The sequence below is a fragment of the Phascolarctos cinereus genome, unplaced genomic scaffold (genome assembly GCF_003287225.1).
Source record: "Phascolarctos cinereus isolate Bilbo 61053 unplaced genomic scaffold, phaCin_HiC Scaffold_4;HRSCAF=312, whole genome shotgun sequence".
NCBI classification, from domain to species: Eukaryota; Metazoa; Chordata; class Mammalia; order Diprotodontia; family Phascolarctidae; genus Phascolarctos; species Phascolarctos cinereus.
In genome coordinates this window covers 284,768,577-284,840,665 of record NW_027555847.1, presented here as the reverse complement: position 1 = coordinate 284,840,665, position 72,089 = coordinate 284,768,577, and the positions used below count along the sequence as shown (strand labels likewise).

General features: G+C 36.6%; 1 protein-coding gene across 1 annotated transcript; it reads right to left on the bottom strand.

Annotated features, from left to right (window-relative positions):
- Nucleotides 1-13,076: 13,076 nt before the first annotated feature.
- On the bottom strand, nt 13,077-42,211 carry STARD4 (StAR related lipid transfer domain containing 4). Its single transcript, XM_021009422.2, has 6 exons — nt 42,032-42,211; nt 31,394-31,507; nt 25,005-25,054; nt 22,050-22,176; nt 19,839-19,953; nt 13,077-18,732 (listed from the first exon to the last, which is right to left on the bottom strand). The coding sequence occupies exons 2-6, from the start codon at nt 31,496-31,498 to the stop codon at nt 18,506-18,508; spliced, it is 624 nt and encodes a 207-aa protein (XP_020865081.1). The 5' UTR covers nt 31,499-31,507; nt 42,032-42,211; the 3' UTR covers nt 13,077-18,505.
- Between the last annotated feature and the right edge of the window lie 29,878 nt (nt 42,212-72,089).

Sequence of the window (72,089 nt, the reverse complement as noted above, 5' to 3'; positions counted from 1 at the left end):
CATAACATTGGTTATACATAACTCAGGAATAAAATAAAATACAAACTTTTCATAAAAGATAGCCATCGTTCAGTTCTTCTCCATTTCCCATCCAAAGTTATCTAGTTTGTGGGGTTTTTTTAAGAGGGGAAAGGAGGCAAAAGAACGTTTCCTTTTATTTTTATTATGAATTTGAAAATTCAAACTCATCCCCTTGATTGGTTTATAATGTTGCTATCACTGAAAAAAGTGCCCATATTAATAGGATCCATAGAAGTATAGAAGAAATTGATACATAATAAGTTATTGTGTTGTTCAGTCATTTTTCAGTCACATCCAACACTTCGTGACCCTATTGGGGGTTTTCTTGGCAGAGATACTAGAATGGTTTGTCATTTCCTTCTCCAGCTCATTTTACAGAAGAGAAACAAGCAAACAGGGTTAAGTGGCTTGTCTAGGAACATAAAATAAGCGTTTGAGGCCAGATTTGAAATCAGAAAGAAGAGTCTTCCTGACTCCAGGCCAAGTATTCTCTCCATTGTGCCACCTAGATGCCCTAAGAAATGGTTCAAAATAAGGTTTTTGTATTTGAATAGCTCTGATTTTTCGTATGTAAAAGGACTGATAATATACCAGATACCAACCTTTTTTGTATTGCATTTCCATAAAATGATAGTTCCAATGAAACTAAGACACATTTTTTTGTTGCACGTGGAAATATATGCACTGAAACACGAAACCTCACACAGATATATGACAGATAAATCTTTGTTTAACTTTTGTTACAATGTTAGGGAAAACGGAGAGAAACCAGAGGATAAAAATAATCAAAGGTGGATCTCAGTTTCATACTCCTAGTTGTTTCAGGTACAAACACGGTGCTCTATGAGAAAAAAAAAAAGATTTTCTTACATATTAGTAATGTTGTGAAAGAAAACAGACAGGGCAGGTAGGTGGCACAGTGGATAGAGCACTGGCCGCCCTGAAGTCAGAGGACCTGAGTTCAAATCTGGCTTCAAACCAAAACACTTGACACTTACTAGCTGTGTGACCCTGGGCAAGTCACTTAACCTCAATTGCCAAAAATTAAAAAAAAAAAAAAAAAAAGAAAACACAAAAAAACAACAAAAAATAACAAAAGTTGTTTTTTTTTAAGGTATGTCTCAATCTGTATTCAGACTCCATCAGTTCTTTCTTTGAAGTGAACATTTTTTCATCATAAGTCCTTTGGAATTGTCTTGGATCATTGTATTGCCGAGAACAGCTAAGTCATACACAATGCATCATTGTACAATATTGCTGTTACTATGTACACTCTTCTCCTGGTTCTTCTCACTTCACTTTGCATACGTCTTTCTAGGTTTTCTGAAAGCATCCTGCTCATCATTTCTTATAGCACAATTGTATTCCATTACATCCATATACCACAACTTGCTCAGCCATTCCCCAATTGGTGGGCATCCCCTAAATTATCAATTCTTTGCTAGCACAAAAAGAGCTACTGTAAATATTTTGTACACATAGGTCCTTTTCCTTTTTTTTTTTAACCTCTTGGGGATATGGACATAGTAGTGGTATTATTGGGTCAAAGGGTGTGTGCATGGTTTTAAGGCTCTTTGGGCATAATTCCAAATTGCTCTCCAGAATGCTTGAATGAGTTCACAACTCCACCAACAATGCTCTAGTGTCCCAGTTTTCTTAAATTCCCTCCAGCATTTATCATTTTCTTTTTCTGTCATGTTAGCAATCTGATAGGCCTGAGGTAGTACCCCAAAGTTGTTTTAATTTTAATTTATCTGATTAATACTGTTTTAGAACATTTTTATTTGACTATAGATAGCCTTGGTTTCTTTATCTGAAAACTGCCTGTTCATATCATTTGACCATTTATCATCTGGGCAATGACTCGCATTCTTATAAATTTGACTCAATTATCTATAAATTTGAGAAATATAGCCTGCATCAGAGAAACTTGCTATAAAAATTTTTTACAGGTATGATTGCTGTTTATTTCCCTCCATCCTATTTTTCTTTGATTTATCCTTTCCTCTCTCTCTCCTTTCACTCTGTCCTTCCCCAAAAATGTTTTGCTTTTGACCACTGACTTCTCCAATCAGCCCTCCTATCAGCACCCTGCTTTCTCTTGTTCCCTTCTTCTCCTACTTTCCTGTAGGATAGGATAGATTTCTATATCCAGATGAATGGATATGTTATTCCCTCTTTAAGTCAATTCTGATCAGAGTAAGGTTCAAGCATTGTCTTGCCACATCACCTCCCAACTTCCCCTCCACTGGAAAAGCTATTTTTGTATCTATTTTATTTGAGATAATTTATCCAATTCTACCTCTACCATTCCTCTTCTCACAGTACATCTTTATTTCGCATTCCTCCCCTTAATTTTTTTATATCATCCCATTGAAGTGAATTCACACACATGCCCTCTGTCTGTGTATACTCTTTCTAACTGCCCTAACAATCATACAATTCTTAGGAGTTATAGGTATCATTTGCCCATATAGGAATGAAAACCGTTTAACCATGTTGAATCCATCATCATTTCTCTTTCGTGTTTACCTTTTTATGCTTCTCTTCAGTCTTGTATTTGAAAATCTAAATTTCTATTCAGCTTGGGTCTTTTCACCAGAAATGCCTGAAATTCCTGTATTTCATTAAATATCCAATTTTCCCCCTGCAGGATTATAGTCAGTTTTGCTGGGTAGATGATTCTTAGTTGTAACCCTAGCTCTTTTGCCTTCCGAAACTCATATTCCAAGCCCTCTGATTCTTAAATGTTGAAGTTGCTAAATCTTGTGTGATCCTGACTGTGGTTGCATGCTATTTTAAATGTGTCTTTCTGGCTGCTTGTAATATTTTCTCCTTAACCTGGGAGTTCTGGAATTTGCCTATAATATTCCTGTGAGTTTTCATTTTGGGAATCTCTTTGAGGAGGTCATTGGAGGATTCTATTAATTTCTGTTTTACCCTCTGCTTCTAGAATGTCAAGGAAGTTTTCCTTGATAATGTCTTGAAATGTGATCTAGGCTCTTTTTTTATTGTAGCTTTCAGGTGGTACAATAATTCTTAAATGATCTCTCCTCAGTCTATTTTCCAGATCAGTTACTTTTCCACTGACATAGTTCATATTTTCTTCTGGGTTTTTTTTCACTTTCGATTTTGTTTTATGAATTCTTTATGACTTATGGAGTAATTTACCTTCCACTTACCAACTTCTAATTTTTAAGGAATGATTTTTTCTTCAGTGAGCATTTTTACCTCCTTTTCCATTTGGCCAATTATACTTTTTAAGAAATTATTTTCTTTAGTGAATTTTTGTACATTTTTTTCCATTTGACTTACTCATCACTCAGCAGGTTATAGACATACCAACACATTAGAGGCATTTTTTTATTTGATTCTTGACAATTACCAAACAAAACCTATAGTCACATAATGGAAGAACTGCATAACTTTATGTCCTCCTTCCCCCAATTAACCTAGAAAGTGAAGGATGGAAGTAACTCTAAGTCACTCTTTGTATTACCTAGGTCAGAGTGGACATTTAGGCCTGAGAAATGCTGCTTATTGCCTCAATATTTTTATTCCCTTCATAAATATGTTCCCATATGTGTCATTCATTCTCAGGTAAGATATTTTCTCCATGAAATTTAGTAGCCTTTTAAATGTCATATATCCAAGACACACACACATTCATACACATATGCTTACACGTATATGTGTATATATGGCACACATACATGTTGTTCATTGAGTGAAATAAAATAATTTTTTAAAAATTTTAATTAAAAAAAAGATTATGCTGCTTATTTACATGGGATGGGGTGAACAGATGAGGCTCCTGTTCTCTACTATCATGGTCTTCAATCTCAGCTCAAAAATTACTTTATCACCATCTCCTCCTTTAAATAGGGTTTTCTGGCATAGAGGACAAAAGGAAGAACTTGGGGGGGGGTGAACACAGAGGTAAGAAAGTCACAGGCTAAAAATGCAGAGGCTGAGGGTCCCTATCTCTTTTTATATCCTATGATCTCAAAGCACTTATCAGTTGGTGCGATTATGTACATGTGTGTATGTGGGAGGTGATAGATATCCCTATTTGGCATGAAGACTTCTGTATACCAGCTATTTTCATCCCACCCCCAGAATGGCAAACCCCCATTTCTCTTTGGAGGAGATGGTTCTGAAACTAGACCATAGGAACTTACCCCTGCAACATCCCTCAAGGGTAGGGAAGAAATCCCAGCCCTTTCTGGGACAAACCCTATTTCCCAGGAGAGAACCAAAGGCACTGGTCACTTAAGACCTGGTCAAGCCCTTGGTGGTCTTGAGTACATGTAGAACATGTTTGTGTTGGGGAGGGGATGAACAGGTGGGGGGAGAGAGACGAAGGGGAAGGCTATTAAAATTCTGTGCTTGGTGGTTATGTAGTCAACAGAGACCATTATAGGTATTGAGAATTCCCCTTTCTCTCTTCTAATTCCAATCCCTAATTAGGATTTGTAAATCACTCCCCATCCTTGTCTATCAAACCACAATTTTCCTTATGGTTTTTCTAGCTTCTGACTCTTTATCCATTCTGACCTGCCCCAATAAGTGGGACCTCTACTCTCTCCTCCAGGAAGCTTCCCTGCCCCCCACACCAGACTCCACTCCATGTCTACATTCCTGTCTGCCAGTATCATCCTTCCTTGTCTCTGTGTCCTGAAAGGGTGATCCATCTTCCTCCCCAAATGAGGAGACATTTTCTCCTTTTCTGTCTCACAGCACAGCCCACAAAAGAGCTGTTCACATAAAAGGCTGTTCAAAATAGGACTATATGCTGGGGAAACAGTAAGGAAGGTGTCTTAAACTAACTACCTGCCTTCTCCACCTGCCCTCTTCTGTCTGGAAGCATAGAAACTCACAACCCTTCATTAGGGAGGGGAGAATAAGGTTGGAGGTAGAGCTGGTGGGGAATATTGTGAGAGGGCCCTGATAAGGGAGCTGGGGTATGGCCACAATTACACACAAAAAGATTCCATAAGCAACTAGGGGGACAGACCAATGTTCCCTGATAAATTAAGTGAATCAATCAGGTAATCCCATGATTCAGCTCCATTAATGATAAATTATGGAGAATATGGGGGAACAGTCAGGGATGGAGTTGTGAAACCCAAATAAAAGTTAAAATTGATTAAATGTCTTTGCCAAAGGTCAGGCGGGGCAGAATGGAAGAGAGACGTACATGTAGAATCAAGAGACTCAAGGCAGAGCTATGGGACTAGGTTGCCACCCCAAATGCCCCCCTCCCCCTGCTGTTTGGACAGACTTGAAGACCAGAGAGACAGGAGGTGAAGAGTCATAGGAGATAGATTTGGAGAGGCCAAGGAGGTGTCAAAGGAACTGAATGATGTAGGGGAGGTCAGTGTATTGGTGCACACATGTGGTTAGAATTTGTAAATCTCTCTCAATGGCTGCATTAATATCACCACCCTTGGTAATCAAGGCATGCCAAGCTTCTTGATTGATGAAGCCCATGGCGTTGAGCTGCTCCAGCTGTTGCTGAAATCGAATCTCTAGTATCCTCATCTGGGAGTTTCCTCCTCTAGCCACAAGCTGAATCATCTGTTGCATTTGCTGCTGCTGAAGGCTGGTGGTGCCCCCCCACCGGAAAGGCACTAGCTGGCATGGATGGGTAAGTGATGGGGGCTGTGGGACACTGCTGCCTTCTGCAGGGGGAGGTGGAATCCAAGATATCCCAAAGTTGCCCAGGCTGGGCACCAGCCCTAGGGCCTTCATTTGGAGGGTCTGTAGCCAGTTAGATCTGTAATTGTTAGGTCTTTATTGTATATAGCTCATTTTTCTTTTCCATTTTATACTAAGTATAACCTGTAGCTTTCCAAAGCTGTCCTGTTCATTTTGTTCTTCTTTCTGCCTTTCTTTCTATTCTGTTATCTGCATTTTTAAAAAAAGATTTTTTTTGGTTTGTTTTTGAGTTGTTGTTATGGTTTGGGGTTGTTTTTTGTTTGTTTGTTTTTGCTACACTAGCCTTCTAATTAGACTTCCTATATGATGAGTCATGAGATAGGATTCTAAGGAGACACATGTCATCTCCTCCATATGAGAGTGTAGTTTATCCCTCTTTTTTTTAGTTCTTTGTGAGTTGTTCGTGCATGTTTACCTTTTTTATTTTTCTTAACTCTTGTATTTGTGCTCAAAATTTCTATGCAGCTCTGGTCTTTTCATCAAGAATGCTTAGAAGTCCTCCATTTCACTAAAATTCCATTTTCCCTGCTATAGGATAGTACTCAGTTTTGCTTTGTAAGTTATTCCTGGTTGTCTCTACCCTTAGCTTTCTGAAATATTATACTGTATTCCAAATTTTGGGTTCCTTTGGAGTGGGGGCTGCTAATTAGTACATGATCCTGATTCGTGTGGTATTTGAAATTTTGTTCTCTTTCTAGCTGCTTGCAATATTTTTTCTTTGACTTGTAAGCTCTGGCTTATTATGTTCCTGGCACTTTTAATTTTGTGTTTTCCTTCAGGAGATGATCAGCGGATTCTTTCTATTTCCACTTTGTCCTCTAGTTCTAAGAGATCTGGGCCATCTCCTTTTATGAATTCCTGAAATATGATGACTAAGCTCTTTATTTTGGTCAGCTAGTACAATGATTCTTACATTCTCTCCTCAGTTTGTTTTCCAGGTTATTTGCTTTTGTTATGATGCTTTGCATTATCTTCTATTTTTTCTATCTTTTGACTTTGTTGTTGACTTGTCTTAATATTTCTTGTTTCATGGAGTTATTCACTTCTATTTGATCTATTTGATTTAATTTTCAGAGCATTTGTCACATGGGTAAGTTTTTACCTTTTATGCCAAACTGTTAATTCTCTTCAGTTCTTTCATCTATATCCTTTACAACTCTCATTTCACTTATGAAAATATTTTTAAACTCTTGCTTACTTCATTTCTTCTAAGAATCCTAGTTAAAATACCCTTGATTTTCCCATCCCCATAAAGGCACCATATCTATGTTCAGTAATTCTAATGTCCCCCTTTCCAACCACAGTCTATTGGCTTTTCACCTTTCCCTCTGCGTTCCCTTGCAAAACCCTATTTTTTGTCCACGCCGTGACTTCCATTCCCTTAACCCCTCAATTCTCTCCCAGGCCACTCCCCAGCACTAACCATTCAATCCTCTTTTCCCAGTCTTGACTCCAGGGTGAACCAATTCAACTCTACAATGTATTCCTTTCTTGAATCCCCAGCCCCCTTAACATGCTGCTAATTATGTATAGCTAAACCTCAGCCTCAGATCACTCCCACAGTTTGCTGCTTAGCTCCCACACATGTGCTACTGAAGAAAGAAAGTGAAAATTATGCAATAAATTGGGTCCACAACCTCACTGGACCATCACTGCTGCTAAGCAATTGTACTATTACTTCCTTTATCAACTATTACATTGTCCACAGTAACTTCCAAACCTTTTCTTCCCCAAACCTCCCATGGCTCTCCATCCCCCACTCTTCCAGCTGAAAACCTCATTTACAGAAAAAATGGAGATTGTTCACTGACAGCACCTTCTTCATTCATTCTCACCTATCATTCAGATGCCTTCTGCCACTATCTCCCCCTTCATACTTTGTTGCACATGATGAAGTGGCCTCTTTCCTTACCAAGGCTAATCCCTCTATTTGTTCAAGTGATCCCATTCCATCCCATCTCCTCCAATATATTGCCTCCTCGGTTATTCCTCACTCTTTTACTCATTTTCAATCTCTGTCTACTGGTTCATTCCCTACTGCCAACAAACATATCCATCTCTCCCCCATCCTGAGAAAAACCTCACTTGATCCACCCATCCCTGCTAACTATCATCCTATATTTCTTGTGCTCTTTGTAGCTAAACTTGAAAAGGCCATCTACAAGTGCTTCTACTTTCTCTTGAGAGAAATGATTATTTCTTTCTTGTATGAATAACTAATTTTTGAATCATGACCAAGGTTTTTTTCTACTTCCTCATCCAGAAACCAACCAGTGTGGGAACTCTTTCTCAAAGACTTACCCAGGCTTCAGCTATGAGCTAAAATGTGGATTCTCCCTTTTGCCAGAGAAGTGGTATGGAAATTGCTAAGTCTCTTTGACCAAGATTGGGTGCTCAGTGTCATGTACCTCAAGAGAGGTCCAATATATCACTCTCTACTGGTTCTCCTACTACCTATATAAACTCTCTCTCTGTCTCTTTTGCTGGATCTTACAAATCACACTCTCTAATCACAGGTGTCCCTCCAGGTACTGTCCTGGGTCCTCTCTTCTCTTCTCCCGCTGTGCTACTTGACTTGGTGATTTCATCAGCTTCCATATGTTTAGTGATCATCTTTTTTCTGATGATTCTGAAATATACTTTTCCTGCCCCAATCTCTCAGCTGACCTCCAACCTGGCATCTCCAACTGCTTTTCAGAAATCTTAAACTGGATGTCCATTAGACATCTTAAAACTCAATGTCCCAAACAGAACTCATTATTTCCCCTCCCAAACTTCCTCTTCTCTGACAACCACCATTCACCAGCACTTCATGCTTGGATTATTGCAATAGCCTGCTGGTTGGTCTGCCTGACTCAACTCTCTCTGTACTCCAATCCATCTTCCATCCAGACACAAAGTGATTCTCCTGAAGTGCAAGTCTCATCATGTCACACACCCCCTTCCCAAATAAATTACAGTCATTCTCTATTGCCTTCAGAATCAAATAAAAAATGTTCTGTTTGGCATTCAAAACTCTTCATAACATAGCCACCCAGCTTTCTTACACCTTATTCCCCAACATGTACTCTGATGGAGTGACCCTGGCCTCCTGATTGTTCCACAAACATACTCCATCTCTCAAGCTTTGGGTATTTTCTCTGGCTGTCTCTTATACCTGGAATAGCTTTCTTTAAACCCCAACTAAAATCCCATCTTTTACTGGAAGCCTTCCCCAACATCCCTTAGTTCTAGTGCCTTCCCTATGATTTCCTATTTATTCTCTATATAGCTTGCTTTGTATTTGTTGCTGTACCTTTGTATGTTGTCTCTCCCCCATTAGACTGTAAGTTCCTTTAGGTAAAAAACCATCTTTGCTCTTTCTGTCTTATTCTCGATGCTTAGGACAGTGCCTGACACATAGTAGTTGCTTAATCAATGTTTGATTGTTTTTTCTTTGTTGGAGGCTTTGTGTGTAGATATCTTGAAGTATTTTTTTTCTTCTGGGATTGATTCTTGAGTACCCCTGTCCCCATAATTGTTCTATGATTCTATCATCTTATTACCTACCTCAAAGAGTTGTTGTGAAGCTCAGAGAAGACAGTACTTGGTAAACAGCAATGCAATAAGTAAACATGAGTTCTTATTGTCCTTGATTCCCAGCTATTATTATTATAATTATTAATCCTTTCAAAAATTTCCGGAAATTTTATTTTCTTTCCCTTCCTTCCTCATTCTTTCTTTATTTCTTTTCTTTCCAGAACTGTGATTTCATTGGTTGAAGTAGCTTTCAATGAGTAACTTTATCTACCAGTTCAAATTGGTACTTCTCTACAACTTCATAGTATCATAGATTTAGAATTGGAAGACCATAGAAAAGTTAAGTGATAGTTTTAGAGTTTCTTGGGACACTATGGTTATTTTTCTAGGACTGCATTGCCAGTATATCACAAATGGACTTAAACCTAGGTCTTTGTAACTCTGAGGCCAGCTTTCTATCCATTTTGCCATGCTGCCTCTTTCCTGAGAATAAAATGAGAAAATACAAAGGAAGAATTTTCAGGAGGGAAAAGGTGCCCTTTCCCCTGAAAACAGAGAGAGAAAATAACCTAGATTAAAAATCAGGCCTGTAAAATTTACTGTATATTATATAATATGTATCATATATAATATATAATCCACTCCATAGTATAGATATAATATATACTAGGATTATACTCCTATATCCACTACATATTATATAATATTTAGCATAATGCTATACAACATATGTATGTATATATATTACCTGTATAATCCTAGGTGTGTGCATATGATCATTTATAATCCTATATGTACACCTATTCATATAGAGTCCTAGTATATATCTACTATGTGTGTGTGTGTGTACACACACACACAAACACACACACACACACACATAATACTGGATTATACAGACTTAGTTTTTCATACATGCTACTTTCTCTTTGTAGTTACTCAGTACTCTTCTAATGGGACAGCTAGGTGGTGCAGTGGACAGAGCACTAGGTCTATAGTCAGGAACACCTGAGTTCAAATCCAGCCTCAGACACTTAATAGCTGTGTGTCCCTGGGCAAGTTATTTAACCCTGTTTTGCCTCAGTTTCCTCACCTAGAGAAGGAAATGGCAAGCCACTTGTATCTTTGCCAAGAAAAATGCCAAATGGGTTCACAAAGAGTCAGACACAACTGAAATGACTCAACAATACTTTCCTAAGCCACCTCTTCTACTTTCAACTGTTATCAGTCAATAGTAAATCAACAACTATTTATTAAGTTCCTATTACATGCCAGACACTGTGCTAAGCACCAGGGACACAAAGTAAGGCCAAAAAAAAATCTCTGCTCTCAAGGAGCTTATAGTCTAATAACATATGATAAGGAATAGGGACCCAAGCAACATCTAACAAAAATAAAGCTGCAAGGGTAAAACATCATCAAATCAATCAGAGCATCATCAGAACCAAGCAAATAACCTGATGTTCACCCGTTTTGCAATTTCCTTCCTAAAATCAAAAGCAGACAGTCACAGCTGTTAATATTAATGGCAGTAGCATTTATTCTTTGCTCAAGCAGTATCCTACCTTCCCATAGCTATAGAAATTACCTCTGTCCTCACTTGCCCCCTAAAGAAAAGGTGAAACATGGTATCTGCCAAAAGCTCTCGATCTTGCCAAATGCTTTGTGGCACCAGACCCTAACAACTGGGGCCAAAGCTGTTAATACTGAGTAGACACCCTTTATGACTTCAACCTATCTCCATTGCCAATGGTAGCACTGACTTTGTTGTACTGATTAAGGTACGTGCTTTTGTTTCCTCTGGCATAACATGCTATGCTCAGCATTTGCACCAAGGTATTCTTCCTTCCTGGTTCTTGGATGTTTTGGGTACGTGGTACCACATCTGTCACCATTAACCTCAGAACTTTAACTAAATAAAAGATATCAGATTCCTATCCATAGAAGTCAGACTGTAGGCTATTTCTCCTGGTTCTTCAGAGGGGGGAAAAGAGGACTGGAAGCCAACATATCATTACTTCTTAATATGGCAGGTTCAAGCCACACAAAAAACCTGGCTCTTGTGGTTTTAGCACCATAATTTACAACCAAACAACACTGTAATTATTTAAAGTCTAGGGATGCTAAAATATAATTTAGCATTTATTTAGCATCGCTTTAATGAAGATAGTACACATTCATCATTTCTCTGCTTATCTTTTTACCAAATGAAAATTCCTTAAGTGTCAATGCATAACAAAATTGCGGGATTCATTGTTAGGAGACAATGTTTATTTCCTGCACTTTGTTAATCTCGTTTTAGTTTCCAGGACTGTATCTTTTAATGAAGAAGTCATTGTTACACTGCGTGGACTTCTTTAAAGATAAAGTATGAGAAATTGAGGAAACCTGGGGGTTTATTCAGTGCTTGCAGTAGCTCAAAATCTGAAGTAAATTTACACCCAAACTGACTTCTAAATTTCATTACCAACTAATAGCAGTCTCTGGAAATTTTTTCATGATACATCTTATAGTGACAAAAATAAATACACTTCCCTCATTCAGCACTTAGCACAGTGTGAGACAAGTAGTAGGAGCTTAATGTTAATGAATTGATTCACATTAAGGCATAGAAGGAAATATATAAATGCAAATCCCAATTTCACATATAAATTCCTATAATAGTGTAAGAAAATGTACCTATTTTACCATTTTTCTTCAATTGTGCAGTAACTTATTTTCATTTAATCATTAAAATGACTGAAGAAATAATCACTCAAAACTCTTCTTCATTCCATTTGATTCTCCTCTTTATATTCAGGTCCCACTATATTAAGGTCTCCTATCTGGTTTCTAGTTTGCCACTGACTAGTGAGACCGTGAGTAAATCATTCTATCTCTCTAGATTTGTTTTCTCATCAGTAAAATGGGAATGCTTTCCCTTCTCATATGGTAGAGTTCTTGTGAAGATCAAATGAGGAAATGTAATGTTGTCTTATCCCCTTAAAGCAGGGCTTGCTTTTGCTATAGAGGAGAATGGCATTTCAGTTTAAACTTTGGCATGCTTTGGTGACCATAAGAAATTCAGTTTTAGCAAGAAGGGTAGGGGTAGATAGAGGGGAAAATCTTTTTAGCCAGCTCTTGCTAAGGGTAGAGAGGGAAATGTATACTATGACCATGTTTTACTGGAAATCCTATATGCTTGGTGAGTGTAAATGACATGATAGGCTACCAAATCCTTCAATTGCTTATAAACAATTATGACTTACACATTGCCTTACTACATGGTACGGCTATAATTAGTAAAGATTAGTTTGTTAAATATTTAAAAATAAGTACATCTCCACTAGTCCTAGGCAAAAAGCCCAGGTCTATAAAGATTTCCCAAAATTTGCTCTATATGACACGATTCCCTCAATTGAACACTTTTGCTTGTTTGGTAAATGTAAAAATTATTAAATGAATTGAAACAACAGAATATTCTAACACGGATACAGTAAACTTTAGTTTCTTTTTGATGGAACTATAAAGTTTCTACCTGTATTAGTGAGAACTACTATATAGAAAAGAGTGAATACATAAGTAATTACTTAATTACAATATCTTCTTCACTGAAGCCTCAATCCCTATTCTTCTCCAATGAAATCACTTCAGTTATAAATTTTGTGCCTTTTGGATGTTAATTCAACCTGTGTTGAAGGAATGTTATTCACTAAAAAGAAACATTATGTTTAACTATTAAAACTGATAGACATGGTACAAAGAAAGATATCTAGACTTTAGTTAAGGAGTTAAAAATTATTCTCATTTTACAAATGAAGACAAAACACTTTCCCAACATTTTAAAAATAATATTTAATTTTTCCCCAATTACATGTAAAAACAATTTATAACATTCATTTTAAAGTTTTGAGTTCCAAATTCTATCCCTTCCTCCCTTCCCTATCCCCCTCCCGAGATGCTAAACAATTTTCTATACGTTATACATGTGCAATCATATAAAACATTTCCATATTAGTCATTATGTAGAAGAAAACTTGAACAAAAAAAAGTGAAAAATAGTATGCTTCAGTCTGTAGTCAGATGCCATCAGTTCTTTCTCTGGAGACAGATAGCATTTTTCATCATGAGTCCTTTGGGATTGTCTTGGATCATTGTATTGCTGAGAATAGCTAAGTCATTCACAGTGTTCATCATATAATATTGCTGTTACTGTGTACAATGTTCTCCTGGTTCTGTTCACTTCAATCTGTATCAATTCATGTAAGTCTTTCCAGGTTTTTCTGAAATAATCCTGCTTGTCATTTCTTATAGCACAATAAGATTCCATTACAATCATATACCACAACTTATTAAGCCATTCCCCAATTGATGGGTATCTCCTCAATTTCCAGTTCTTAGACACTACAAAATGAGTGGCTACAAGTATTTTTTTGTAAAAATAGGCTCCCCGCCACCTTTATTTATCTCTTTGGCATACAGACCTAGTAAATGTATTGCTGGATCAAAGAGTAAGCCTAGTTTTATAGCCCTTTGGAATAGTTCCAAATTGCTCTCCAGAATGGTTGCATCAGTTTACAACTCCACCAACAGTGTATTAGTGCCTCAGTTTTCCCACATCCCTTCCAACATTTATCATTTTCCTTTTCTGTTGTATTAACAGATATGATGGGCATGAGGTGGTACCTCAGATTTGTTTTAAGAGGATTCTTTCACTTGACTATACATAGCTTTGATTTTTTTTTTGTCTGAAAACTGCTATACATACCCTTTGACTATCAATTGGGGAATGACTTGTAGTCTTATAAATTTGACTCAGTTCTCTATATTTTTGAGAAATAAGGCCTTTATTAGAGATACTTGATGTAAACATTTCCCCTCAGTTCTGTGCTTTCCTTCTAATTTTGGTTGCACTGATTTTGTGCAAAAACTTTTTTTTACATAATCAAACTTATCCATTTTATATTTCATAATGCTCTCTATATCTTGTTTGGCCCTAAATTGTTTCCTTATACATATACCTGACAGTTAAATTATTCCATGTTCTCCTAATTTGCTTATGATATCACCCATTGTCTAAATCATGTACCCATTTTGACCTTATTTTGGTATACAACAAGGATCTTGGTCTATACCTAGTTTCTGCCATATTGTTTTCCTGTTTCCCTAGCAGTTCTTGTCAAATAAATGAATTTTTGTCCCCAAAGCTTTGGTCTTTGGGTTTATCAGACACTAGATTACCATGGTCATTAATTACTGTGTATTGTGTACCTAATCTATTCCACTGATCCACCACTATTTCTTAGCCAACACCATATTGTTTTGATGATTAACACTTCATAATACAGTTTGAGATCTGATACATCTAAACCACCTTATTATTACATAATAATAATAATTATTCACATAATTTTTTGGTAGTTTCATTGGTATGGCAATGAATAAGTAGATTAATTCAGGTAGATTTATCATTTTTTATATTGGCCCAGGCTACTCATGAGCAATTAATATTTTTCCTATTGTTTAGACCTGATTTTACTTGTGTGAAAAGTGTTTTGTAATTGTGTTCATATGGTTCCTAGGTTTGTCTTGGCAGGTAGACTCTCAAGTATTTTATATTTTCTACAGCTATTTTAAATGGGATTTCTCTTTCTATATCTTGCTGCTGGACTTTGTTGGTAATATGTAGAAATGCTGATGATTTATGTGGGTTTATTTTATATCCTGCAACTTTGCTGAAGTTGCTAACTATTTCAACCAGTTTTTTTTTAGTTGATTCTCTAGATACAACATCAAATAACATCTAAGTATAACAGTATATCATCTGCAGGGATAGTTTTTGTTTCCTCATTTTCCTATTTTAATTCTTTTGATTTCTTTTTCTTCTCTTATTGCTATAGCTCACATTTCCAATACAATATTGAATAATAGTGGTGAAAATGGGCATCCTTGTTCTCACCTGAACTTACTGGGAAGGCTTCCAGCTGATTCCCATTACAGATAATGCTTGCTGATGGTTTTAGATAAATATTACTTCTCATTTAAAGGAAAGCTTCATTTATTCCTATGCTCTCTAGTTTATTTTTTAAATAGGAATGGGTGTTGTATTTTGTTAAAGGCTTTTTCTGCATCCGTTAATGTTAAATCATACGATTTTTGTTGATTTTCTTATTGATATGATAAATTATGCGGATAGTTTTCCAACATTATTAATGCTCACAATTTCTATTTTGGAAAAGTATGATACCAGCATAACACTGCATATTGAAAATGCTATTTGCCCCAGAATTGCATCAATTTTCAAGGGCTAAGCAACTAAAAAATTTCAAAATGTCACCTATATTAAATAATTGTGCCCTGTACAAAACATTTTACAAAAGTCAGTCACATGTACTATCAACAGCACTGAACCCATAATTTCCTTAAGGTAAGTTTCTAAGACATAAACTGCTTACAAATAGCAGAAAACTGCATATCTCAATAGAGGAAATGTATATATGTGTGTGAACACATATGTGTGTCACACACACATATGTGTATACTATATGCATATGTATTTATATATGTGTGTATATATGTGTGTGTGTGTGTGTGTCTGTGTATATATATTACATATATTAAAAATAAATATCTTTTATGGGTGTGTATTTTTATTTAATCACCAATATGAAAATCTAATAACTCTCCAAGGGAAGATATTTTCTCATAAAAATAATTCCCTTTTGATTGATAACAGTCAATAACCCACTTCCTAGAGATTTCCAAAGTCCCATTTAACTAACATTAGCCCGGCTAAGATTGGAATACTTCTAGAGAAAAAAAGCTAATTTCAAAATATTTGCTATTTCATTTCCTAGCACGAAGAATTATTGTACTTACTCGCTAATCAATTGATATTGTACTATATTAATCACACTCTTACATCTAAATCAATCACAATCTTACATATTTTAAATAAGCTTTTGAAAGAGTTAACTCTGTCACCAAGGTCTCACAGTTCAATACATTATCACCACAATATTCCTGTGTTTAAGTAAAGTACTCACTTTCTCTAAACAACATCTCTTTGGCTTGTTTTCTTCAGTATTACAGTCCATGGTCTACACTAGTGTTTATGCCATCTTTGGTTAATCCTGACAGACATATTTAAAGCAGGCTGCCAAGATAAACTAGCATGCAATTCTAAAGCCAAATTTAACTCTTAAATAATGCAAACACTGTTTTTCAACCCACCAATGATCCAGTATCTCCATGAAGATTTTTACATGGGGGCACAGCATTAGCCTAGGTTGAAGCAGTAATTAGATAGTTGGAGAGGTAAATCATTTATCATTCTGTTGTTGTTTTTTAAAGGCAATTGGGGTTAAGTAACTTGCCCACAGTCACACAGCTAGTAAGTGTCAAGTGTTTGGTCTGAGGCTGGATTTGAACTCAGGTCCTCTTGACTTTAGAACTGGTGCTCTATCCACTGCACCACCTAGCTGCCCCCATTTATCATTCTGGATCCCAGAAATATGAATTAATGAGAGCAGAACAGACCCTGGTATATCTGGAAATGAGATCAATCTATTCAGGCAACAGCGGACTTTTAAGTTATGCTTAATCAATGAAAATCTCATCCTTAAAAGGTTAGAAGTCATTAATTCTTGAATCATAGTATGAAGGGAAGAGAAGCATGGAGGAAAATAAGCAGAAGAATCTGACAATACAATGCTAACACATATTTTTCCTTTGCTTTTAGACTGCAATTCACCACTAACAGGTATTCTGCAGATACTCTTAATTAAATAGCAGATATAGGTTTGTTTGTTTGTTTTTTTACAAGAAGGGAGAAAATTGCATATTAGGAGTCTGGACACATTAATTACTTAATACTTCCATGGCTTGAAACACTGGGCTATGTTTGACCCAAGATGTTTTCAAAAATTAAATATCCTTTCAGTCCACCATCATAAATAGGAGTAGCTATGCTACATTTTTAAATGTCTGTTATATTTTATATATATGCAAGCATATGAGCACACATGTACATATGCATATATATAAATAAACATACATTCATGAGCATCATGTTACTGCCTTGGAACTCATCTATATTCTCTACATTTCACATTTAAACCATCATCTCCTTCTCACAGTTTCTTTTTAAGCCAAGATATAAGTACAATAGTAAATCACCTAGAATGAGCCCCTCCCTGACCCCATCTGTAGAATTGGAACACTTCCCTATCTGAGGTCATTCAAGTCATCATGACTTTTCACAGCTGTGCAGATAACCACCAGGCATGCATTTGTTTTAGCTATTGTTTAAGTTAAGCTATAATTGCATTGTTACTATTCACAATTAGAATGCTCCATAAGAAGCTGTGTGCTTTATTTCCAAAAATAAAACACAGAGTGCATGTCTTTGATTTGCTTGCTTTGTAGGCAATTCTCAAGTAAAATTTTGTCACACATTACCAATATTCTGAACTGGCATGGACTATTACTGTAAAATTTATTGCTACAGTCACACATTTAAAACAGATATTTTGTTACAGTTTTTGCCATAGCCCAAGCCCTCAAAAAACCCTCAAGTATTTCTGAGGAGGTCACAAGTCAGTGTACCTTAGGTACTTAACAGAAGAATGATGGCTGGCTATTGACATGGAACTACTTTTGAATTCTAATAAATAAAATTATTTGTATCACTGTGAGTTATGGGAAACCCTTATGCTTCCTCATTTCAATACTTAACTGGCACGTTAATTAACAGTGAAGGAGACCTTCCGAAAAACAATTTTAAAAATTATTGTTTCATCTAATTCATCTAAGTCTAAATCAATCTCAAAGCAAATGATTATAGAATTTTTAAAACATGAATTTAACAGTAAGATCAGAAAAATTATTTTGAATATACATAAGACTCTACAACAAATTATTTTGCACACAAAGTAGTACATAAAAGAAAACCAAAGTTTTTAGAAAGATCCTAACAACAATGAGGTTTGTGCTTCTAATAATTCCTAAGAAGCCAATAAGTATATATTCCCACTGAGACACTAGTCAGCTCTTAAGAAGATGAAATCAAGTCTTCTGTGTTTTTAAGCAGTACAGTAGTTCCAAGTCTGCTACAACCATATTGAAATGCCTTCTATAGGCACTAAATAAAAGAATGCATCATACTCCAGAACAACAAAGTTCTAACCTAGCCTGAGATTTTTACCACATAACAAAGGAAAGATGATGATGATGATGAGTTCATGGTATTTTGGTTCACATCCAATTAGGCCTTCAAGGCTTTTCTGAGGTCACCAAAAAAGTTTACCAGAGTGCTAGCCATGGCTGTATCTACTGCAGACTGAGGAAGCATCCCTCGAAGATCTGTCTGAATATAGCCTGTCAAAAGACTTCTATCAAGACTGTCTTTAAGTGGGACACAAAACCAACCACAAGGATGATTATATCCACGGACAAAATCTGGTCTCATTTCTTCATAGTGGACACTTACACCTACAAAACAATTTAAAATAACATTATTAAGAACAATAATTTGCCTCTATTTACCATAAAGGATATGAGGATTTCCTAAGTTTTGTTCCCATTTTTCATACTGGGAAAATTAATTGCTAATAGTTTTAGTGGTTTACATCAATCAATGAATATTTATTAAGCACCTACTATATTCCAAGCATTGTGCTAAGTACTAGGTTACGAAGAGGCAAAAGACAGTCTCTGTTCTCATTGGAGCTTACAATCTAATGGTGGAGACAGCATTAAAACAAATATATATATCTATATGTGCGTGTGTGTGTATGTATGTATGCATGTATGTATGTATGTATGTATGTATATGTGTGTGTGTGTACATACATATGTCAAGCTATGTACAAAATAAATAGGAAATAACTAACAAAGGGAAGGCACTAGAATTAAGAAGGGTTGGAGAAGGCTTTAATAAAAGATGGCATTTTAGTTGGGACTTAAAGGTCAGTAGTCAGAGCATAAGTGATAAAATGCAAAAGAAATTGCCTGTTAACTCCTGGGCAGATATGACCTTTGAGCCAATCCTTGACTGCCCATGGAAGCCAGATGCAGATCAAGTTACTTCTGGTTACTCCTAAAAGCCAAAACCTCTGTTGGCTAAGATACTTAAGATGATGCTTATCTGCAAACACCAACTTTTGTAAATATAGTAGCTATTTATCTGCAGAAGAAACTCTCTAGGGAGCAGAGAATTTCACTTGGGACGGTTTCCTAAGATTAAAAGGAAAACTAACTGCTTAGAACCACAAAAAAGAATGAGACAGCTACAGATACTATCACAAATTTTCTTATTATGACCCAAAACCCAGTAGTTTTCGAACAGTGAAGTAAAGGGAACCCTTCTTTCTTTAAGAGAGTTACATAATCCAAATCTGCCCAAAAAAGCCACCTTATGACAGTGACTGCAGTTCAACGGCCACTCACATTATCTTATTTGCTAAAGTTTAATACCAATTATGTCAGTAATTGAAACAGATAAAAATATAGAGAGCACAGAAAAGAATATTCATTTAATAAAGAACTAAATTTTAATCCAAAGCAACATAAAAGCAATATAGGTCTAAGAATTTTACCACATGACAAAAGCCCTTCTTCATACTGTGTTGTATAGGAGAAATCAACAAACTCTCTTGGTGCAATGAGGTTCCATAGCTGCCCAGCAGTCGTGTAACGCATCACACAGCAATTCTACAAGATAAAGGAAAGAGAAACTAAAATGACTGGCTGTCATAGGAAGAACATGCACAGATTAAAGTTCACAAATCAATCTTTCAGAAAAATAATACACAGGCAACATTTCCCATGCATAGCTAACAAATTTCTTCTCACTAAGATTGTTAAATTTATTGGCATACAGCTGGGCAAAATAGCTCCTAATTATTGTTTTGATTTCCTCTTCACTGGTGGTGAATTTACCCTTTTCATTTTTTGATGCTGGTAATTTGGCTCTCTCCTTTCTTTTTTTAATCAAATTAACTAAAGGTTTATCTATTTTATTGTTTTCTTCTTCATAAAGCCTGCTCTTAGTTTTATTTATTAGTCCAATAGTTTTCTTAATTTCAATTTTATTAATCTGTCCTTTGGTTTTCAAAATTTCTAATTTGGTATTTAACTGGGGACTTTAAATTTGTTCTTTTTCTAGCTTTTTTAGTTGTATGCCCAATTCACTGATCTCTTCTTTCTCTATTTTATTCATGTAAGCATTTAAAGATATAAAACTTCCCCTAAGAACTCCTTTCGCTGCATCCCATAAGTTTTGATATGTTGTCTCATTATTGTCATTCTCTTGGATGAAGTTATTGATTGTCTCTATGATTTGTTGTTGTCTGACCCACTCATTCTTTAAGATTAGATTGTTTAGTTTTCCAATTAATTTTAATCTATTTTTCTATGGTCCTTTGTTACATGTAATTTTTATTGTATCATGATATGAAAAGGATGCATTTAATGTTTCTACCTTTCTGCATTGGATTGTGAGGTTTTTATGCCCTAATATGTGGTCAATTTTTGTGTAGGTGCCATGTACTGCCATGAAAATGATATATTCCTTTCTATCCCCATTCAATTTTCTCCAGAGGTCAACCATATCTAATTGTTCTAAAATTCTATTCCTCTCCTTAACTTCTTTCTTCTTTATTTTGTGGTTAGATTTACCTAGTTCTGAGAGGGGGAGACTGAAGTCCCCCACTAATATAATGTTGTTGTCTATTTCTTCCTGTAACTCCCTTAACTTCTCCTCTAAGAATATGGATGCTATACCACTTGGTACATGTATATGAGTAATGATATTACTTCATTATCTACAGTACCTTTTAGCAGGATGTAGTTTCCTTCCTTATCCCTTTTAATTAGATCTATTTTTGCTTTTACTTTGTCTGAGATCAGAATTCCTACCCCTGCTTTTTTTACTTCAGCTGAAGCATAATATATTCTGCTCCAGCCTTTTACCTTTACTCTGTGTGTATCCCTCTGCCTCAAATACATTTCTTGTAAACAGCATATTGTAGGATTATGGTTCTTTAACAAAGTTCTTCTCAAAGTGATCCTAACTGATCTGTTCTGTGGTTCTGTTCTCATTATAGCAGCCAATTTGTCTTGTCACTAGCTACACAGTTTCCACAGAAATGAGCTAGAAGCTGATGCTGGAGGCTATTTAGGCTAAAGCCACCTGCTTAAATACTCTGCACTAAAATAGCAAGCATAATAAGGAGTTACAACCTTTGCAAAACTTGATCATCCAGTTCTCTATTGCTTGAGGTGCTTTTTGCTTTTGATTTCAAGGACTAATTGTCAATGGATCATCTACATACATGCATGGACCCTAGATGAAGGCTATATTTTTAGAATGTTCATGTTACAAATGAAGGATAATCTTAAATCTAGAGCTTAAAAGAGCCTTGAAGGCCATTCTCTTCTTCTACCGTTTTTGTTTTGTTTTGGTTTTTTTGATGAAGAAAACTTGGGCCCAGAGAAGAGAGGTAACTTTCCTAAGGTCACATAGGTAGAATTCAGGTCCTATGATTCCTAAGTTCCACTCTCTTCCCACCATAACAGTATTTACAACAAAACAGGTAATGGTGTCCTCAGTCATAAGGGTTGCTACTAGGGCAAGCAAACTCAAAATTCTGATTGGATTTATTTTATTCACAAATTCACTTCAGTGACTTTGGTTTCTTCAGGAGAATACACAGGAGTCTACCATGAGACTTTACCAATGTCACTTATGACTCTTGGAGCACCATACATGCAAACACACTCAATGCCTTCTTAGGGAAATCATTTACCTCTTCAAACTGCTCAACAATATCCATTGAAGTCATTAAGGTGTCCCAATCTAGGCGACGAGGTCCTGGACGTATGTAATCTATAACATTGTTTGTAACATCCTCCATAATACCTTGAGCTTTGTAGCTATAGAAACAGATGTTAAATGTTATTAGAGAAACATTTCTGTCATCTTTCATAAAACAGAATTGACTCTGAATGAATAAAAGGAATTTGAAGGAGAGGTATAAGAACAGGGTACAGATCATGAAAATATCACTTAATTTTATTCTACATGCATCCTTTGTTTCCTTATCTTACCAGCATACAGTTGCCTGAACTATATTACCTCAACACAAATACCATGAAATCTTTTTAAGTCACAAAGTGCATAAAAGCTTACATACTGCTACCATTCTGGGGTTATGCTACATATATGTTGTCATTACACATTCATCCAGTAATATCCTACTGGTACTAAACATACTATTTCCCTTTGTATCTCAAACAAACTCTGGGCCAAAGATATCTCTAATAGCCTCTGTTTGGCAGTCTGTATACAGTTGAAAAAGGATGTAAAACATAATCCCTACAAATTAAGTAATTTTAAATCAACAAATTATCGTTAAGACCCTACTGTGTACAAAGTGTTGTATGTTAGTGTGTGTTTATGTGTGTGTGTGTGTGTGTGTGTGTGTGTGTGTGTGTGTGTGTGTGTAGGGGGGTTCAAGGAAATATAAGACAAAATCCTTTCCCTAAGAAAATTAAATCAAGCTCGGGAAACAAGGGATGTCACAAGGGGATACCAACAAAAGTTAAGTAACAGTAAGTACAAAAACACAAGAGATACAAGGGAATACAAGATTAATCATAAAGGGAAGTAGTAGTAGCAATGAATGCTCTTAATGAGGCAGTACAGTGTAGGAATGTATACTGTATTTGGAATCAAAAGACCTGGTTTTGGGGCAGCTAGGTGGCGCAGAGGATGGAGCACCAGCCCTGGAGTCAGGAGGACCTGAGTTCAAATCTGGCCTCAGACACATAACACTTACTAGCTGTGTGACCCTGGGCAAGTCACTTAACCCCATTGCCTAGACCCCCCCCCAATTTAACTTAGTTCATCACGTGTGTGCGTGTGCATGTTTATGTATATATCTTCCTACATACATATGTATAACCATGTGTGTATATATATTTATACACATGTGTCTATATACACACGTACACATACATATCTGAGAGACACTATGCTGTGAATATGACAAAAAAAAGTTTTTGCCCTTAAGAAGCTTACATTCTACTTGGACACAGATATGTAAACATAAAATCCTTTGAGGAGAATGAAAGCATTAATGACTAAGGGGATCAGTCAAGCAAGTTTTAACAGATAAAATGACTTGAATCCTAAACTAATCCTAACTTAAATCCTGAACTAATCCTAAAAAGAAGGTAAGTATTCTTCTAAGAGGCGGGAAAAAAAAGTGTACTCCAGATAATGGGGACAGCTTGTGAAAATGCACTGAGATAGTCTGAGATAAACAATTACGTTCAGGGAAGAACTTAGTTGGGTAGAGTGAAGTGTGTGAAGAAGAAGAAGAGACAATCCTGAAAAGGCAGGCAGAAGCAAGAGTGGGGAGAACCTTGAACAGCTACCAATGAGGAGCAACAGGTTTTTAAGCAGAGGAGTGACATCCTAAGATTCTGTCACAATCTATTATAATTCTGGCTTTTTCATGAACCAGTTATGACTTTAAATAAATTACTTATTCTTTCTCGGGCTAATTATCTGTCAGATGAGGGGATTTAGCTAAATATTTCTAAGGCTGCTTCGAGTAAACTCACCAAAAGTTTAGCTGAGAACCATAAAAATTCAATGTTGAAAGAAACCTCGAGGCCACCCAGTCCACGCTGAATCTGAATCTCCTCTACAATAGATTGGACAATTTGTCATCCATCCTTTGCTTGAGGACCTCCAGTGAGGGAGAACTCATTATCTCCTCAAAGCAGTGCATTTCACTTTTAGATAACTAATCGTTGCTAAGTTTTTCCTTACAGGAACACCACATTTGGAGAGTGATTGAGGGTATGATTGAAAGAATAGAAAGAATTGCCAATGGAAAAAAATTAAAAATGGAAAAGTTTAAGATAGAACCTTGGCAGACATCTATGTTTGAGAAAAAAAAAAGATGATGAGAAGCCAGCAAAGAAGACATAAGGAAAAGTCAGTAATCAATCATCATGTAGTATTAACAAAATCTATGAATTAAAGGTATCTAAAAAAGGGCAAGTTCACCAGTGGTGTCCAATATTGCAAAGATCATGAAGTAGGCCCCTCTCCAGAGGCAATTTCACTTTCTGAAATAAATGGTCCAAATTTGATCCTTTATGGATGAGCATTAGTGAAATAAAAACTTAACGTTATTCTTCATAGGGAAAAGGAGCAGGGAAAGCAATAAGGAAGGAAGTCGAGGAGTCTTACTGCTTCTCTTTCTTCAGATATGTCATTCATTGTTACAGGAGTTTTCTCAGAGAATGAAGATTAATTTTCCCACTTTATCTCATTACAAAAGCATTTTGCTTTCAACAATTCACTCAATTCTAGCTTTCCCTGACCTTGTCATGGACACTGTCTATCTTATACATCTGGTGATTCCGGTCAATCTTGGACATTGTATTCCAGAGTGTCAGGGTGTATTCTAAGTTCTTTGGGACAGCAGGAGGGACCTTATGTGTGAAAATTCTGTGATAGCTACTTCCTTCAGTAGTGTGAACTAACTGAATTTTTAAAAATAACCTTAAACCACCCTGGGCAAGTCACTTAACCCCATTGCCTATCCTAAAAAAAAAAAAGAAAAGAAAAAGAAAAGAGATTAAAAAATAACCTTAAACCAAAAGGCTAACACTTCTTGGCAGTGACCATCTACATATGTGAAGCTTTAAATAGGATTAAGAACCAACTTTAGAAGATAACTTACAGATATCCATTGAATTCATCTGATGGCTTCCGCCAAACTGTTACATCTTTCTGAAAAAATCAAAACAGGACATTGTAATACTGTAAACATCACTTAAGCTACTGAAATCAGTCACTAAATATTTTCTATCTCCTCATAGCCCTATCTGCTTTAAAATATAAACTCCCAATGAGAAATGTAAAAAAAGTTTGCATTATGCTTTATTAAATGAGTTGAATTTGAAATTGTTCCATCCCCAATTAAAGTTCTTCAAATATTACCTAAATTATAGCATCCCAATAAATACCCTACCATTATGAGGTACCAGGAGATGTGAAGTATAATGGCACCATTATTATGCTTAATATTATGATTTATACAAGTTAATACAAAAATCACTTATTCTACACTGACATGTTCATCTGATACAATAATGTCTAAATTTCATTATACATTTTTAATTGTATTATATTTACCCATTTAAACTATATTATTCTTAAACTATATATCATTTCAAATAAGTTTCCTTTTTTAAAAAATAATTTTCTTGATATAGTCTTGTTTTTACATTGCCTTGATTTTTGCTAGTGTATTTTCCTTATCCTTCATCCCATGCTCTATAACAAAGCCTTTTTTTTCCCAAAGAGGAAGAATAAAAAAATCAGCAAAGCCAATCAATACATTTTTTAAAAAAATGGAAATACATGCAATGTTCCACACCTGTGAATCTCCTACCGACAAAGTACTGGGAAGTGTCTTTTCATATCTCTTTTTTTGGGGTCATGGTTGGTCTGTAATTTTGCAACATTTAACTTTCGGGATTTTTTTGTGGTTGTTGGTTCTTTCCATTCAAATTCTTGTAGTTTTTGTGTATATTGTTTTCTTGGCTCTACTTAGTCCACATCAGATAGTGCAAATGTTTCCATGTTTCTCTGTATTCATTAGATAGTTGTTACTATTGTGTAATGTATACACAATCTATTCCACCAATCCACCACTGTTTCTTAGCCAGTACCAAACTGTCTTGGTGATTACCACTTTGTAACATGGTTTGAAATCTGGTAATACTTGGCTACCTTCCCTTACATTTTTTAAAAATTTATTCCTCTGATATTCTTGAAGGCCTTTTGTTCTTCCAAATTAAACTTTTTTTCTAGATCTGTAAAATTATTTTTTGGTAGTTTGGTATGGCACTAAACAAGCAAATTAATTTAGGAAGAATTATCATTTTTATTATATTGGTTCAGACTACCCATGAGCAATTAATTTTTCTCTCATTGTTTAGATCTGTACTTACCTGTGTGAAAAGCGTTTTGTAATTATGTCCGTATGGATGTGTCTTGGCTAGTAGACTGCTAAGTATTTTATAATGTCAACTGTTATTTTAAATGGAATTTCTCTTTCTGTCTTTTCCTGCTGGGTCTTTTTGGTAATATCTAGAAATGCTGATAATTTATGTGGGTTTGTTTTATATCCTGCAACTTTGCTAAAGTTAATTGTTTCAGCTAGTTTTTTAGTTGATTCTCTAGGGTTTCCTAGGTACATTATCATATTATCTGAAAAGAGTGCTTGTTTTGTTTCCTTGTTGTCTATTCTTATTCTTTCAATAATTTTTTTTTGTCTTATAGCTGGCATTTTTAGTACAATATTGTTGCCATAAATATGGTGATAATGAATAGTCTTGCTTCACTCTTGATATTATTGGAAAGGTTTCTAGTTTATTTTCATTGCAGAGAAATGATTGTTCTTGGTTTTAGATAGGTACTACTCATCATTTTAAGAAAAGCAACATTTATTCCCATGTTTTCTAGTGTTTTTAATAGGAATGGGTGTTGTATTTTGCCAAAAAAGCTTTCTCCTGCCATCTATGATATAGTCACATGTTTTTTGTTGCTAATTGTTATTGATATGGTCAATTATGTTTATTTTTTTTCTAATACAGAACTAACCCTGCATTCACGGTATAAAGCAAGCTTGGTCATAGTATATGAGCTTTATGATATATCACTGTAGCCTCCTTACTACTACTTTATTTAAAATTTTTGCATCAATATCATTAAAAATATTAGTCTATGGTTCTCTTTCTCTGTTTTTGCTCTCCATTTTAGGTATCAAAACCACATTTGTGCATTAAAAGGAATTTGGTGGGACTCTTTTACCTATTTTTTCAAAGAGTTTATATAGAATTAGAATTAATTGTTCTTTAAATGTTTGGTAGAATTCATTTGTAAATCCATAAGGTCCTTACGATTTTTTCATAGGGAGCTCATTTATGGCTTGTTCAAATTATTTTTCTAAGATAGGATTATTTAAGTATCTATTTTATCTTCTGTTGATCTGGGCAACTTAGATCTTCATAAATATTCATCCATTTCTTTAGATTATCATTTTTATTGGCATATAATTGAGCAAAATAGCTCCTAATAATTGCTTTATTTTCATTGGTGATACATTCACCCTTTTATTTTTGATACTGGTAATTTGGTTTTCTTTTTTTAAACAAATTAACCAATGGTTTATTATTTACTGGCCATCCACCCCACCCCACCCCACCCCACCACACAAAACCAGCTCTAGTTTTATTTATTCTATTTAAAAAATGTTTTTCAATTTTCTTAATCTCTCTTAAATTTCAGGGTTTCTATTTTGGTGTTTAATTGAGGGTTTTTAATTTGTTCTTTTTCTAGTGTTTTTTTTTAACTGTATGTCCAATTCATTCATCTGCTTTCTCTCTTTTATTGATGTGTTTAGAGATATAAATATTTCACTAAGTATGCTTTGGCTGCATCCTATAAATTTTGGTGTATTGTCTCATTATTGTCATTCTCTTGAATGAAATTATTTATTGTTTCCATGATTTGTTCTTTGAACTACTCATTTTTCTGACTACTTCCTCCTTTAATCCACTCTCCCTCTTATCCCTTCTCCTTCTCTCTAATCCCCTTATGTTCCTCCTTCCCTGTCTTGTAAGACAGATTTCTATACCACACAGTGTATGTGTGTATATAAATGTGTATATTACAAATATTTGTGTGCACATATATATGAATATATATATATATATATATATATATATATATATATATATATCTTCCCTCTTTGAACCCATTCAGATGAGAATAAAGTTCAGTATTACCTTCCCATTTTCTTCTCCATTCTAAAAACTCTTTCTTGCATGCCTCTTTATGTGAGATAATTTTCCCCATTCTTCCTCTCTTCCCCTTCTTCAATGCATCCCTCTTTTTCACCCCTCCATTTTTTTTAGATCATCTCAACATACTCGATTCATAACCATACCCTCTTTCTATGTAGACTCCATCTAACTGCCCTAATAATGATAAAGTTTTTAGGAGCATATGTACCATCTTCATATATAGGAATGTAAACAGTTTAATCTCTGATGATGTTTTATCATATGATTTCTCTGTCAGGTTTACCTTTTAATGCTTCTCTTGAGTCTTGCATTTAAATGTCAAATTTTCTATTTATCTCTGGTTTTTTCTTGTTTTATTTTTTTTAAATGTGGCAGTGGGGTTAAGTGTCTTGCCCAGGGTCACACAACTCGTGAGTGTTATGTGTCTGAGGTCAGATTTGAACTCAGGTCCTCCTGACTCCAAGGCCGGAGCTCTATCTACTGCACCATCTAGCTGCCCCTATCTCTGCTCTTTTCATCAGGAATGCTTAAAAATCTATATCATTAAAGATTCACTTCTTCCCCTGAAGGATGAGGGTAGATTATACTTGGTTGCAATTCTAGTTCCTTTGCCTTTCAGAAAATCTTATTCCAAGCCCTCTGCTCCTTTATTACCATAGCTGCTAAATCTTTTGTGACTTGACTATGACTCTAAAGTATCTTCTATGGCTGCTTTTGATATTTTCTCCTGAGAGAAAGTATGTTGACCAGGGAGCTTGGGAATTTGACTACAATATTCCCGGAAATTTTCATTTTGGGATCCCTTTCATGAGATAACCAGTGAATTTTTTAATTTCTATCTTACCTCTGGTTCTAAGATATTAGGGCAGTTTTCCTTTATAATTTCTTGAAATATGATGTTTAGGCTCATCATATATATCATAATTTTCAGGTGCTCCAACAATTCTTAAATTATCTCTCCTTAATCTATTTTCCAGGTCAATTGTTTTTCTGATGAAGTATTTCACATTTTCTTCTGTTTTTCTTCATTCTTGTGACTTTAATTATTTCTTGATATCTAATAGGGTCATGAACTTCCACTTGCCCAATTCTAATTTTTAAGGAATTATTTTCTTCAGTGAGCTTTTGTGTTTCTTTTTCCATTTTGCTAATTCTGCTTCATAAGGAATTATTTTCATCTGTGAAGTTGGCCAGTTCTACTTTTTAAGGAGTTCTTTTCTTCAATGAGGTTCTGTATTTCTTTTACCAAACTATTAATTCTCTTTTCATAGTTTTCTTTCATTATTCTCATTTCTTTTCTTTTGCAAAATTATTTTTTGCTCTTAAAAAAAATCTTTCTTTTGCTCTTCCAGGAATTCTTGCTCAGCTTACATCAAATCTGCACTTTGCTTTGAAACTTCGCTTGTAGATGTTTTCAGATTGTTGTCTTCCAAGCTTCTGTCTTGAAATTCCTTATCACCATAATAGCTTTTTATGGTCAAGTTCTTTTTTTGTTGTTGTTTGCTCATTTTTCCAGCCTATTTTTTTGACTGTAAACTTTATGTTAGAGTTAAGCCTGGGGTTCAGGCTTTTTCACCATGCTGTTTTTGGGGGAAGAGAGGGAGTAGAAGTCTGTTAAGTTTTCAGTGTTTTCAAGGTGGTGATCTGAAGAGAGGTGTGGTCACTACTCTCCTCATCTGTGCTCCTCTTTACCCAGGTGGGGCCCTATTTCCTTGCAACTGCAAGTGCCAGTACTCCTCTCTATCCTAGAACTGCAACCAGGGCCCCTGCTCTCTCGTGACCCTCTCCACCATGGAATTATGACCCAAAATTGGATAATGGGACACGGAGCTGCCGAACAATGTACCATAGTCACTCAGTGCTAACAGAGGGTTCCCCTATAATCTCTGACCAGTTGTCCAATTCCCTTACTGTCTCTGGTGAGAGCTCTTAAAAACTGCTGCTATTGCTGTTCCTGACACTGCAGCTGTTTCCAATGCCCACCATTAGTGTTGCCAATCAGCTCCACTCTGGGCCACCCCCTACCTCAGTGTCACAGATCTTTCCCTCTGACCTCCTAAATTGTCTTGGACTGGAAAATGGTCTTATCTTGACCTTTTGTTGGCTATGTCACTCCAGAATTTGAATTTAATGCATTATTTTAAAGTTGTTTGGAGCGGAATACTGGGAGATTTGGGCTGGAATACTTCCTCTACTTCACCATCTTGTCTTCATCTCCTATATCTTCCTCAAAATTTAACTTCTTTATCTCAAGATGATAACCATTATGATACAAATATTAAGAATTCAATAAGACTATTCCTCAGTTCAACACCTAGTTAACAAATGAGAATATTAACCAATATAAGATTAATAGTTATAGCCCTCCCTCTCATACAGAAATTAAACCACCAGGAATACACTTTTCTCAGATTAGTTTTACACCCATTCATTGTCTCTGGTGCATAATTTCCACGTTGGTAATGATTCTCACAGTAAAATAAAAAGCCCAATATACAATTAGCTTCTAAGGTAGATATTATCTTTCAAAAAAAGAAAAAGAAAAAAGATTGAAGGCAGTGGCTTCAAGAGAATAACTGTTCAATTTGCATTTGCTGAATGTCAATCACAAAAGCAAAACGTACTCAAGTCTCAGTTATGGTTTATCGCTTCTTCCCTTAGACCTCATCCTACGACATACACATACACAATCTAGTGTATAAATCAAAAGCAAGAAATTAAATGAGTTTGATAGCACCTGTTGGAAAAACTGTTCATTATTATGGCTGATCTTCTGAAGTTCCCTGAAAGAGAATATTTATGGGGAAAAAGACCAAAACTTTATATCACAAATTAAATCATGAGGCAGCAATCATCCTTCAGCATAGCAAAAGAGTTCTAAAATGTTAATGCAGTGAGCATTATTTTGTGAAAAGCTGGGCCTGATGATCAATAATCTAACCTGCAAGAACCACAATATATGAATGGTCACACTTTACAATACGGTATGTACCAAAAGTCTGGGTGTAGTTTTAAACTTCAGTAGCTTAAAATTAAGCTTTTAAGGGCAGCTAGTTGGCACAGTGGATAGAGCTCTGGCCTTAGAGTCAGGACTTGATACTTACTAGCTGTGTGACCCTGGGCAAGTCACTTACCCCTGACTGCCTCAGCCAAAAGAAAATTAAGTTTTTGGACACTAAGACTTCTGGGGCACCATGAATTTCCATTGAAGAGGGAATTATAATATCATTATAGGTAGCAAATATAAAAAAATTACCGTTTTCTTAGCAACTCTCCACTTATCATCTTCAACTCTGTGGTACTGGCACAGTGTGTTTTCAATTTTACTTGCAAGGAAAGTAGCATCAGTCAAGGCTTCCATTTCTTTTTCCTGTTTTAAAAACCAAGCTTTTATTTTCAGTTATGAAATTTAGGTATTTATCAACACATCACAGTAATTACTGAAACATTTTAGCAGGGATTAAAAGTAATTACAGAAAGAAAGGTTAAATTATAATTTTGTTTTTCATGTCAAATCAGAATCTATGGAAAAGAACAAGCTGTAGAAGGTCACTTAAAGAAAATGCACCTATAGTTCCATAACTCACACCAAAAAAAAAACCCCTCTATTTACAGACTTATGCCTTGGAACACATTTTTCAAGCAAAGTTCTAGTGTCCATATGACTGAATACAGCTAGAAAGGCCACTCATATTTACAAATATCTTGGGGAGGTGACAATAGAGATGGATAATTGCTTAGCCCCTAATTGAACAGGAAAAGACTGGGCTGGATCATGTCTGGAAAAACAAACATTGTAATTTTAATGATCTAAATGCTCTTATTGTCTTAAAAATCTTTCCCTTTAATGGCAGTTTTCTCCAGGTAGTTAAGCTATAGCTGTGGAGCATGGGCATCAAGACCTCAAAAGAATTACAACTGCAGGTGACCCAGTGAATTTTTGGTTGAGATGATTATCTGAATATAGGCAGGTAGATAAGTCTTCCTCCCCTCCACCCCCACCCCCAACTCTACCAACTCCAAGAAACCAGGAAATTACATTAGGCCAAAGCCAGTAAGAAACCTTAAAAGTAAACTATTCCACTCCAAAACTACATAAGAAGTTATCCAGAAACCCACAGGAAATAGGAAAGAGAGCCACTTGCAAAGCCAGTTGCCAGCACAAGCAAATAAGCCAACAGCCTCCCGACAGGATGAGAGATGAATCAGAGGCATGCGTAGCCTCCAATTCTTTGTGTCAAAGAGACAAGAGAGACAGCAGGAGTGAAAAGTGAAAAGTTTCCTCAAAAAGCCAAAAGAAAGCTGGAAACACACAGTGTAGAACTTGGAAGCCACTAAGAAGCCACCAAGAAACCACCATCAACCAATACAGCCATGACAGCCCAAGGGTGCCAAACCCCATAGAGGGCCCTGAAGACTTAGTTCTTTGGATTTCAAAAATCCGGAGGGTTTAACCGCAAGAAACAAGGTAAACCAGGAAGCCAGGTACCATACATCATGCCAAACAATGCAAACAAGGCCAACAATTTTACCTAAAGACAGTTAATCGGAGCAAACTAAGGCAGAATCTGGTCTGGAATAAAGCCCCTATTCTGGGACTAAGGCCGGAGAGATAAGAAAACTTTAAAAAGATAATGATCAGCTTGAAAAATATTGTAGATTTAGAGACACTCCAAAGTTAAACCTGGAGGTAGACAGAAATGCCATGACAAATATAAGCAGGCTTAAAAGGGGGAAAATGTATTTTTAACACAGACTAGATGAATACATAAATGAGGCAAGAGAAAAAATAAGATAAAAACTCTAGAGGAATGAAACGAAAGGAGATTAAACAGCTTAGAACAAAAACTGATAATCATACCCAAGTAACATAATCCCTGAAAATTAGAACAAACCAAATGGAAATCACTGACTACATGAGACAGCAAAAAACACTGGAACAATATAAAAAAGATTGAACAAATAGTGGAAGATGGAATGGAAAATGTAACTTACCTGATATAAAAAACAATTCACCTGGAAAATAGGGAAAGGAGACATAATTTAAGAATCATTGGAGTCACTGGAAACCATGATTTTAAAAAAAGAAAAACTTGGACATTATATTTCAAGAAATCATAAATGAAAAATGCCTGGATCTATTAAATCAGAGAGCAAAGTGAAGATAGAAAGAATACACCAATCACCTGGAAAAGTCCCAGGAATGTCATATCCAACATCTAGAGCTTGCCTGTCAAAGAAAAAACACACCAAGCATCCTGTAAGAAATTCAAGTATCGAGGAGCTACAGTTAGGATCACACAAAACCTGAAGTACTCTTCTATAAATGAGAGATTGTGCAATGCAATATTCCAAAAGGGAAAAGAAATGGACTTACAACCAAGAACAACCTACCCTGCAAAACTGGGCAAAAAACTCCCTACAGAAGGAAAAATGGGCCTTTAATGTCAAAGAGACCAGAGAAAATCTTTAATGGAAAAGATTTTCAAGCATTCCTGATTAAAAGACTAGAATTGAGTAAGCATTTTAAAATGTAAATACAAGAGTTAGGGGGGAAAAAAACACCTAGAAAGGTAAATATATTCCAGTAATTGGAAGGGGCTATACCATGATGCAGTGCAAACATTTCTGGTTAAATTTTTTTTTTAAATTAGCTAGCATTTATTTTGTCTGTCTCCCTCCCCATGAAAATAAAAATAAAACCAAAACCATAACAAATAAGCAGTCATCAAGCAAAACAAATTCCCATATCAGCCATGCCCAGAAACCTGTCTTATTCTGCGTTAGTCCATAACCTGCCAGGAGGTGAATAGCAATTTTTCACCAGTCATCTGGAATCAATGATTGATCATTACATAGATCAGAGTTCTTAAGTCTTTCAAAACTGTTCTTTTTATACTATCACACAGGTGATGTTATATAGTATGTAGTCTTTTCCTGGTTCTATTTATTTCACTCTGCGTCAGTTCACACAAGTATTTTCATGTTTCTCTGAAATTTTCCTCATTTCTTATAGGACAATAGTATTCCATTATGTTTATATACTATAATTTGTTCAGCCATTCTGCAAATGATAGACATCGCCTTAGTCTCCAATCATCACTACTATAAAAAGAACTTTTATAAATACTTTTATACACTTGGACCTTTTCTTCTTTCTTTGAGCTATCTGGATTGTAAAGCTAGTAATGGTATTTCAGGATCAAAGAATATGTACAGCTTTGTAACATTTTGGACATAGATTCAAATTGTTTTCAAGAAGTGCTGGATCATTTCACAGCTCCACTAACAATGTGTTTCTTTTCTCTCTGCCCTTCCAATATTTGTCCATCTTCCTTTTTGTCAATTTTTCCAATATGGATGTGATATGGAACCAAAGAGTTGCTTTAATTTTCATTTCTCTCATTATTAGTGACTTGGAGCCAATTTTTAATATGGCTATTAATAGCCTGAATTTCTTCCCTTAAGAACTGCCTATTCATAACCTTTGGTCAATCAACTGGGAATTGGCTCTTACAAATTTGAATAATTTCCTTATAGGTTTTGGAAATGACCTTCACCAGAAAAATTCACTGCAAAGATTTTTTCCCAGTTAATTTTCCCTTCTAATCTTAGACTCACTTCATTTGTTTGTGCAACTTTTAAATTTTACGTAAAAAATATTGCCCATTTTATTTTCTGTGATCCTCTCTACCCCTTGTATCGTCATGAACTATTCCTTTATCTATGGATACGAGAAGTAATTTCTTCCTTGTCTGTCTAAATTGCTTATGACATGCTGTTGTATGTCTACAGCATGTATTCATTTGAAGCTTAACTTGATATGTGATGTGAGGTACTGGTCTAACTCTAATTTGTACCAAATTGCAGTCCAGTTTTCCCAGAATCTTTTGTCAAAGAGTCAGCCTTATCCCAGCATCTGGGTTTACTGAACAGTAGGCCACTAGGTTTGTTTGCTTCTTTATGTTGTATACTTAATCTGTTCCATTAATTGACTTTTTTAAAACTAGTGCTAAATTATCTTAATGATTATTGCTTTGTAAAGTTAAAATCTAATACTACTAGATCCTTTTTTTCCCACTTTCTTCATGTACATGAACCTTGAGGCTTGATTTGTTCCTACACATGAACTGTTATTTTTTTGCTAGTTCTACAAAGAATTCATTGATTGGTATGGCAGTATTATCAGTTTTATTACATTGATTTGTTCTACTCATGAAAAATTAGTATATGCCCAATTATTTAGGTTTGTCTTTATTCTAGTGTGTTTTGTAATTGTATTTAGTACAATCAGTAATTAGTATTCAGATACAAAGGAGAAGAGACAAGCGTCCCTTCAGAACCTTAATGTCTTTAAAAACTATTGAGGGAGTGAAATAAGAAAAACAGAGCAGCTGGGGTGGGGGTGGATTTGTTCTTCTCAGGGTTGTATGAGGGAAAAAAAGAGCTAAAAAAGCAATATATGTATACATATATATGTATTATATATGTATATATATATGTATAGATAGATAGATAGATAGATATAATGCTGAAAAGAGGAAGAGGTGAAATTTTCTGTTTTGCATAATCTAAGGGTATGAGATTATTCAACTATGAGGAAGAGGCAAGCATAAACTGAACCTCATTTTGTCTGACCTAAACAAAAAACACACAAACAAACACAAAGGTTTTTGGGGGTGAGGTGGGTAAGGGGAAAGCTGGCTAAAGGAGGGAATAGGGGGCAGCTAGGAGGCACAGTGGATAAAGCACCGGCCCTGAAGTCAGGAGGACCCGAGTTCAAATCCAGCCTCAGACCAAACACTTGACACTTACTAGCTGTGTGTCCCTGGGCAAGTCACTTAACCCCAGCTGCCTAAAAATAAAAAAAAAAATTAAAGGAGAGAATATAACCAGGAAGGGAAAATATTATAAGCAAAATAAACTTTCTGATCTTGAAGGTGGGAAAAGGAAAAAGAAAAAGGGAAAGAACTAGAAACAAAACTGGGTGTCTATCAATAAGAGAATAGTTGAATAAATGTGGCATACAAATGAATGCAATGGAATATCAATGTACTATTAGAAATGATGAAAAACAATTTCAGAAAATATTGGGAAGCATGAATAGATATAGAATGAAGTGAGCAGAACCAAGAGAAACACTAAATTAAACTAACTAGACAAAACACTAAAACGAAAGAAAAACAAGCAAAGTCTGATCTAGGCAATGATCTATGAGGGAAAATGTTACCAATCTCCTGGCAAGAGAAGTGATGGTCTAAAGTGCAGAGACACATTTTTTAAATGGCCACTGTGAGAGTTGTTTTGTTGGACTATGGTTATTTGTTACAAGGGTTTTTTCCTTCTCTTATTAAGTGGGAATGCGGGGAGTTTGCAGAGTAATGTCAAAAAGAGGAGGCGGGGAGATAGGTAAGGAGACAATTAAACATTTTTTAAAATGCACATTACACAACAGAAGGAAGTTCACATAGTTGAAGCTAGATACATACACTGAAGCATAATAAATAAACATATACACGTATATATGTACACATGTGCAAGACTGTACTTGAATCAACTCTTATCAGCACACAAGAGTTGATTATTAAATTTTCAGTGTGAGCATTTATACCCCAGAAACCAGCAAACACTACAAATCAGGGCTTAATTTATTGCTTTGTTGATTGTCTAGACTTAAGAAAGTGATGAAGAGAATTAATAATGCAGACTAAACTTAAAAGTCTGTTTCTCCCCGCTGGAGAAGTCAGATGTGAAATGCTAATTAGCACTTCTCTGTAATATGTATATGTCTATATTATTGACAATGCCCTGTATGAAAGTAATATCAAAGACATCATCAAAGATATATATGTATAAAAGGTAGGCTAAGAGCAAGGTATATCAAATGGATGTTGCAAATGTTACAATTTTGTCATTGTTCAGTTGCTTCAGTCATGTTGGACTCCTTGTGACCCCACTTGGGGTTTTCTTGGCAAAGTTACTGGAGTGGTTTGCCATTTCCTTTTCCAGATCATTTCACAGATGAAGAAACTGAGGGTTAAGTGACTTGTCCAAGGTCATACAGCTTGTAAGTGTCTAGAGCCACATGTGAACGCAAGTCTTCCTGACTCCAGGTATGGTGCTCTATCCACTGTACCACCCAGCTGCCCTAAATGTTACAATGGTTCCCATGACATTAAAAAGAACCAGAAGAGGCCTCTAGCTGTACATTCTTCCCAAAAGATACATGAGAAAATGTAGATAAGAAGACACTGAGGAGTTGACCATCCATCTGGTCACCCAAGTGTCGCTCATGCCATCCTTGACTGCTCATTCATAATTCATATCAGTTTCTAAATCTTGTCTTTTTTTCTCCACAATCTCTCTCAGACATATATCTTTCTCTCTACACAGCCCACCTTAGTTCAGGTCTTCACCACCTCTCCCTTGTACTATTACAACAGCCCTTCAATTCATCTTTCTTCTTCAAGACTTTCACTCCAATCCAACCTCCATGCAGCTGATCCCTTAAAGGGCTTGATCATGTCATTTCCCCTTCAAATTGCATTAGCTCCATTGTTATTTGTTCCTCATTCTTGAAGAGGACCATGACATCAGGGAGGTGATGCCATGACATGCAAGTGAATTGGACTTAAGTGAGGGAGGACTGTGCAAAGTCACCAGCCTCACTTCTCCTCCAGAGTCATCTGGGCCCAGTGGCCAAACAGAGATCAGGACAACTGGAGATGGCCCAGGATGCAGTTTTATTGCCTCTAGTAATGGGTACTAACCACTCTATCATAGAAAGCTCTTCCAATTTAGTCCCTTTCCCATCTTCTCATTCATCTTATACATTACTGCCTACCATAAACTCTACAATTAAGCTGTACTTAACTACAAAACTTTCCATACCCCGTGTACCTTGTATATGGAGTTGTCCTCCACATGCTTGCAATATTCTCTCTTCACCTCCACCTTTCAGAACCTTTGGTTTCCTCAAAAACTTATCTCAAATGTCATTTTCTACAGGAAGCCATTCTCAGTTCTTTTAGCTATGAAAGCCTTCCCCCTTCAAGTTACGTCCATGTATCTTGCATATACCTGTTTACATATATATTGTTGACCTTACTAGAATGTAAGCTTCAGGAAGACATGGTGGTTTTTGTCTTTTCTCTGTATCCCCCAGCACAGTATCTGATACACCTAAGTATTTGGTTGATTCTGCAATCCCCAAATGGAGGGAATATCTGCATAGGTGAAAGTACAGTTCCATTTGAGTACTCAAGCAGAAAAAAGTTATACTTAAGGTTATTTAAAAGTTAATTTTTGAATCAAAGCCTGAGAGCTGGAAGAGACCAGAAGGTCTTATCAGTCAATCCCATTCTTTCTAAAGTTAAGAAAAGAAAACAAGATAAATAATACATAAACACATATACAAGAATTAGATCTAGAGATGAAATGTTTCATAAAATTTGCAAATTTTTCAACATAAACTACAATTTACTGGTAATTTTAGGGCCTTCTTCCTACTTCAAAGTACTGATAAATATGAAGTTTGATCCTTACGCTTAGGAGACAATTTCTAAAATTTCTTTTTCTACAAGCCAAGCAATAAAATCAAAAGCTCAAGTGATCACAAGCAGGCAATCTTGCCCAAACCAAATAAATAATGAGTTATCTAAAAAGACAATCAGCTGGAATTTCAAGGCAAAGAAGAAACAAAATATGGTGAAAAAAAGAAATAAGGTCTCACGAATTTGATGAATTCACAATAAACACCTCTGTGAAAAGAAAAACTAAAACAAAGAATATACCTGGATCCTGAAATGCTGAAAAAAATTTTTTTTACTATAATGAAACACACCAAACACTCCCTAAAAGTAAAATGTCTTTCTTGTTGCTTATTTATTGATTCCTTTAAATAAAGCCATCTCAGGGCTGACGGACAAAAATTTTACTTGGTCTTACATGTGTACACATGCACACATGTACACATGTAACACACAACATACATATAAATTGTATATACACGAAATTCCCAGGAAAAATATCCAGACTCTAATGTAAGGATTAATGTAAGGATCAAAAGAGGTAATATATATGAAAGCAACTTTCTAAGAGCTCTCCAACTCTATATATGTAAAGTTATTAACATTATTATTTATGTTATTGTTCTCACATACTTTTCAACAGTATACATTATGTTCATCCTAAAGCACCAGAGATCTAGAGCAGGAATCCAGTTCATTGAGTCCACTCCCTCATTTAAGAGAACAATATAACTAAGAGCCAAGTAGGTTAAGTGGATTGCCCAAGACGATTCTTTTGTTGTTCCTTCATTAACATAACTATTTCTGGTCACATCAGTCATTTTCCTGTCTAGTGCTTTGTAAACAGCCTTTCTTTAAATTAAATCCCCATTGCATACACTTAATACCTGGTTGATTTTCAATTGCTAATAGTTAAATGTCTCAGGATATGTTACAGCTAAGTTGCTAAACTGCTTCCATAGTGAGAATTCCTATATCAGAAGTTTCCCATACTGACCTCTCTGAAAACAGGTCTGAAGAACTAAAGAGGGGGAAGAGGAAGGAAAGACGGGGGGGGGGGGGGGGGGGGGGGGGGGGGGGGGGCGCAAAAAGACTGGGAAAACGGAAAGTGGGAGGTGGGGAAGAAGGTGAGGAAGGAGGTTTCATTCATTATTTAAAAGATCTTTATGAATCTTTTTTTTTAAAGAATCCTTTTGTATATAATATCTGTTTCAGAAGTTTTGACCTTCTTTACCTTTTCTTAAATTTAAAAAAAAATTCATCAGCACATTCTACTCTAAAAACTTAAGAATTTGAGATAGATAATTTGACTATTTGTACATCTGTATGATTGCTTTGCAATTTGTATAACATGTTCTTATCCCATTCAACCTCTAATGGGGGGGGCAGATATTTCCCATTTCACATCAAAGGAAACTGAAATACCAGGAGGTAAACTTTCTTGGGGCACCAAGACTGTGGTGTGGCCACAAGCTAGAACCTCTGCTGGGAGGTGCTGCAGAAGTCCTTGTACCAGTCTGCTTATACCAGTGTTATTTTCTACTAGAAAAAATGCATTTTTGGAGGCATCAATATACCCAAGCACTCTTTTTTGAGATTACAAGTATTTTTATTTCTATCTAGAGGTATAATGGCATCAAGAGCAACTGATTTTTTTAAACAAGGGCAAAATATAGGTTCAAAACAAAAACATTTTAAAAGCTATTACTTTTAAAATAGGAACTTCTATAATCAACAATAAGAGTAAGCATTTAAAAATTATTTTTTATTACATTCATTTTCTTATTTTCTGTGAACCTTCTAGTCACATCAGCCAGCACACTTTAGGAAACAAGTTCTGCAGTTATATTGCACATTGCCAATTACAACTGGTGAATTGGTAATAACAACAGCAATATAGAAACTGCCCACATTTGTAAAGGTTTTAAGGTTTACAAAATGCTTTTTACATGCATTATCTCACTTGGTCCTCAAAATAACTGTGTGATAATCTGTACCATGTATTAGTTATCTTCTTGCAGAAGAGAAAGCTGAGACTCTAAGAGGTTTAGTGACTTCAAATGCTATTTCTTGATACCGCTCTCCAACAGTGAATCAAGTAAAGCCAATGTTTAGAGGAAGTCTTAAAACTTTTCCTATAATGAAAGAAACTCATTAAGCATTCAGACTGCAACTTAATTTCCAAGTATTTCTTTCAAGGTCTTCTAATTGATAGCAATCGAGGCATATAAAACATGGAGACTATGGTAGTTAAAACTGTTTGGCTCTGTCATGGAGGAAATAGAGGAATCCTAATCAAAGAAGGGTTCCCTAAAAGTTGAGAGATCCTCCAGATATTGCCGTTTGCAGATAATATTGTATTAATTGCATTATGTCCTGGAACACTACGGAGCCTCTTAGATGAGGAGAGCAAGGGAGCCAAGTATTTATTAATAACCTACCACGTGTCAGACACTGTGACAGCACTTCACAGATATTATCTCCTTTGAGACCGATAATGGTTCAAGAATTCAGACAAGTTATTCACGCGGGAGAAAAAATAAAACAAGTGAATGGAAATGCCTATAGTCCAGACTATGATATGTAAACAGTCCACAGAGACAAGCCTACATATATTTTCCGTAGATGTTGTGGACAACGAGCTGGGCTCCTGAGCAGCGAAGGAAAAGGGGCTGCATTGTCTTTACCTTTTAAAATCAATCATCAAAGTTAAAAAGTAAGGCTGACAAAATATGAACTAAAAAAGAAGGTTAAAATTCAAGCCTGTAAACTACTCCGTGGGCTTTTAGTCCAAGCCATACCTATGTAGGCAATTCCTTTAAAATTCTGCTAGAATCCTGACCACAAACTGTACTAATAGGTTGAAGCCAGGGTGGACTGTCTGAGCAACAGCTTGGAGTCTGCGCTTTTTCAGCGATGTTTTGTGGTTCAGTTTAGTAACGATAGTCCAACATGATCCTTCCTAGGGATGCCAGCCATAGTGCCCTTTGAGGGCCGCCCCAAATGCCCAGCTACAGAAGTCAAGCGACACCCCTGGGGATTTCAGCTAGCTCCCCACCGCCCGGGAGCCCAACGAACCCGTCCACAGAACCGCTACGTATGTTGGCACAGACGCTGTGCAGACACACCTCGGGGACGAGGTGAGCCACCGATGCCGCTGCTTTCCCCACTTTCCCAAAATTTCAATTCTGGACCCTCTGAGTCCCGGATGATTTTGGCCAATGCTGCCCTCTCCTCCAGAGGGTCCTTCGACAACCCACCAAGGCACAGTCTCCCGCGGGGAAAAGAAGACCGGGGAGCCCGGAGCCCGAGTTGGTCCCTCCGCAGCCGGGCAGATCCTAAGCCTTTGACTATCCCATGCTTACCCTGGGAGGCAAAAGGCCCGGCCAGGACCCCTTGTGCGCCAGTACTGCCGGGAGACCCCAGCTCTCACACGGCCGGAGATGGCTCTGAGCGCAGCAGCCAATTGCATGGACCAAGCCGCTCCAGTAAAGGCGGCGCTGCCCTTCACGCTTCCACGCATCTGGGGCCGGGGGTTGGCCTTGCTGGTGATGGGACGAGCGGGAGGAGGTGCTGGAAACGCCCCATCCTTGCTCTCATTGGCTGGTGTAGAAGAATGAGATACGGTGATTGGCCCGCAAGAGATAGAATGATGCCGCGTCGACTGAAATTGGTGGAGAAACTGGCATAGTTTCTCATTTGTGAAGAACGTGTTGCTTATCTTTCTAGTAGGATGCGATTGGGCACTCCTGCTCTATCTTCATGTCCGTTACTGCTTTCAAATCGAGGCCGACAGCAAAAGCCTTTCCCCCTCCCCGTACTCCCTCTCCAGAAGAAATTACACTGGACACACTTTAAAGTTTAACTTGCGTCATTAACATTTTCCTCCACCATTTTGTCTAGACAATCAATAAATCATTCCCTGATTTGCAGCATTTCCAACTTTCTAGGTGTTCATGCTCACTCTGAAAACGTAATAATCCGTCCTGCTCAAGCTGGCTCCAGCAGAACTGCGGATGGAGGATTGGTGCCCTGTCTTAGACTACAGAGCTTGTATTTTTTTCTTGTCACTAAATAAGTGGCTTCCTATTCGTTGCCTCCAGGAACAAATACAAGTATTCTAATGAAAAATGCAATATTAATACCTCTTAGATGAGAGGTGTCAAACTCCCACCTGCAGTGTAAAACTCCTAAGTGTAGCCAAATCATATCAAAAGGTAATTGGGAAATGCTTAACAAAATAAATTAAATTGCAATATGACATAAATGATGTTAATTTGTGGTTTTCTAAATCAATATTTATCCTCACGGCTCTGTTTCTATTTGAAGTTGACACCACTGTCTTAGAATACTGGAAATTCACCCCTAACTACAGCTCAGCATATTTTCTCAGAATTCTGAAAAATGAGATTGAATAGTTTCCTTGGTCTATGATAAAATACCTCTACTTCACATCTGTATACAATTTTTTTTTGTTTCTATTATTTCAGTTTATTACCTCAAATATTGTGACACATGGTCTCTGTTGAAAAACATCTCTGAGTTTTGCCTGATAGTACTTTCAGTACAGGTTGGAAATATGTGGGGATTGTTTGAGGTAGGAGGAGGAAAAGTGGGATGGAGGGAGAGAAAGTTCATTAAGCGCTATGTGACAGGCCTGTACTAAGCACTTTACAAATATTTTCTCATTTGATGTAGGGGATTACAAAAATTTGCCTGCTATCAGAACTACAAAAAACTAGAATTTTACTCACAAAAAAGAAAGTAGTATTAAAAACAAACAAAAAAAGCCCTAACATCTGTTTAAATCTTCCAGAGGTTTCTACTAGGTGATACAATGGATAGAGTGCTAGACTTGCATTTAGGAAGATCTGAATTCAAACTCCACCTCTGATATTTAGTAGCAAGCCACTTAAAATATCTCAGCCTCAGTTTTCTGTAAAATTGGAATGATAATAGCACCTACATCAAAGGATTGTTGTGAGGACCAAATGAAATAACATGTAAAATAACATGCAAACTTTAAAGCACTATAAATGCTAACTACATTGCTTACATAAGAATTTTGTCATTGAGCCCCATAACCAATCAAAAGAGACTGAATTAGCACCAGATCCATCTTTGAAATGGATAAAAATATACATTTCCCAGAAAGACATATAGCTAGATACACAGTTCATTGAAATAATTTATCATTCCTTCATTTATCTTGGACAGGAAGAAGAGATGGGCAACAAGTTGGACTCAAAAATGGAATGTTGTAAGAATCTAAGAAAGGCTTAAGATTTCTGATTAACAAACGTGATTCCAGAAAACGTGTCATGAAACATGCTACCTAAATCCCGAGATGTGTTGTTCGCAAGATGCAGAATGAGACACATTTTTTTGGACATAGCTGTTGTGGGAATTTGTTTTGCTTGACTAACAGGGGTTTTTCTTTTACTTTTTTCAAGAAGGAAGAAGTACGAGGGAGAGAATTTAAATTTTTGTTACTTGAGAAAAACTTTTTTTTAAAGAAATATCAATTATCTTATTTAGAAAATTGTACAGTAATTCCAACAACCCCAGACTGCTCTTTGGCACATAAACCATGCTTTTTAACATTAATATTCTTCTGATGCTGCTGTATGGTTATGAATCTTGGACCCAAATCTGTGGAAGGTCAAAATTGTAGGTAATACAAAGGAAATGGCAGACCTTAGTTGATACAGCATGTTTGTTACCAGTGTTAACTTGTCTTCAGTAAGTGTCGTTCAAAAAATGTCAGAAAAACAAGTGGGTGATTAATGAAGAGATCAAGAAATGGAGAGTCTCCAATACTGCACTAAGGGCCACAAAATGTAAAAAAAAAAAAAAAGATTTAAAACAGACTGGCTCTTAACTTTTTTGTATCATGAATCCTTTGTTAGTCTGGCAAAGCCTATGGAGCCTTTTCCTAGAATACTGTTTTTAAATACATAAAATAAAATACATATACTTACAAAGGAAACCTATTATTTTTAAAATCATTTATCAATTTTCTTAAAGAAGTTCATGGACCCCAAGGCTAAGAACCACTGATTTAGAGGAAGGGCTCTAGCACACTGGGTAGGTATTCTGGAAAACTTACAGGCAAGAATTACACAAAATAAGAGTAACAACAACGTTCACTTATATAGGCTTTTAAAGTTTGCAAAATGTTTCATATATACCATCGCATTTGCATCTCACAGCAATCCTTTGAGACAAGTACCACAGGAATTTATCATCCCCATCTTACAGTTGATGTACCAGGATCAGGTTAATTGACCTGTTCATGATCAAATAGTTGATAACTATCCAAGCTAGAATTTGAACCCAGGTGTTACTGACTTCAAGTTAGGAACTTTTTGCACTATGGTATGCTACCATACATATACATGTACATACTTACATACATATACATATATATACACACATATAGCTTTATTTTCCCCCAATTACGTGTTAAAACAATTTTTTAACAATTTTTTAAAAATTTTGAGTTCCAAATTCTGTTCGTCCCTCCCTCCTTCACCTGTCCTGCCCTGCCTTGGTAAGCAATCCAATATAGGTTATACATGTGTTATCACACAAAACATTTCCTTATTATTCATTTTGTATAAGAAGACTTAAATTTTTTAAAAAGTGAAAAAAAGTATGCTTCAGTCTGTAGTCAGATGCCAACAATTCTTTCATTGGAGACAGATAGCATGTTTCATCATGAGTCCTTTACGATTGTCCTAGATCATTGTATTGCTGAGAATAACTAAGTCATTCACAGTTCTTCACTGTGCAATATTGCTGTTGCTATGTACAATATTCGCTTGGTTCTTGTCCCTTCACTTTGCATCAGTCTATGTAAATCTTTCCAGTTTTTTCTGAAATCATCCTGCTTGTCATTTCTTATAGCACAATAATATTGTATCACAATCATAGACCACAGCTTGTTCAGCCATTCCCCAACTGATGGGCATCCTCTCAATTTCCAATTCCTCACCACCACAAAAAGAGCTGCTATAAATATTTTTGAACAAAATGATCCTCGTCCCCCTTTTTTTGATGTCTTTGGGATACAGACCTACCACTGGTTTTGCTGGATCAAAGGGTATGCACGGTTTTCATAACTGTTTGCCTTATATTTATGAGATTATAGACCCATTAATGTATCAAAGTCACATATTTGAGATTCCGTATTTAAACTCTAGTCTGCATACTGAAGACTGCTTGGTTCTTTGAAACAGTGTTTTGGTGTAACTGCAATGGACTATGGTAAAGAAGAAGGAATAAAAGAAGGAACCAGAAACCTGGGGGGGAGGGGGGAAGAGGACAATTCCTTTTCTCCTGATTCATGGGTTACTGGTATTTAAAAAATGTAGTGGCTTTGGCATCTAGAGTTGAATAAATAATGAATTGATCACACTAGACCTCATCTTGTAGAGCCCAACTTTGAGACCAAATTCTAAAGCTATTTTCATATTACATATAGAAATATTTTTACTAGAAGCATAGTACAAATGCTATTAGGTGGGAATGATAAAAATAGTTTGATATTGATATTAGGAAGGAAGAAAGGAAAATGAAGTTAGAGCAAGGGTAATTCATTGTCAGAGAAAATACTGAGGAGTATAGAATTCCAGTTAGATTAAAGTGTTGAGGAACCCAGATCCTCCACATATAATACAGCAAAGCTCTAAAAAAGATGATAGATTGACTAATGATCCAGATGTTCAAAGAGAAAAAAAGTAACCACCTTTTTCCAATCCAATGTTACATAAAAACACAGACAGAAGCACTTGGGCACTGGGAAATGGATACATCAGGAGGAAAATACAGGGAGAAATATAAAGCAAAAACTCTAATAAGGAGGGGCTTCAGTGTACCTAGACCTAGATAAAGCTAACAAAAAAGATAACTAAGAAGTTAAGGACATGAATACAACTTTAGAAAAATTAGAGATAATGGATCTCTGATGATTAGGGGAAGAGATAGGAGTTATTTCTTAGCTACTTTTGGTACTTTTACAAAAATTGACCATATATTGAGTTATGAAAAACTCATAAACAAATATGGAAAAGTAGAAATACTAACATTTACTCATCACAATGCAATAAAATTATCTTTGACAAAGTTGTCTTTTGAATAAAAATTAAGAATTGAAACCTAAATAACTTAATCCTAAAGATTTGATGGATCAAAAAGAAAATTATAGAAACAATAGAAAAGGTCATTAAAATGACAACGATGAGACAACAAACCAAAACTTATGGGATACAACTAACACAGTTCTTAGGAGAAAATGTATATTTCTAAATGCTTTCATTGGCAAAAAAAAAGCAAAGTAACAAATTGAGCATGCCACTAAAAAAAAAACAACAGAAAATCAACAAATCAAAAACTTCCAACTATATATAAAATTACAAATTCTGAAAATCAAAGATGACATAAACAAAATCTAAAATAAAAGAAACTGAATTGTTAATTAAACATAGCACCTAGTTTCTTGAGGAAAAAAAGTTGATAGAACAGACAAACGATTGCCTTACCTGGTTTTTATTTTAAAAAGAAGAATCCTAAATTGATGATGTTAAAGAATTCACAAATGAAAAGGAAATGAAGGAAATTATTAAAAATTACTATACCAAATAGAATGCCAGAAAAACTGATCATTTAAATGTAATAAGTCAACATTTACAAAAATGTTAAACAACCAGCCTAAGAGAACAAGAAATAAAGAATATTAATAAACCAATCTCAGGAAAAGAAATCAAATAGTGTCAGGCTCACCATGCCAAGACCACTCTTTCTCTTTTTACTATTAGGAGACAACCTGTTTATCAGAGTTAAGCCCCAGCAAGCAAGCTGTGCCTTGAGCTTGGCATAACAACAATCCTTTGCTCTCACCCTCTGGATGAACTCAACCACAGCAAAATCCCAGAATTGTTTCACACCAGCATCAGGTGGTCCCAGACCTCAGACAAGCACCCGTAGTAAAAGTGTTCCACTCATGAAGTCCTGCTATGAATCAAACTTGTCTCACTGTTGCTGCTACCTCTCATTGTCAGGGTTACAGATCACTGTGTAGCCATTGGTGTAAGTATTGAGATTTGTCCCCACGAAAGCAGGTCTCCTACTAATGAGGGCCCTGAAACATGTGTCTAGTTTTCGTCTCCAACAGAATAAAGCTTTTTCTTTATAATCCCCCTTAGCTCTTTGGTTTTGTTTTGTTTTATTTTTAGAGTTAACGGTGGTTTCGATAATCTGTGTGAGCTCTCTGGGTTTTTTTTAGAGTTAACAGCAGTTGCACAGCTGCTGTGACACTATAGAGACCAGCCAGGATAGTGAAATAGAAGGAAGATAGTAGGAGGAAGCAGCCTGTCTCTCCCAACTAATACTTCAACACAGATCTTAGATGAGTATCAAATTAAATGTAATCTCAGTCCCAAAGGCCTTTGTATGAGACTCTTTTATCATTGGCGAAGACAAATGCCCTGCATAAGGGATAGCGCACAGTTAACATGAGTTGGGGGAGAGGAGAGCTTGTTAATCTTCTTTGAGTTTTCTTTGAGTTGCTGAGTTTCTTCAGACTTCAGGTGCTTGTGGTGTCAATAAAAAGGTTGAAGATGCCAACCTCATTTCAAGTTGCCAAAGGAAATTATTGCGGGAAGAAGCAAAAATGAGAGAAGAGGTCAGTCTCTGTATGTCCCTATCCCCAGCTTTCTCCTCTAGAGACTTAGGGGAACTTCCTCTTGGATGAGATCTAAGATTCTCTCTTTTGTTTGAGCCAATTTACCTTGCTCCCAATGGTAGGGCTCCTTCACTATCCATTGCCTGGTATATATTCTCCTGTGTATACTTTCTCTGACTTCCATTTTTCTACAAATTGAGATAAATGATTTTCTTGGCTAAGTGTTATCTATGTTCATCATGATACTGGTATTTGGTGATAAAGCCTTGCTTGGGGTCTTGTTCCACTCAATAATGAAATAACAATCAGAAGGTAGCTTGAACCTGAAAATCACATCTCCTAGGCTAGTGATATTTAAGGTAGCAGATAGATACAATTACAGCTTCCTCCATTCTCCAAGGGAGACTTTCATTCCTGCCAGGAGGGGAAGCAGGAAGTTGGGGCCAGAGGTTACCACTCTGCTCTCCTCAGAGAGGGGGTATCAGGCTAGAATTTTAGCTACCACCTTAAATATTATTAATCTAGGGCATATGATTGAGTTCAAGCTAACTTCTGATCACGTTGTTATTACTAGGGGAAGGGGGATCCCAAGCTCTATTACTGAGACTTGATGCCCCTCTCTCTGAGAAAAGCAGAGTGGTATTCTCTGGCCCCAACTTCCTGCTTCCTCTCCTGGCAAGAATGAAAATATCCCTTGGGGAATGGTGGGGAAAAAGAGGCTTAAGGGTGTCTTTTCTGCCTCCCTTTAAGCCACACAATGATATTTCTGTGCTACCTGTAAGAGACAACCCTCACCACATATGTAGTGATCAGAAATCTAAGAATGGGTGATATTTCCAGCAAAAGATCACAAATTTCATCCATCAGCTGGTGACTAGGGCAGGAACTGTGGAAGAGATGTGTGCCAGATCCCAGAGCCAGACCTCTGGAGCAGAAAAGGGCCACTGTCACTCTGACCCCAGAGAGAGAATTGAGGATGGACAGGAATCCCAGCGCTGTGCCACTAACCTGGAGAGAGAAACTTGGATTCAACTCCTGGGCAAAAAACAGGGTCCTTGCACAGTTTTGCTGATTCTGGGGTAGTTGATCTAAAACTAAGTTTCTGAATATGTGGGCTGTGAGCTGTCTCTTTAATCCAGGAAAGGGATTCTCAGAGTCAGAGCCAGAGAGAAGAATGGGGCTGCAGCTCTGTCTGTCTGACCTCAGGCAGTGTAACATCAGATCAGACAGGAGAATAAAGGCCAGGATAATCTTGCCAGAAGTGTGCAGAACCTAACATTAATATAAAACCCAATTTGGGAAATAAAACTGAAAAAATAAGGAAGAAAAAATAAAGAACTATTATGGGGAGGTGGAGCCACAGTGGCAAGTGAGAAAAAGCTCCAGAAAACTCCTTCAAACAGATCTAGAAAATGCACCAGAGAGTATATTGATGGGGAAATTCAGGAAAACTCACAAAAATCATTTGTCCAGTCTAACTTGACACAGGGACAGAGGAGGGGGTCTAAGGGTACCAGAGATGAAGTTCAGTGTGCTCACTCTGTATGGAATACTCTAGCATCTGGGGAGAGGCTATGAACCAGAACAAGAGGAGGTCCTAGATTCATATGGGGCATCCCCATACTCATAAGGGGACCTTGAGACCGTGAGCTTTGTCACCCACTGAATCTGGTTCACAATTTCAGAGTGGACTGAGAGTGGACTTGTTCAAGGGGTGACATTCCTGGGTAGGAAGGCCCTGGGCAGTATACTGAAAAAGAAGGAAGTTCAAAAGCCAGTAGCAGCAATGTGGCTCAGATCTCAGTGGCAGAGGACAGTCCCATTTCCAGCATCTAGCCCACCCTGCAGAGGAATAACCAGGACAGGAATCTCAGACCAACAGAGCTTTCTAGCTGGCTAACCGAGTGAGGCCAAATCCAGCAGCATTCTACTCTTGGAGAGACCCAAACCCAGGTCAGGAACTTGTAAAACTCAGACTTTGCCCTGGATCAGACCACTTTGGGAGCATTGAAAGTTTGCATGTCCCCATGCTGAATTGTCTCTGGCATGCTGGAATAACAAAATGCTTAGTACCCCTAAGAAAGCAAGGGCAGGACCAGCCCAGAATCTCACCTTAAAGAGTTATGGGGGGGGGGCAGGGAATCAACTATAACTTCTGGAAGAGATGAAGAAAGAGTTTTTGAAAGTTAAAAAATGTATTTTTATAAATGAAATAACAGCATTTCAGGAAAAACTTATGAAACAATTTTCCAGCCCAGGACAACTTAGGAGATCAGCTGGAAGGGTCTATCTCGCTGGGGTGGTAGTGGGCCCCTAGAGTGCAGTACAGGCAGCATAGGCCATGCCAAGGGGTAGCTGCATTGATATCAGCAGCAGCTTTCAGAGTTCTTAGTCCACAGACAGAGGAGGTATCAAACAACTGATCAGAGGAATGCAGGGGACCTCTTTGCTAGAGCTGGGTTCAACACCCTGTTGCATCATCCATATGCAATTCCAGGCCCAGTCTCAGGGCCAAAAAGGAGCAATAGCACTTGTGGCAGCAGAGAAGCAGGAGTCAGTGGTTCCAAGGAGAATAAGGTTGCCAATGGCTGCTTATGGGGGAACAGGGAACCTGGTCTCAACTCCAAGACAGAGGAGAGCACTAGCAATTATAGCTGCAGGAGAACCTGAGACCTGGCCACAGTCCCAGGGCCAGGAGGAATGCTGGTACTAGTGGCTCCAGGGGAAGAAGGTCCCTTCCTGGGTGGTTTGTCCTTGTTTTGGAAGAAGACCAATGCCACTACAGGGGTGATGTCTTGACTTTGCACGTGAATTGGATTTAAGTGAGGCAAAATTGCAAAAAGTAATCAGCTGCACAATCTCCCTGAGTCATTGAAGTTCAGTGGCAAGACAAAAGTCAGGACAACTGGCAATGGCCTAGGATGCAGTGGCTGCCCTTGGTGTTTTAGATGTCTGACCAAGCTCTAAATGCTACATAGTGCCTGCTTCAGTTTCCTCATGGCTGCTGGAACAAATTTTTCTCATCTGCCCGTTCCCCAAGTTGGGGATAGGGGAGTGGAGAGAGTTTCACGTGTCTTTTTTATGGATGAGCATTTCTGTAATCATTTATTGGAAAACAAAACCCCAAAATATCACTTGCAGGTCCTCATGGGACCTGAGATTTGATGGCTTTGGAACCAGCATTGCAAGTAGGATGTACAGCCAGCCATCCCAGCAGCAGAAGTCTGAGAAACCAGAAGTGCCCAGGATTCAAGCCCAGGGGAGTTTGGGAATTAGAGGAATTTAGCTAAACTGTTGTCAACCTGAATTCAAGAGAAAACAGCCAATATAGCGAAATTGAGGTCTTTAATTGGGGGTGGGGGTGGGAGGGAGAAGGTAAGTTGCAGCTCAGGGTGTCACACAGCAAGGGCTGGAGTACCTGAAGAGTGGGCTGGGAACAGGTTTTATGTAGGGTACTAAGGCAGAGGGAATGGCCAAGCTGCTGGCTGGAGATTTACAAAATAATCAGAGTCTGGGAGTGACAAAGTATGGTCAGCTCCAGGCAATTCATTGGCCAGGGAAGAGAAAGGAGGTCACCTTCAATCTGTGTTTATCCTTTTCTCCTCTGTGTCAAGAGGAATTCTGGAATTTCATTGATGACAGAAAGAAATGCCTGGAGGTTTGATGTTTTGATAGACCATGTTGGGTGGGGGGACTTTGTCCAGAAGACCTAATATAACCAGGCCTTTAACATTTATTCAACTTCCTTTCTTTGTCTTCTCCTAGAGCTTAAGCTTATCCAGATATAAACATTCGTCATTAGAAATCAAGCAAATAAATTATGTTCTGGAATTCTACATAGATATTGAATATGCAATCTTGAAGTATGTTAATCTACAGAACAAATCTCTAAAAAGCACTTCTGTCTGTTGCCATTCTCTTGCAACAAAAGTTATTCTGCAAATATTAGCTTAAGTGGCTTGAAGAGCCAATTTCTAGGTAAATTGATTTATAATAGGAGCCAATTTTTACAAGCATTTGCTAACTTTGAAGGGGAATTTGCTCATGGGAATAGACAACATGCAAAGAATAACAACAGGGTTAAACTCTATAGCTGGTATTGGGACATGGGCTGCAAGAGATTTAAGAACAATGTAAGCAGGGGCAAAGAACACAGGATACTCAGACCACATCCAGTGTCTTGGGAAAGTGGTCTACTCCTGCTGTCCTTCTGCTTCTTTTTCCAATTCAGATAGAATTTGATACCACCAATAGGGAGCTGGGCTGTCCACTTGGGGGGTTGGAGCCCTATTTAGGTGAGACAGATGTATCCAACTGCCAACTACCTTCAACTTTGATGCTGAAAGTTTGGTCAGGAGGACTTGGTAGAGCCCTTTCCACCTGGGCTGCAGGGAAACTTTGCACAGGGACCTTTTCCAACAGACCCAGGTACCTTTTCCAACAGACCTTAGTCTCTGGGTTCCAACAGCAAGATAGAGTGATTCAGGATTGAGTCCCTAATGAGAAACAAAATGGTTAAGGTGTCAAAGGGTTTGCGTGAGTCCTCTGTAGTAGGGCAGAAGGGAAGCCTTGGTGGTGAAAGAGTCTCCAAGGGGAGAAAGAGCAGGCACTATATATCTAGAGAAAGTCACAGTCTAGAAGGTGGAGAACAGCAACTGGCAAAAGGATAAAGAGGAAGGGGTGAGAAACATAGATAGACTACACAAGGTTAGTGATGCCTGCTATTGAAACCTTTCAAGAACTCCAGTGGTGGGGGTCAGGAAAAGCAGTGGAGTTTAAAACAGATGTTATGGTATCAGTATCTATGAGGATTTCAAGGGGATGAGAGGCCACCACAATGTGAGTGACCCCCACTGGAGACATGGACAACATGAGAAAAAACCCCCTCTATGACCTCGGAGCCTCAACAATCTAAGGCAGACCAACTGGTCTTTTTTTCTGGGGCCCCTTATCAGAAAAAGAGGGAGGTAGTGCCTTCAATTACTTACATTATAACTCATGCCGGTCTCTTCCAGTGGCCTGATTTTTTTGCAGTAGAAACATATCTTGTCATCCTGGGGGCTTGGTACCCAGAGGAGGGAGGTCTAAAGACAGAGGAAGTAGAGGTACATTACCTTACCTGTTGTAACTACAGGTTAATGATCTGATTCTTTTTCTTACTTTTTTTCTTTCATATCTTTTTCCTTTTCTTCTGCTAGAGTTTGTTGGTACTTACTAGCTAAATAAACCACATCAGAAGTAGAAGTCATATTCCAATCTAATTTTCCTCTCTTGATAAGGTCCACTCCAGCCACATAGACAGAAGTAAAAGTGACTAAGTCGCCTAGACTATTAGAAAGATCAGAGTTAGCTTGCAAGGTATATAAGAATCTGTAATCAAAATCAAAAGCTGACTCTCCTATGTTTTGGGTACAGGACTTTTCTCCAAGCAACAAGCTTAGGGAAAGCCTTAGGGATTCCTTCTAATCTAATTTTTTAGGCTTCTCAGAGGTGTGCATCAGGTCCCACTTTCTCATTTATTATATGACCTATGTGATCACGGGGATTGTCCCAATAAGCTGTTTGAAATCAGTGGGCAGCATCCCCAGGGCCTAAAAGAATTTGGGCAAGCTGAAAAAGATCAGAGAGGCCAAGCTGGTAGGTGGAGAGCATACACAAAGATGTTTTGTAAATTACCAGAGTCATTCAATCATGCAAGGTTACTTTAAAAAATCCAGATAGGTTGCAATATTTGGAAATTGATTTACAACCCTCCATTTAAGGGCAAGGAGTTAGGTGGTATCTTTAAAGCATTAGGTGAACAGAAATGATGATGGCAGAGCCACTGAGGTTTGGTTTCACCTGTGCTACAGAAAAATGTTTCCTTTATTGTCCCCTAAATGTCCATGGAAGGCAAGCTTCCCCAGCTGAAAAATGGAGCTTCAGAGAGAAGACCCAAATATAGTTCCCTCATAGTAGACAGAGCCATTTCACCAATATATCAAATGGTGGCTGGGTCCCTTGAAAGGTGCAAAGAATCCTCCCCTGGAGATAGATTGTAATTTGTACACATCGTCATAGACACAAAAATTTGTCCCAATCCAGGAACATTTTCAGGGAAGATTTCTAGTTTCTCTGAGGAAGGTTCTATAGTGGACTAGGCCAGACATGAAGCAGAACTATTATAGGACAGAAAAGTCTCTGCCAGTAACAAAATGACTATCTAATGTAAAGTCCTACTTTTGAGTACTTGTAAGAATATATAAACTTGATCTACTCTATGGCCCTGGACAAAGAGTGACACTAATTGAGTCTGGAAAAATAAAAATAAAAACAACATTGATTTTGCCATTCCATTTTCTGTCATGAGTGGACAACTATTTATTTAGATTAATAGCAAGAAGGCTGGTACTCCCTGATGACTCAGACATGACAAGAATGCTCCAAGGAGCCATAGAATTATGAGGCTGGCATGACCTAAAAGACTGGCATAGCACTGAAATGACAATGCTTATATCAAACTAACAGATTGTGTGAAAACCTTTGAGTATGTAGATGATAAATCAAGAAATTTTTCCTTCAATTCCAACTACTTCAAAGATATTTACCTGTATTATGATATCCACAGTTCCAGAGGTTTAAGCAGGACAGCAGCTCTGTAGGTGCTGACTGGTAAAGCTAGTAAATCAGCTCTCTCATCACTTTCCAGAACAATTCTGATTGTGAAATTCAGAGTCAGGAACAGGCCTAGGAGCAGACTAAAAGTATGGCAACCTGGGCCCTTCCACAAAATGGAAGCTCCAAGAGGAATTCACCAGTGGGAGAAGGGGAGCCTTGAAGAGGGGTCTTCCCTGCTGAGTGGATCAAGGGGGCAGTAGGCTGTTCCAGACTGAGGAGGCCTCAGGCACTGAAGGAAGTTCCACAATGAACAGCAGATAGCAAGGATGTCATATATTGGTGGTAACTGACCATTTTACAAGGTATTCAGGCACACCCAACAAAGAATCAGAAAACTTCCACAGTTGCCAAAATATTGGGGGGAAAGATTTTTCAGTATATAGACTTCTTGTCAGGATCCATCAGGACCAAAGTTGAGACATTGTTTTAAAAAGTGTTAGTTTTGACTGGCATCACCAAGTCTAGAACCACCCCAAAGGGACCCACAATCTGAACATTTCAACCACAAGCTGAGGAACCTTAAGTACACTGAGATCAGAAAAAAATCCTAATACAGCCAAGATGGCTTTTCTGGAACGTGCCTAAAACTGTAACAGGAATGCCATTGGCTTTACACACTATTTATTAATATTTAGGGTTGAACCACTCCTATCTGTTGATTTATGTTTTGAAGTTTCTGAAGATGGAGAGACTGTGGAATCACGCAACCAGCACATCTTAGCTGAGAGAGAAACTAAAGGAAGATTATTTACCATATAGCTACAACTTTAGCCCATCAAAATGCTGAAATAAATAAATAATGATATGATACCTGAGTTTGTTGTCAAGACAGTGAACAAGGTGAGTTCTGCTGAGAAATTCTGTTGGTCATGGCACACGCAAGTAGATGGATGGACCACTCAGTGATGAAAAAATGTTACCCACCTTCAGAGACAGAGAACTGATAAACTCTGAGTGCAAATTGAAGTATAGTTTTCTCACTTTCTTTAAAAAGAAAGAAAGCTACTTAGTGCTTAGTAGTGGAGAGAATGGAAAACTTGTCTGGTTCAGAAAATAGTCCCAGAGGGGACTTCCAGGAGCAATGCCAAGAGAGCAGAGTAGAAGAAATACTCAGCCAATCTCTCCCAATATTCCCCTCCAAACACCTTTAAAATAATGTCTCGAAATAAAATCTGGAGTGGCAGAGCCAACAAAATGTCAGGGTGAGACAGTCTTCTAGTGCAAAACAACTTAAGAGGTAGAGGGGAGATCTGTGACATGAGGGTGGAGGATGACCCAGAGCCTACCTGACTGCAACATCAGTTGTGGATCTAGGTAGTAGCAACAGAAGTAAACGCCACTTCAGGAGCTCTTAAGCCAGAAATGGTAGGGTGAACTGGCAGATGGTCAGAATGGGATCATATGGAACCCCTGTGTTAACACTGGATGCAGGCCTGGAAGATGTTTGGCAACTCCATTATCTACACTAACTTCTGGGTCATAGTTTAAGGGCAGAAAAGTGCACTTTCAATTACAAGGGGTCAGGGATCTGAGGAATAGTATTGCTTCTAGTCCCAAAGGAGCAGGGTCCTTGAGAAGTAGTACCACTCATGATCTCAAGGAAGCCAGGACCCTGAGGAGCAGTATAGATTGCAGTCCCAAAAGATCAGGAACCTTTCCTGGGTAAAAACCAGTACACAGACCAGGAGAGCAATGACCACACCTCTCCTCAGATCACACCAACTTGGAAGCACCAAAAAGTTCCAAACTCCCAGAACTAGCTCTGAAAAGAGCAGTTCAGAAAACCCTGAAGTTTGGGATAGTGCCCCATCCCCATCCCCATCCCCATGCCAGGAACAGGGTCCAACTTTAACACAAATTCAAAGTCAAGAAATATGCTGGAAAAATGACCAAACAATAACAACAACAAACCTGACCATAAAAACCACTATGTTGACAAGGAAGATCAAGACACAAACTCAGAAGAAGACAAAGAAGTCAAAATAGCTACAAGAAAAGCCTTAAAGGGAAGAAAAAAAAATTAATTGGATACAAGCCCAACAAAAATTTCTGTAAGAGCTAAAAAAAAAAAAAGATTTTCAGAATTAAATAAGAGTGGTAGAGGAAAAATTGGGAAAAGAAATGAGAGCGAGGGAAGAAAATTATAAAAGACAATTAAAATGTCTTTACATGTAACTAGGGGGAATAAAATATTCTTTAAAAAATAAAGAAGTGGGGGAGACAACAGCTTGGTAAAAGAGGCACAAACGTACTGAAAAAAAATAGTGTCTTAAAAAATAGAATTAGCCAAATGGAAAAAGTGATACAAAGCTTCACTGATGAAAAAGCAGAACTGGCTAAATGGGAAAAGAAATACAGAAGCTCACTGAAGAAAACAATTGCTTAAAAATTAGAAACAGGCAACTGTAAGCTAATGACTTCATGAGACATCAAGAAACAATAAAACAAAGTCAAAAGAATGAAAAAAATAGAAGAAAATGTGAAATATCTCACAGGAAAAACAACTAACCTGGAAAATTTAAGAATTACTAGAAATTATCTGAGAACCACAATCAAAGAAAAAGCCTAAATATATTTCAAGAAATTATCAAAGAAAAGTGCCCTGATATCCTAGAACCAGAGGGTAAAATAGAAATAGAAAAAACCCACCAATAACCTTTTGAAAGATATCCCAAAATGAAAATTCCCAAGAATATTATAGACAAATTCCAGAGCTCCCAGGTCAAGGACAAAATATTGCAAGCAGCCAAAAAGAAACAATTCAAATATTGTGGAGCCACAGTCAGGATCCAGAAGATTTAGCAGCTTCTATATTAAAGGATCAGAAGGCTCAGGATATGATATTCCAGAGGGCAAAGGATCTAGGATTACAACAAAGAATTCCTTACCCAGAAAAACTGAGTATAATCTTTCAATGGAAAGATTGGATATTTAATAAAATAAAGGACTTTTCAAGCATTCCTGATAAAAAGACTAGAGCTAAATAGAAAATCTGACTTTTTGTTGTTTACAAGAAACACACTTGAAACAGATAGCACACAGAATTAAAATAAGGGGCTGGAACAGAATCTCTCATGTTTCAACTGAAGTAAAAAAAGGCAAGAGTAGCAATCATGATCTTAAAGCAAAAGCAAAAATATACCTAATTAAAAGAGATAAGCAGGGAAATTACATATTGCTAAAAGGCACAATAGACAATTAGGTAATAATACTAAATATATACGCATCATATGGCATAGCATTAAAATTCTTAAAGGAAAAGGTAAATTAATTTTAGGAGGAAATAGACTGTAAAATTATGCTAGATAATAAGATCAGGAGTGAAGCAAGGATGTTCATTATCACCAATATTATTCAATTTTGTATTAGAAATGCTAGCTACAGCAATAAAAGAAGAAAAAGAAATTAGAAGAATAAAAATAGGCAATGAGGAAACAAAACAATTTCTTGACTGTTGATGATATGATATTTTACTTAGTGAACCCTAGAGAATCAACTAAAAAAACCTTTTGAAACAATTAACAGCTTTAGTAAAGTAGCAGGATTTAAAATAAACCCATGTCATCAGCATTTCTATATACTACCAACAAAACACATAAGGAAAGAGAAAAAGAATTTTCATTTAAAGTCACTGAAGGCAATAAAAAAATACCGGGTCTATTTGAACACAATTACAAAACACTCTTCAAACAAATAAAGACACATCTCAACAATTGGACAAGTATTAATTACTTATGAGTAGGCTGAGCCAATATAATAAAAATAACAATTCTATATAAATTAATGTACTTATTAAGTTTCATACCAATTAAACTACCAAAGAGTTATTTTATAGATCTAGAAAAAATAAATAACAGAATTTTTCTGGAAGAACAAAAGGTCAAAAGTATCAAATGATTCAAAGATATGATGGGAAGTAAAATGGATTACACACATTTAAAAGATTGCTGTACGAACAATACCAACGCAGCCAACATTAGAAGGAAAATAGGAAATTGGGGTGGTGGTAGAATTTCACAAGTTTCTGGTTCTATCATGTACTATGTGTTCCCAGAGAAATTAACCAACTGAGGGATCAATTTCTTCATCCATAAAATCAGAGTAGCTGGACTAGATCATCTTCAAGGTCCTTTCCAGTTCTAAAATCCATGATCCTATCCTACTTTACTAAGTTATCACCAATGCTTTTTTTCTTCACTGTCTTGGGTTTTCTAGGAAAACAACCAAGTTATCTGCAGATCTAACTATTAATCTACACTCATTTCTTTTTTCTTTAGACTATAGAACACAGAGCAGACATTCCATAAGCATTTGCTAAAAGAATGAATGATGTAGAAAAAATAGCTCTTCAGGAAAATTGGTCAGTGAAGTTAGGGACATTAATTTATAATGACTTTCCATAAATTATCATTCTATTTTGAAGTTCATAACTTGTGAGTGACGTTTTAAAATAATTTTTCATAATATAATTACATTCTAGGGGCACCTTTTTCTTTGAATTTTTTACATTAAAATTTTAAAACAAGTAATAATAAATGAAGGTAAATGAGCTCTTGAGACAGATTTTGGTCTTTGATAGATTCAGGTATAGGTTTTAGAATGAGACTGAATACTGAAATCTTCAATTCCATTCATGGCAGGTTCTGAAAACCCCTTTGTCAGTCTGGTGAAGCTTATAGACAACGTTTCAGAGTGATGTTTTTCAATTAATAAGATAAAATACAAAGGAAACCAACTATATTAAGATAGGGATGTAATTATCCCCCTCCCTCTCCCTCCGCCACACCCCCAGTACTGAAATCTGTTCACAGATCCCTTGGAGGCGGGATGGGGCATATCTAGCCAAAATCACATTAACAAATGCCACATTAGAGAATAAATGTTTGATTTGTGAAGCTATGGGGCATGAGTGGGATTTGGTTCCTTCCACCCCTCCTGCAATAAGTTGAAGTATTCACAGAAAATAAAGGGTAGATAGCAGAGGTAACAAGGTATTAATATGTTAATGTAATGCAAAGATTTGTCTACACTGTGTTATTTCTTTAGAATTGTAAAATAAGTTTTCTAATTGAATTAGCTGGGAAGATGGCAATTGACTGGGTCAAGATTGATCGTATCTCCTTCCCACCACCACCACTACCATTACCCCCATAGCCATTACAGATCTAAGCCCACCAGGGCCAGAGCACAGTTTGAGAGTTTAAGCCATTCAAGACAGAGAGCAGCTTTATAAAGTATGACCTTTCTGAGCCTCTACTGAAGAGGAAGGGTGGTGGTGGTAGGGATTTTCTCTCCTCTTCTCCCCTGACACCTATTCCCCTTTACCTAAAAGGAGTATGGAATCTTAAATTGAAATTTTTCCCAGCTGGAAAAAATGCAGGGAGACTTTCAGGGATTTGAACAATTTGAACAAGGAACAGAGATACATACTTCCCAGAAATCACATAGAAGCAGACGTAAACACAGAGAGGGAGCATTCGAGGTAAGAAGCCGTTTCAAGGAGTATAATCCCTTGCAGAAGAGAGGAAAGCCAACTGTGGACAAAAGGGAGAACAAGTCCTGAAAGTTGGAACCTGACTTAGAGAGAAAACCCGCAGAACTTCATTTAATAATGTGTCCAGCAGAGATAGTTCATCCTGGGTGGGAAGAAGCTGTGAGGATACCAAAAGAAGAAAAAAAACACTGAAGTTTTACAGTTACTGAAGATGTAAGTTGCCTTGGCCACATACATCCCCACTTATATTAGTTCTGACAGCTATGGGATTGGTCCCATAGAAAGTGGTTACTCTGTGGTGTCTACAGTCATGAAACTATGTCTCATGAGCCCTCACTGGTGAGCTCACCTTTATTAGTCAATCAGTGCACACAAAGTCTCAAAGAAAAGATATTTGCTAAGGGGTATGGTAAAAACAATAGATACAAAACATCTTTTTTCCATTCTTCCCTCTCCCCAAAATAAACCTGAAAAGTACTTTCCAAAAAATGAACACACAGTTCATCAGGAGGGGTAGGCTCAAACTTAAATTATATTGCTAATAGAGTACACACATAGGGAACGTGTGGCCAAGGCAACTTTTTGTGATGTCCTCATTGTACCACCTCCTAAGTATAGCGCTTCAGCCAAGCTCTGTAGGTCTATTCCCCTCTGCAAGTGAGTTTTGAACTTTCAAGGCTAATTTTCTCTTAATATGTGGCTGGGTTCTTCTCTGCTACTAGGGGTCATGCTTCTTGAAGCTTCTTCTTAACTTGAATAATGCTTCTCTATGTCTATTTGGAGACTATATGTCTCTGTTCTTTGCCCTGAACAGCTCAACTTTATGAATTGATTCCTGCTGAATGTTTTATTTCAAAAAAGTCAAGATATGATGTCCTATGGGGGAGGGGGAAGGAAAGAAAATCTATCCCTTCTACTGCCTTCTGGCAGAGGCCTAGAGGCATGTCCCATGCCTTGAACACCTCAAACTCTAAAACTGAATTCTGGGCTTGGCAGGCTTAGCTTTTTAGTCTATTGGAAACATGACCATTATTCATCCAGTCAGTAAATGATCAGCTCTCCTTCTAATTTGATCAGAAACTTATTTCATGCTTCTTGAGAGGATAACAATCCATAGGTCCCCAAAGTGGATGATACCACCCCCTGGGGGTGCTGGAACAATTCAGGGCAGCAGTAGTAGCCTCGGGTACAATTGTGGGCATTGAATAAAAATAAGGAGGCACTGGAAGCAACAGAAAAGAAGAAAAGATAAAAAAATTTTGAAAAGCCATTCATACGTGTTTTATTTGTTGTGTAACAGAGTTAAAGTGGTAGTGATTGTTTTCCAAATAAACACACAAAATTCAAGTTATAACTGATCAGTGGTCAAGTCTGCCAATAAGTCTTAACAAACAAGTGTTGGCAGGCAAGCATGTCATGGATTGTTGGAAAGTCAGCAAACATAGCAGGAATATGTGAGTGTAATGACTGGTTTACAATATGATACTATATGGTTACATGACACAATATTGCACCATCAAAATTTCAATGCAGGAAAAAATCCCACAAATTTACAATAAATTGGTAAATTTAAGATGCATCATTTCTTTTAAAAAGTATTTTATATTTTTTTGAAATGACACAAATTCAAAAAAAAAAGTTAAAGGGTTAAAGAAAGTAGATTTCCAGGGCAAAAGGCACTGAGTAATTTTTTTTAAAGGGGGTTGTAGGCCAAATAAGTTTGGGAACCTCTGATATAGATGCATATTTGTATTTCATAAATATATCAATACCTCATTATCTCTGTCACCTTCTTCTTCCTCTTCATGAGTATATCAACCATCTGGAAGGGGAAGGGGAAATGAAATTCTTTCTCCTACTCTCACTATAGTTTTATATACAGTTACTAGAAAAAGTAAAAATATTTGAGTAATGAGCTAAAACTATGTTGAATAGATCAATACAGGAAAATTCACACCCCAAAATATCGAGAAGTTTACATTGGTGTGTCTTAAAAATGAAAGAAAGCTTCAGAGAATCTACTAAAGATGAAATTACAGACAAAATCTTATTTTTTAAAGATATTTTGAAGATAACATATATAAGTCACAATAGTCATGCAAGATCATCCCTAGCATTGTGAAAATTAAAGAAGAAGAATTATCTACTGTTACAATTTTGGCTTAAAATGATACAGGAATAAAGAATTCTGACCCTAGAAATAGTGAACATGACTTCTTCATCAGTTACGTCACATTAATCTGATACAAGAACACTACCATCAAGATAGAATCAAAGAGGCTCAGATTCCTAAAATCTAGCCACGGCTTACATTCTTATAATCTAGCCACTGCTGAGATTCTTAAAATCTAGCCACTGGTCAGATTCTTATAACCTAGCCAACAGCTTGCTAATGTTTGGACTCCTTAAGAGTCTGCCCAAAAAAGATAGAATCAAAGAAATGGGAACTATTTTCTATTGTAAATGTGGAGAAGATGGATATAATTTGCCAAGTGCACTCAAGAGGAGAATTATCACTTGTTTTAGAGGAAGTTCATGCCCAAAGAACCAGTGTTGAGAAAAAAATGAATACATGATATCTGAGTTGTTATTACAAAATGAAGTAAGATGACAGTTTTGCTTTGAAACTTTAGTGTTCAGCAAATATTGTAAATATTTGGAGCATAAACCAAACAGATTATTAATCTGTTAGGCTTTTAGATATAGAGATAACTAGAAAGTATAAAAACCACTATTTTAATATAAAAGGAACAATTTTAAATTTCCAAAAAGGAAAATTGGCAATGCTAGATTCTTGCTACATGTTTAGTGATCAGATTTGGATAAAAAAGAAAAGAGCAAAATCATGGACATAGTTTTTCAGTGGCTCACCACAGCAGATATACATTTAAACCAGACTGATGCAGAAGACCCAGAGATTTCTGATTATACCGTGCTGCCAGACACCACTATGTTGTCAGAGCAACTTCAAGTTTGTCTTCAGGAAGGGGATGAAAATTCATGTGACTTCACAATTCTCTTTGACTTATCCCTTTACCAGCTAGATACCACTTCCTTATCTAAAATTATCAAAGCTTAAACATGAAACATAAACCTCTCAATTTGAAACTCTGCTACCTGCCCTTCAACTAGTGGTCTCCCACCCTCCAATCCCCGACCAGTTTCAGACTCAGAATTTTATTCATATAGAGAAACAAAGAAATGAGCAAAAGGAAAGTACACAAGGAAAGTTTCCTCAAGAAAAAGGAAGTTTCTTTGGTTTATTAAATAATAACTATGTTATATTGCACACATTATATATATTGTAAATAATTTAATATTGTATTATATCATATGTTATATCAGTTATATATAATTTTATATTATATTTATTACATTACATTAAATATTTAACTGCAGTGGGGGCTAAGAATAAATTGACTAATTAATTAGAGATTGCATATTTCTAGTAATTTATAAGTGGGGCAGGTTTTTTTAGGATTGGTAACATTTACTATTGAAGCTAGTGCTACATGAGGAAATACCTAAGCTAATTATTTTATGAAACAAGATGGGCATTAATAATGGAAATGAGTCAATTATTGTTTTAAAAAGAGGTGACCACCTAACCAAGGCCACAATAGGGTCATTGATGCAAAAAACCTGCCATAATTATAAAATAAAAAGCCAACCTTAATACAAATATGGATTATATTTTGACTCGACTTTCATGATAATGATCTTTTTGAACCAGGAAAAAAACTGTATCACAGAGTCAAAGAACCACAGACTTTCAGTTATAAGGAAATTCAACAGCTATTGGTATAACCTGATTTTTAATCTGAGTCTTTCTTTTCCCCATTGCCTTGCTATGTATCCTACTGCATTTAGAATCAGAATGTTTAAATTAAAAGGAACCTTAAAGACCCTCTAGTGTAATTACATTAGTTTACAAATAAAGAAACACCACAGAGTGGTCAAATGATTTGTCCAAGTTTATATGGCTGTTTTGTAAGAGAGCCAAGACTAGAAACCAGAGTAGAAACCAGATTCCTGGACTTCTGCATGAAAGCATTTTCCATTCTACTATACTTTCTCTTTGATATCAGATTTATTAATTTATTGCTACAAAATCATCCCATTTTGCTGGTAGCTTTTAATTCTGTAGCCTACAAGACCAATTCAGATAAAGTATGTGATGGATATATTTCACTTCTATTTGGCCATAGAAACAGTCATGTTTTTACTTGCCTCTTCATCTCAGTCTTCCCTCTCATTCATCATTGCTGATGAGAAGGTCCCAGTACCCAGGCCCTATATACTGTCTGGAATTTTAATTAGGACAGAAACTTTGCTAGGCATTTATCAGTGAATTAATTTTATCTTCTCTGTCTCAGCTACATCTAGCTCTGCCCTGACATGAATGCCTTAACTAATTATGTAACTCAGGAGAAAAATGCACTTAAAAATACAAATTAAAATTAAATACAAATTATATGCAGAATGGCAAATGTATATACTATGTATTTTTAATAGTGGGTTTGATTTTTTTTGTCATAATCATATGAACCCTATTCTGACAAATTGCTTTTTTCTTTCTATTTTCCATTCATCCATTAAAGAGACAATAAAATTTCTTTTCACATCACTTCAACCATTTGTATTCTTGACTAATTACTTGTCCCATCCATGCCCAATGAAAAGTCTCTGAGCTTATTGCCTAGAGCTGTGATTCTTAAACTTTTTGATATCAGGACCATTTTATGCTCTTAAAAATTGAGGAGTTCAGGGGACCAGTAGGTGGCACAATGGATAAAGCACCAGCCCTGGCTTCAGGGGAACCTGAGTTCAAATGTGGACTCAGACACTTGACACTTAACTAGCTGTGTGACCCTGGGCAAGTCACTCAACCCCGATTGCCTTACCAAAAAAAAAAAATGAGGACTTCAAAAAGTTTTTGTGTATATGGGTTTTTACCTATCAATATTTATTGCATTATAAATGAAAGCTGATTAATTTTAAAATATTTATTAATTCATTAAAAATAACAATAAAGCAGTACATGTTTTTAATGAAAGAATAACTACATTTATGTTTTTTTTTTAATTAGTGAGATGAGTAGTGTTTTACATTTTTGCAATTCTCTTTAATGTCTGGCTTCATTGAAGACAGCTAACTTTTCGTATCCGTTTCTGCATTCAATTTATTGTGAAATGTTGTTTTGTTTGAAGTATACAAAGAAAATTTGGCTTCCCATAGATGCATTGTTAGAAAATGGAGGAGTAGTTAATTGTCTTTTCAGATATTTGTAGATACCTTTCTTTGATATGACATCAAAACTCCATACAAGTGGTAGTTTCCTAAAGGTTAGTTGCAATCTGAAACCATATCAATGAACCTTACACACTCTGTTACATGAAAATCCATTGATCTATCTTGCAGTTTGAATGGATCTTTTACCCATGCATTATTTTGTAACATTATGTTTTAATCTTTTGGAAAATATTTATTCACTGAATTATGCAAATCTTCTAAATGTGGACACATTTCATTATATAATATGAAAAATAATCATATTTATTAATATCATTACTAATACCAGAAAAATATTTAAATTTGGAAAAGCTGTCAGGATACAAGTTTTCTAAAATTCTAATTTTCAACTGAAAGATCGATTTTTATCATTGGTATCAAATACTATCAGTTATTTTCCTTGAAGTCAAAGGCTCTCTTCCTTCTTTTTTTTTTTTTTTGGTGAGGCAATTGGGATTAAGTGACTTGCCCAGAGTCACACAGTTAGTAAGTATTATATGTTTGAGGCCGGATTTGAACTCAGGTTCTCCTGACTCCAAGGCAGGTGCTCTATCCACCGCGCCACCCAGCTGCCCCACGTTGTTTTTTCAAGTAAAAACGGTATTCCATGAAAAAAGCAGCTAGTTCAGCTTGCAACTCAATCACGTAATTGCTTATCATCAAGAAAATCATCATATTTTGGTCCGAACAGGAAAGTGTTTTATGTGCACTTGCCATTTTATCACACAGAACATTAAAAAGCTGTATATTCAAGGGTCAATATTTATTAAAACTATTTTTATTATTTCACCAAGGACATTGTTAAGTGAAATTGACTTTTTAAAAACAACTTTGATATTATTAATATCATTGTCTTCATTCATAGTAAGGCACCAGCAGTTTTATTTACTTATTCTTTTGTACTATCAGTACAAATACAAACACAGCTGTTCCAGGATCATTCATGAGATTAAAAAATTTGTTTAACACTGAATATTTCAGTACCACTTGTGTTTGTTTCCAAGTATTCATATAAAAAAAAAGAACTCCTGGTTTTCGTACTGGGCAAATCCAAACAAATTAGCAAATCCAACTATCACAAGAAATCACAGCTGAAAGGCACCTTGGAAAGCCTCTAACCCACTCCCTTATTTTACAGAGGAGAATGAGTTTCAGTCTGTATATTCATCCAAAAATACAATTTTTCAGATGAGATATTAACCAGTCTTCATATTTGCAGCTACATCTCTCATAGGTTATGTAGCCTTTGGAAAACTCTACTGTACACTCATGAGACAATGAGAATGAAAAAAGCAAATGATGTCAGTATTATTAAGAAAGTAGTTTTGAACTCACAGACTCCCTGAAGGGATCCTGGGGATCTCCAGGGATCTTCAGACTGTACTTTGAAAACTGCCAGCCTGGAGAAACATATAATCTGAGCCTTTAGCAAGTCTCTGTGCAGAGAGCTATGTGGAAATCCAGATGACTCATCTTGTAACTTTGCTCAGGAGAATGGTTACTTTATAAATGATGTCATTCACTTTATATAAAAACTTCAATCTACATAGGAAAAGCATAGTAGTAAGTAGGGAAATGAGAAGTGATGAAATGAAGGATGGTCACAGGAGTGGGGAACCTGTGGCCTTGAGGCCACATGTGGCCCACTAGGTCCTCAAGTACAGCTCTTTGACTGAAGTTCTAGGCTGCAGGTTCCCCACCCTTGGATTCAAACATACAGGAATAGTGAGTTGATGCTTTTTATTCATTCTTTCATTCATCCAATGTAGGACCATAGGATATAACTGGAAGTGATCATTTTGTAAGCCAACAGTCCAACCCACCCCCTCCTTATTTTACAGATGAGAAAATTGAGGATCAGGGAAGTTCAGTGACTGTCAAAGTCACACAAATAGTTAATACTGAAGGTAGAATTTGAATGCAGGACATAAGGGATATGGAAGAATTGTTATACTTTGGTCCCTATTCTCTAAAACCTTATAGTAATAAAAGGTGGGAAACTGGAATGTGAAACAATTAGATGTTAATTATTAGCCTATGTAGCACTAAGTATAGAAATAGCTAAGTATAATGGAAAGGATAGATGAGTAATGGCTTGAGTAGAATCATAGGAATCACAGCTGAAAGCCACCTTGGAAAGCCTCTAACCCACTCCCTTATTTTACAGAGGAGAATGAGTTTCAGAAAGGTGAACTGAGTTGCTTAAAATCACATAGGTCAATACCACTCAGTTATTAGATCAAAGAATTAGGATTAAAGCCAGGTTCTCTGATTCATAGTACAGTGTTTCTTTCTATTGTACAACTGAGAGAAATTTTAAGACGTCACCTTGGCTTTCAAAGATGTATAGAATATAGAAAGGTAGGGAGGAATAAGGTAAGTCTTCCAGAGTGGGAAAGGAGGAATAGCATAAGCAAAAGTCACAGAGGCAGGAAGGAGTATGGCATATTAAAGGAAGTGAGAGGGAAGAAGGTCAGATCACTTCAACCCTACCCAGCTATAGCTGAGAGTTTGGCTGGACAATAGTGAGAAATAAAGAAAATAGAACAAAGGGGGATATTTGCAAGCACTGCTCTTATAGAAGGGAAAGGACTAAACGTTGATATAGCATCTACTATGTGCCAGGCATTGTGTTAAGGTTTTTTTTTTTACAAATATTATCTCATTTGATCCTCATAACAACAAGGTAGTTGTCGTTATTATCTACATTTGATAGAGAAACTGAGGCAAAGAAGTTTTATTATTTTATTTTTTTCTAATTACATGTAAAAACAATTTTTAACATTCATTTAAAAAAAATTCAGTTACACGTTCTCTCTCTCTGTCTCCCTTCACCTCTCATTGAGAAGACAAGCAATTTGATACAGGTTATACATATGCAGTCATACAAAACATATTTCCATTTAGTCATGCTGTAAAAGAAAACAGAAACCAAACAAAAAACCCTAAGAAAAATAAAGTTTTAAAAAAGCGTACTTTTCTTTTCATTGAGACACCATCAGTTCTTCTGGAGGTGAATAGTATTTTTCATCATAAATGCTTTGTAATTGTCTGGACCATTGTACTGCTGAGAATAGCTTTCATTCAGAGTTGATAATTGTGCAATATTGCTGTTACTGTGTACACTGTTATGGTTCTGCTCTCTTCACTTTGCAACAGTTCATGTTAAGTCTTCTTAGGTTTTTTTAAACCGTCCCCCTCATTATTTCTTATAGCACAATAATATTCCATCACAATCATATGCCACAACTTGTTCAGTCATTCCCCAATTGATGGGCATCCCCTTCAATTTCCAATTCTTAGTCACCACAAAAAGAGCTGCTATAAATATTTTTGTATATGTAGATCCTTTTCCCTTTTTTTTTTAAAAAAAATTCTTTGATATAGACCTAAAAGTGGTATTGCTGGGGCAAAAGCTATACCCTTTTAGCATAGTTCCAAACTGCCCTCCAGAATAGCTGGATAAGTTCACAAATCCTAAGAGTGCCTTAGTGCCCCCATTTTCCCACATCCTCTCCAACATTTCTCATTTTCCCTTTCTGTTGTGCTAGCCAAATGATAGGTGTGAGGTGGTACTTTAGAATTGCTTTAATTTGCTAATCAATAGTGCTTTAGAGTATTTTTTTTTCACATGACTATAGATAGCTTTGATTTCTTAGGCTCTTTTTTTTGATCATGACTTTCAGGTAGTTCAATAATTCTTACATTATCTCTCCAGGATCTATTTTCCAGGTTAGTTGTTTTTCCTGTGAGATAGTAATTTCTTCAATTAGTGGAGTCATTAGCTTCCACTTGTCCAATTCTACTTTTTAAGGAGTTATTTTCTTCAGGGAATTTTTATATATCTTTTTTCCATTTGGCCAATTCTGCTTTTTAAGGAATTCTTCTCTTCAGTCAATTTTTGTACATATTTTTTCCACTTGGCCAATTCTTCTCTTTAGTGGATTTTTGTGCCTGTTTTACCATTTGGCCTATTCTGTTTTTTAAGGTGTTGTTTTCTTCAGTATTTTTGGTGCCTCCTTAACTAAGCTGTTGACTTTTTTTTTAATGGTTTTCTTGTACCGTTTTCGTTTCTTTTCCCCAATATTTCCTCTCCCTCTATTATTTAATTTTGTTGTTGTTGTTGTTTTTGGTGAGGGCAATTGAGGTTAGGTGACTTGCCCAGAGTCACATATCTAATGAGTGTTATATGTCTGAGGCCAGATTCAGTCCTCCTGACTCCAGGGCCGGTGCTCTATCCACCCCGCAGTCTAGCTGCCCCCTTATTTAATTTTGAAAATCCTTTTTGAGTTATTCTGTGAATTTTGGGGGGACCAGAGATTAATTTATTTTTTTCCTTTTTTTTTTAAATTTACCTTTTTATTTTGAGGCTTTAGACCAAAAATATGGTCTGCCTCAGTATTACAATAATAACCACCACCAGGGTACAAAATGACAGACTGTAGTCAGTGGTGCAAATGTGTAGTGAAAGGGAACAGAAGCTTTCAAGCATTCGAGATGGATACCAGGAAAATCCTGAGGAATCTTTAGAAACTTGATTAGCTCACATTACTGAGTGAGCTTGAATACCACCTTCTATATGAAGGTACCCCTGATATTCTCAGCTGCTGGTGCCCTTCTCCAAAAATTAACTGGTATTCATTTTGTTTATGTTCTATACATACTCATCTATGTACATTTTCTGTTTCACATTAGGACGTACTCTCCTTGTGGACAGGGACTGTTTCACTTTTGTATTTCTTTTCATTTTTTTGGTGAGGCAATTGGGGTTAAGCAACTTGCCCAGGGTCACACAGCTAGTAAGTATCAAGTGTCTGAGACCAGATTTGAACTCAGGTCTTCCTGACTCCAGGGCCAGTGCTCTATCCACTGTGCCACCCAGCTGCCCCACTTTTGTATTTCTATCTCCAAAGCTTAGTACAGAGCATAAAATATAGTAGATGCTTAATAAACACCTGCTGATTGCTTGTTGTTTGATTGTATTACAAAAATGCTAGAACACACAGTATTTTTTTTGTTAGAAGTTTTTAAGCATATAATTTAATTAAATTTAACAAACATTTATTTAGCACTGTGGTAGGCAATTAAGACGATTTCTATTATTCCTGTAAAAGTTTATTACTGGGACTGAAAGAACTTCACAGAAGAATTAGATGAGTCAGTCAATGCTGAAATCAATAAGCCCTTTTAATTGGTTAAGTTTAAGGGAAGGCCATGTAATCTGACTGGAAATACTCAAGGGATCAGGAAGCAGGAGGAGTAAGGTGAAGACACTAGAGCAGCCCACTAAAGCTATCTTTATGCTGGAGCCAATACTGACTCTTCCAAGATAGGGCAGCCCACCAACTCCCTAACACTGTGGCCCAAATTAACACAACCAAAATGGAATTTGGAAGGGGGTAGGGAAGGGGTACAACCAAAGATTGTCCAAGAGAACTTTAGACGTGATGTTCTCTTGGGTCCAAAGTTTGGTGCAGCTCAGCCGACTCTTCAGGATAACTTGTCGTAGCTGCTTCAGAAGCAGAGATGGTTAAGTGTTTTTGTTTGTTTGTTTGTTTGCAAAGAGAGAGAACTGATTCAGACAGTTCTCATCAGTTTCTTCTCCCTGAGGTCACAAGCAAGAAGGGAACCATAAATTCCTAGCATAGCATGTTTCAAGTACCAAAGTTTCCAGATATGGAAGGTTTCAGAGAAGGAATAAGACAGAAAGGATGCACTGGGCAGAAGGAAGGACAAGGGGACAAGGGGATTGACAATCTGTTGGATAGAGAAATTCTAGACAAAAAAACAACAACTTTTTTTTTATTACAGCAGTTATTCATTAGGAACATCTTAAAAACATATTTCATAACAAGCATTTTTCCTTTGCAAAATCTTTTGTGTCAGTCTTCCTTTCTCTTTCCACTCCTACTGTCTTTAATTACCTTATGCCTAGGCTCTGTAATAGGTTATCGACTGATGTCCCTGGCACCTTCTTCCTTGAAATTTATTTTGTACATTGTTACCAGATTAAGCTTTCTTTAGCACCTCTCTCAGACATCAGCCCCCACCTGAAAACTGTTGGCTCTTCATTGTGATAATATAAAACGAAGACCATGTATAAAATGCAGTCAGTTTAGTGTGAGAATCAGAAGGCCCAATCAGATTCTATCTTACTTCTTTTTGTCCTGCCACTTGTATTCTCCTCCATTTTATTGTTTTTCTGTTGCTCATCCATGGGAAACTAGATTAGGTAAGCGCTGATTGTTTCATACACGCAGGTGGATGTAATTAATCAACATCTTTTCGTTTTATG

Excerpts from the sequence above, each read along its gene's own strand:
- STARD4 (XM_021009422.2), bottom strand. The coding sequence starts at position 31,498 with ATGGAAGCCTTGACTGATGCTACTTTCCTTGCAAGTAAAATTGAAAAC. Across the intron at positions 25,055-31,393 it reads GGAGAGTTGCTAAGAAAACG|AAAGATGTAACAGTTTGGCG; the intron begins GTAATTTTTTTA and ends TGATTTTTTCAG. Across the intron at positions 18,733-19,838 it reads AGAAGGGCTTTTGTCATGTG|GTGTAAGTGTCCACTATGAA; the intron begins GTAAAATTCTTA and ends ATTGTTTTGTAG.